The following is a 72,089-nucleotide window of genomic DNA, read 5'->3' on the forward strand; positions in this document are numbered from 1 at the left end:
TTAAAGGAGAAAAAGGTCAGATAATTCATTTATTAAGCGTACAATAAGATATAATAATGCATACACAAATATATAGCAAAGAAACGCTTGTAGAACAAGTTTAATATATTTTTCGGTGTTGATAATAATAATGATAACAACAATAGTATATTTATAACACTTGCCAATCATTATCAACTTAATACATTTGAAGATGTTGCCTCAATGAAAATCTTGCTAAGAAAAACTCGGAGGAACAAAATCATAGGTAAGGAAAAAGAGAGTAGAGCATATTGTGTTTCTCTAATACTTATGGATCCACTATGTTGTCTCGCTAAAACCTTACTAAGAAACCGAATGGAATGTAACTTAATGAAGGGAAAAAAATACAACCTGTATAATATTCCCCTCATTTTAATATGTATCCTTTTAAGGGACATGTAACAATCTTCATAGAAAGTTGCTTAAAACTTTGGTAGTTATTATTTGCCTCTTGATACTTTGATGTGCAATTCCTTAAGACGACCAATGCAAGGTTGCATGATCTTCATTTAAGACTTCTGGTGTCTTTTCTCTTAAATGAATACAATAGCATCCATCAACATGCTACGTTAAATTCTTATATCCGCAAAACTAAACAAACTTGTTTTAATGTGTTAGTAAAATGTAATCTCGTTTCTTTTGTATATTAAGGGTAACGAAACATTTGTTATACCATATTTCTTATTATCATTGAACATGATATAAATGATGCCTAATTGTGTCTAGCTATAAACAAAAACATTATATACCAATTGCACTTAAGTATTGTACTTCTTACCAAGAATTCCGATTTCTTTGAAAGCAAATGATAATGGTCATCTTTATGTATCAAGAATTTAACAGCCTAACCTTAATTTGAAAACGAGTTTTGTTCATACGAAAAGTATTTAGACGTCTTCTTGATGTATAGTTTTGTTCATACGAAAACTATTTAGACGTCTTCTTGATGTATAGACATTGATAGATATATACACATGCATACTTGAATGGTGCCTACATACAATTGTGAAGTATAATATAAGTTATTAATTAAGTTTAATAAATATTCATATAATAAAGCAAATATGAAATCATAACAATTGAAAACGATTGCGAGAATTTACTTAACAATAAATTGATAATCAATATTATTCACTTACTTTGTTCTATTTAATTACAAAATTGACATGTGTGTAAAACATAATCAAGGTATTCAAATTCATAAAAGACAGTTTTGATCCTTCAAAATTTATAAACTAATGTAAAAAAATATTTGTTCACTAGATGTACATAATAAAATGTAAATATAAAAAACTAATCTATTGTAAATGTTAGTAACCATAACAATAGTATATTTCAAACAATTTCTGTCTTTGTTATTATTTCTCATAAAATCTCTCTCCTAATGATTATTTATTCTTCTATATGATCTTGTGGGGCTTTAGAATTAAAAACAGAGAAGATGGTTTGATGGGTTATTTTTTACTATTTGTGTCGCAAGTAACTAAACAAAGTTGTAACGCCCTGAAATTCGATTGGTAAACTAGGATCGTGAAATCATCGGAAACTATAGACTTTGGGATTCTGGACGATAAGTTCGGAACCCATATCATTGGAAAAAATCTGCTTTTATCATTTAAAATGTTTATTTTATAAAACGACATTTACGCCTGAAAAATATTAATTTTTATGCTTTCGAAAAATTAAATATTCTTATTTAAAAAGATTTCAAATAATTATTCGGAAAATGGTTTTATAAAAGTTTTGCTGAAAAAGTTTTAGTTTGTTTAAAAACTTATGAACTCGACTAGTCTTGACCCGTCGGTAGCCTAAACCCGAACCCGAGTCACCCGAGTATTTAAGCGGAAAATCAAGTATTCTTACACCATCTCTTTCATTTCCACCAACACTTCCCACCCAAACACTCTCATTCTAGAGAGAGAAACTAGAGAGAGAAAGTCTTCAAACTTCAAATCCGAGTCCACAAATCTGTTTGTTGTTGTTCTTGGTAAGATCTTCTTGAAAATCATCCATTTTCATAACCATTTTCGGCCTCAAATCGAGCAAAAACACCCATTTTCGTTTCTTGAGTTTTCGGGTCAAAAACCGTCTTGTTTTGGTGTCAAAATGCAGGCTTTTGTGTTTAAAATCACTGGGAATCGATAGTCCCTTCAATCCCGAGCATTTCCATGTCAAAAACTTCGATTTTGGGTCAAAAATCTGGAAAATCTGAAAAACCCGTAGGTTTCTCCGTCGCCCAGCTTGAAGGAGTCGAATCAGACTCATTCGATCGAATCAGTCGATCGAATCAGCCCATTCGATCGAACCAGTCGATCGAACCAGTCCGGTCGACCGAATAGGAAAGCAACCGAATGGTCTCCAACTCATTCGACCGAATGAGTTTCGTATTCGATCGAACGAGTGTCTATTCGATCGAACAAGTTCCATGTTCGACCGAACGAGTTTTCCCAACTGGTTCGACCAAATGTGTTTCTAGTTCGATCGAGTGTGCCTCAGATTCGATCGAATGTGTGTCTATTCGATCGAATGTGTGTCTATTCGATCGAACAAGTTCCTATTCGATCGAATAGGAACACGTTCGATCGAATAGGAACTTGTTCGATCGAATAGACACACATTCGATCGAATAGACACACATTCGATCGAATCTGAGGCACACTCGATCGAACTAGAAACACATTTGGTCGAACCAGTTGGGAAAACTCGTTCGGTCGAACATGGAACTTGTTCGATCGAATAGACACTCGTTCGATCGAATACGAAACTCATTCGGTCGAATGAGTTGGAGACCATTCGGTTGCTTTCCTATTCGGTCGACCGGACTGGTTCGATCGACTGGTTCGATCGAATGGGCTGATTCGATCGACTGATTCGATCGAATGAGTCTGATTCGACTCCTTCAAGCTGGGCGACGGAGAAACCTACGGGTTTTTCAGATTTTCCAGATTTTTGACCCAAAATCGAAGTTTTTGACATGGAAATGCTCGGGATTGAAGGGACTATCGATTCCCAGTGATTTTAAACACAAAAGCCTGCATTTTGACACCAAAACAAGACGGTTTTTGACCCGAAAACTCAAGAAACGAAAATGGGTGTTTTTGCTCGATTTGAGGCCGAAAATGGTTATGAAAATGGATGATTTTCAAGAAGATCTTACCAAGAACAACAACAAACAGATTTGTGGACTCGGATTTGAAGTTTGAAGACTTTCTCTCTCTAGTTTCTCTCTCTAGAATGAGAGTGTTTGGGTGGGAAGTGTTGGTGGAAATGAAAGAGATGGTGTAAGAATACTTGATTTTCCGCTTAAATACTCGGGTGACTCGGGTTCGGGTTTAGGCTACCGACGGGTCAAGACTAGTCGAGTTCATAAGTTTTTAAACAAACTAAAACTTTTTCAGCAAAACTTTTATAAAACCATTTTCCGAATAATTATTTGAAATCTTTTTAAATAAGAATATTTAATTTTTCGAAAGCATAAAAATTAATATTTTTCAGGCGTAAATGTCGTTTTATAAAATAAACATTTTAAATGATAAAAGCAGATTTTTTCCAATGATATGGGTTCCGAACTTATCGTCCAGAATCCCAAAGTCTATAGTTTCCGATGATTTCACGATCCTAGTTTACCAATCGAATTTCAGGGCGTTACATCCTCCCCAATTTAGAGGAATTTCGTCCCGAAATTTAGAATTTAGTATAGTTGATGCAATGATGTTTTAGATTAAATGATCCCATGATGACCACTATGCGCCACTACCCCTAATATTCGTCTTGGATACCACCCAAATCAAGTTGAAGGGGTTTATATATAGGGTGTACCAGCGGCTAACCCACCACTCCCTCAACTCCACTTGGGTGTTTCTTTCGACTCCTATTAGTTCAATGACACACAGGACGACACACTATTTTCCACTACAAGGCATCACCTTCAAGCTTTACATCAGACATATTCATTTCGGATTGAAGGGGTTTATATATAGGGTGTACCAGCGGCTAACCCACCACTCCTTCAATCTCCAATGAATAATTCCCTCAATAACTCTTGAATTTAACGCCTCACAGCTGCCACGCTAACTATGAGTCCCTAATTCCAAGTCTCGCTTCAGACATAATCAACTTGTGCCGAAGGGGTTTATATATAGGGTGTACCAGCGGCTAACCCACCACTCCTTCAACATTCATTGATTAATTCCCTACACGAAGCTTGAGTTCACGACTCATAGTTACACAATAGCATATTGTTTATACACGTATACACCTGTGAACTTGATGTTATTATATTCCGGACTATAATTACGAGTTCACCTTGTATCAATGTATAAACTCCATTGTGTGCGGCTAGAAAAATCGACACGACACCACACACACACACACAACCATGCTTCATGAATGCTAGAATGATGACAAATTTTGGCTCAATGATACATAGTTTTACCCCAATGTTTACATGATTAAGTATGCACAACTTGTGTTTTCCAGCACGAGTCATGGGTAGCCAAACTTGGTGTTATGCAAATAAGAGAATATTTATAAGCAAATAGGAACAACATGATACTTCATTGATTGATATTGGTCCCTGATTACATGATTACGATTACATAGACTCCAAGATTTCTAGAATTACAAAGATGATGACTATGCGAACAGATGAGGGTATTCCTCCTTCATCTTATCCTCTCGTTCCCATGTGAACTCGGGTCCACGATGGTTGTTCCAACGTACCTTGACTATAGGTATCCGGCTTCGCTTAGTCTATGCACATCCGGAAAGATCCGTCCTTCTTCTTGACGAAGAGGACTGGAGCTCCCCATGGAGACGAACTAGGGCGAATAAAACCCTTGTCCAGTAGTTCCTGCAGCTGGCTCGATAATTCCTGCATTTCAGACGGAGCCAAACGATACGGAGATTTTGCCACGGGGGTTGCACCGGGAACTAACTCGATGTGGAATTTGACTTGTCGGCTAGGAGGAAGTCCGGGTAAGTCTTTAGGAAAAACGTCTGGAAATTCACGCACGACGGGGACATCAGAGAGCTTCTTCCCCAAAGATTTCCTGATGGAGACATGAGCTAGGAAGGCGAGACACTTCTTTCGAAGGCATCGCCGAGCTTTAAAGCAGGAGATTAATTTCAGACATCTGCCTGATCTTTCTCCTTGAATAAATATGGACTCGCCAGAAGAACAAGGAACGCGAATGAGCTTCTCAGCACACACCACTTCCGCGTGGTTGATGGACAACCAATCCATCCCAACAATTACATCGAAACTTCCTAAATGCATAGGGATGAGGTCAATGTTAAGAGACGTCCGATCAAACGTAAGCGTGCAATTGCGAACGATTTTGTTCACTTGGGTAGACTCTCCGTTTGCCATTTCGACAGAGAAAGCGGGGTCTAAGACAGAGGTTCCTAGATTAAGCAATGGGACCAACTCGCTAGAAATAAAACTCCTATCTGCACCCGTGTCAAATAGAATAGAAACCCAGAGATTGTTAAGGATGAACGTACCAGTAATGACGTCAGGATTTTGGCGAGCTTCAGCAGCGCCAATAGTAAAGGCTCGGCCTCGGGCCGGAGGAAGATTTGCAAGACGAGGACACCTGCTCCTGAAATGGTCCATGGCTCCACACTCGAAACAGCTTCGAGAGTTGCTGGGTTGGGAACTGCTGCTCTGTATCGCCAGTTGATTACCTTGAAATCTGCAGCGTTCCGCTAGGTGCCCCAAACGTCCACAGTTCGTGCATTTCCAGCACGGGGTTCCGGCAGGATGATGAAATTGGCAAGTGCCGCACTTGGGGTGAACCCCAGTGTACTCCCTCTTTGGCCTTCCTGAAGGGGTGGGAGCAGGAGCGACAGAGCTGATTGGGGTTGCGGGAGTAACCATCGCGTAACTGCTAGCCTTACGCTTTTTGATGCGGTTGATCTTTTTGGATGAGCCTTCAGCGGCCTTGCCCGTACCTTTGGCTAGGACCCCAGTCTTAACCTGGTCCTGGGTCAGTCGGGCAGCTAGTTCAATGGCCGCTTGTAGGGTTGATGGGTCAGCCCCGATAACTATTCCACGGACAGTGTCAGGTAGGCCATTGATGTAAAGCTCAATAGCCCGGGAGGGAGGGGTGACCAAGTGTGGTACGAGAAGGGAGAGCTCGTGAAAACGCTCCGTGTACCCTTGGTGATCGGCGCCCTTCATTTTGTGTACCCAAAACTCAGCTTCAAGTTTCTGCACCTCACTGCGAGGTACGAACTCGCGGGTAGCCAATGCTACAAATTCCGACCAGGTCATGGCCAAGGCAGCCTCACGCCCACGGGTTCTTATCTCGTTGTTCCACCAGGTCAGCGCGCGTTTAGACAACATGCTTGCCGCGTGCGTGACTTTCAGTGTCTCAGGGCACGAGCTAATAACAAAGGCTGCCTCCATCTTTTCGATCCACTGGAGGAGACCAACGGCGCCTTCTGTGCCGCTGAAGCTGGTGGGTTTGGTAACCATGAAATCCTTGTATGGCTTATTAGCTGGTTCATTTGCGTTCTGAGCTGGAATTTGGTTGGCCCCAGAGGTTCCTTCTTGCCTCAGCCCTTGGCTGATGGTTGTTACCATGCCTGGTAACACAGCCGCGATCTGCTGGGCTATAAGGTTGGCTAATTCAGCGGAGTCCATGGAAGCGGGTGCACGTCTGGGAGGCATTCTTCGCAAAACGAAAAACGAGCATTAAATAGAATCAATGACACGCCAAAGATTATGAATAGAGGACATAGATTATACCAAGAACACATAATGACATGACTCAAGAGGTTAACAGTTAATATGCAACACATAAGCACGTAGCACGTATATAAGTGTAGACATGTGATTGTGATGCATGAGCTATCTAGAGTCAAGGATCCTAGGTTATAGTCTAGGTCGGTTTCCTAATTCCCTATAACCTGGCTCTGATACCAATCTGTCACACCCCGATCGTGATGGCGGAAAAATCGAGGTGCGGCGACTAAGTCGTGATTGTTGAGCACAATAGTATAAAAGTCTAAATGCATAACATAACCAAAATGTCAAATATTACATCAACCAGGTAACATGAAACAAATTGTTTTAATACAAAATATCAAGTTTCCAACAACTCCTAGTCTAGCCTTCATCTTTCTAAGGCCTCTAAACTTGCTAGGGATTTCTTGCTGCATTATTTCCTGAAAACATGTAACAAACTGTCAACTACATAAAGTAGATGAGTGAATTCATAGGTTTAAAGAAAAGAGTTTTATACACAAACATACTAGTATAGGTTGTAGGGGTTTATATATAGGGTGTACCTGCGGCTAACCCACCACTCCTACAACTTATACTACTATGTTTGGGTGTAATTCCCAGTTTTTAAAATGGTTTGTAAAAAAAGATCTCTTGGTTTTCCCACAGAGGTTTTTGTAGTAAGTCAAACATGAAATGTTCTCCTGGGCTCTCAACGGGCTTATCAATCTCCCATTAGAGTCGTATGTGATAAGATTACTCAAAGATTTCGGTCTCCCAACGGTACATGTAGCACATAACAGTTAAGCATAAACAAGGACATATAGATTTGAGCATGCTAAGTTTACTAGATAAACCAACACCAAAATCCCATTGTTTACTAGTATCCAAGATGATGGTGAACAAATGATGATGATGATGAATGATGATGAAACCCAATGATCACACAAGACTTGATTGAACTCACGCAAGACTTAAACCAAGACTACCTCGTTCTTGCCATCCAGGACTCAGCTAGGTTCTACCGAGAGTAGGATAGACACCCCAAAGAATCCTGGGTTCCCTTGGTCCCTACCGAGAATAGTATAGGTCCTCAAGAGTTATGGATTTCACCGAGACTAGTATGAAATCCCATGAGTTACGAGTGCCACCGAGAATAGAATGCCACTCATGGTCGTGAGTTCTACCGAGAGTAGAATAGACTCTCGCGTCCAATTCAACTCATGATGTTTTGATCTCTAGATTTCCATGCTGACACAATGACTATGATGATATGAATTTGATTCCCGTTCCCATGATGTCAATGTTCACAGAATTTCCCATACTCATTGATTTCCAATGTTCTTAGATCTCCATGAGTTAATGGGTTTTCCCCATGTTCATAGATTTCCAAAGTTTATAGATTACCAAGAAGCTCGTGGATTTCCGCACGTGTGTAGAAATCCAAATGTTTATAGTTTAAAGAATGTTTGCATAAATGATTTTATCCAAACGTGTAAAGCTACCATGTTTAATCCAAATGTTTATAGTTTAAAGAATGTTTGCATAAATGATTTTATCCAAACGTGTAAAGTTACCATGTTTCCACCCCATAGTTTTGAAAAGCTTAAATAGGGGCTATGAACTCACCTTGATCTTGGGTTAGGATGGTGCTACAATAGATCTCCTTAGCCTAGAGTTGGACATATATATAAGGTTAACAACGTGCTATAAGTCTAAGAAAACGAGCTTACGTGACCTCGAGCAAAAACTGGGTTTTAAAGACGAAAACAGCTTGGTTCTGGCTTGATTCGATCGAATAGGAACACTGTGTTTCATTAAAACTTCAAGTAAATATCGAAACTACTTATTATTGTTTTATTATACTTTAGATTAATCATTGAGTTGAAGTGAACCAAATACTCCTAAACACATTTATCAAACAAAATAATTAAATAACATATTTAATCATTTTACTAAAAAAAAAAGATATTTGATTTAATCTTTGAACTTTGAGTGCTTTTTCCTTCTCAAAATTGCCATTAGTGTTTTTTTCCCTAAAAATGATGACTCTCCTTGTGCTATTTTCTTGCAATCTCTAGTACTTACGTTGACTTATGCCGTCAAACAAGTGAATTGTCTATCATATGATTTTTGGGTTAAGGTTTACGTGTGTGTATATATAATTATTTTTAGGACGATTTTTTGTATTTAGGCCAACACACTCTCCAAATTTAGAGAGGCGTGTTGCCCAACTCTGTTTAGACTATACTGTCTTAACAGGGACCACGCTGGCTTCAGGGTTGCCTTTAGCATTCCTTCAGAAAATCATACCGCCAGCTGCCACTTGAAAGTCGTTATGACCCACAAGAGTAAAACTCTCTGATGTAACATACGGTGAGACGAAAACCCAGGTGAGCTCGGGATTTGAATTGAGAACCTTACATAAAGCTTAACTCAAACCCTTCATTGTCATAATCTACAAAAAATAACAAAAATGATTATCGAACTTGGGTCTCCACTAAAAACCCAAGACTTCAACACAAGTGATAGATGTATATATAATTATTTAAACCTAATAAAAAAAGTTTGTTTTTTAAAATATAATTATAATAATATTAATATTAAAAAGTTAATCAAAATTTGTAGGTTTTCCCTTCTATAATGGACCAATCAACTTATTTAGTTTGATGCGAAACCACGTACGACAACATCTTTGGGACCCGTATGATGTTTCATCGGACTGACAACACGGGTCCACTAAATTTCATCCTCAGACTATTCCACCCTCCATAACATATGACGTGGCGTGACACTACTGAAACCAACGGCGTGTGTGACCGTTGATTCTGTACGGTTCACCCTATATTAATACCATAGTCTGCTTATTCACATTTCTCTCTTTAACACACTCATGCTCTCATCAAACCCTAAATCAAGTACAATAAACTCTCACCTTATTGATTGATTAATATTATTATGGAGAGTACAGATTCATCTACCGGCTCTCAGTTACCTCAGCTTCCCCCCGGGTTTCGGTTTCACCCCACCGACGAGGAGCTCATGGTTCACTATCTCAAGAAACGAGTCGCAGGAGCGCCTCTCCCCGTGGCCATTATAACCGAGATTGACCTCTATAAGTTCGATCCATGGGAGCTTCCAGGTGAGTAATAAATTATTATATTAATATTATATTTATAAATTTATAATTAATGTTTGATTGTTTGCTTTATGATTTAAACTTTGATTAATTTATGTGTGTTTTATAGCTAAGGCTACTTTTGGGGAGCATGAATGGTACTTTTTTAGTCCTAGGGACCGGAAATACCCAAATGGGGCTCGCCCGAACCGGGCGGCGAATTCGGGGTATTGGAAAGCTACGGGGACCGACAAGCCGGTGATGACGGGTGGTACGCAAAAAGTTGGTGTGAAGAAGGCGCTCGTGTTTTATGGAGGGAAGCCGCCGAAAGGGGTTAAGACGAATTGGATCATGCATGAATATCGGCTTACGGATGGGAAAACGATCTCCAAACCACATGGGACCGATTCGATTAAACAGAAGGGGTCGTTAAGGGTAATAATCGATTCATCGATAATTTTAATAGTTTTATTTTTGTTTGGATTTATAAGGTTACGCTAAATGTATCTCTCTGTATTATATATATGTTTAGCCAACCACAATTAATATTATTGTTATTATTATAATAATATTGCTTGGATTGATTAATTTGTAGTTGGACGATTGGGTTTTATGTCGAATATACAAGAAGAGCAACACGCAGAGACCGATGGATAGCGACGATTGTGATCACGCCATGACCGGGATGCTAGCATCTATACCGCCGTCGATCTCCCTTGCCGGCGGGGGCCACCACACAATGGTGCAAAACCAAGAAACCAACCTCTTATTTGACATTAGAATGAACTCAGACGAACCCGACACGAACACCAACACGAACATATCAAATCTCCTTCCCATGAAGAGATCATTGTCGGGTCTTTTCTGGAACGAAGATGCAGCCGCAGGCAACACCGCAAACACATCATCCCCCTACACCAAACGGTTTCTCACCGCGGAAAGTAATAGTGATATTAGTGGCATGGCCACAAGAACCACTGAGGAAAATGGTGGTTCCATTGCAACTTTACTCAGTCAGCTGCCACAACCTCCACAATTGCAGCAGCAAACAATGTTGGGATCAATTGAAGACGGTGTTTTCCGGCATCCATATCAGTTGCCGGGTATGAATTGGTACTCTTGAATCAGTTTTGGAAAGTGGGATTGATTTTGAAAGGGTTAAAGATGATGATACAAAGTGAGAAAACCCTAAAGGTAAGAATATTGGTCTTTATACTTTTCTGCATTAACAGTTTTATTTTATGTACTAATTAATTAAATTCTGTAATATGTATATGTAAAAGTTGTTTATATATACAACATTCACAATACATTATACATCTTTACTGATTAATTAATTAATTATTTTTATGTGTATATCTTGATTAATATGACTCTGCTCAAGTCTAAATAGCTAGTATGAATGTTTGAATGCATTTAAATGATACATAATAAGGTTTTCTTGAGAAATCATACACATGTTGTTGAGTCCTAGGTAGTAGCTAACCTCATACAAATCTTGGTTCATTAGGTTGGCTTTTGATCTTTACATCAAGATAATAATAACAATAATTAATATGGCTCACATCACCAAAATAGGGAGAGAAAGATCCATCACTTTTAAACCTTTTATGTCATTGCCTTTTCCACCCTTTCAAGAGTTAAAAAGAGATTTTGAAAAGTATTTGATACACAAAAGAAAAAATTAATGGAGTATGAAATGCCACTAACAATTTGAATACAATGTATTTTACGTGTTTGTACACAAATATCCTTATAGGAAAACGACAAAAAGCATATCACGCGTATAATATCGACCACATAAAGTCATACTGTTCAGCTATTATTTTCAATGATCAGTTCACATCCCATGATATAATGGAAAGCGAATTTAGTGGTGATGATGTCTCTTACGTAAAATAACCTTTGATATCACCTTTAAGATGTGATTTTATGATTTGATATTATCTCTAAGTTAATGATCTCTCAAATTAATTTATGTTAATGTGACATGATAGGGTCTTTATCCCATGTTACTTAACCACACCTCACAAAAGTCATCTTTATTATTTAATTTTGATATTTTATTTGTAGTGGACCATTGGGTTGTCATCAAAAGGAATCATAATCTTAAAACCACACAAATTAAATCACACTATTTGCATTCTTTCCTTTTTTTAGTAAAGTGTACAAACCAACTTTAATACGTTCTGCATCATTAGTGGCTTTATTCAAAATTTTAACGGGACAATCTTGATATATATGCACCATCTTTTTTCTAGCTCTCTCTTTCATGGAGGAATTGAAGCTATCTTAATTACATAAATACACATATACATATAATTTCATTAATTTTATACACAGTTATATATAGTTCTGACATATACATATGACTAATATAAGAGATTATAAGACTCAAATCAAGCGAAATTATTATATGCAAGCGATATAAAGTGAATTGTTTTGAATGAAAAGTACGTTCTTTTAACTTAAGAGTGCACTTCGATCGTGTAACATCACAATATTAAAAGTCTTTGTGTGGGTGGGCCGACAACGAATGTTGATCTGGTCTTCAGATCCATGCGTGCTATAAAAAGGAATATCATACCAAAATTCTCGAACTTGTCTAAGTCACTCAATAATTTGGACAACTGGACATGCGTAAACTGTTGGGTTTCAGTGGTGATCAGTTAAAATTTCGTTTATTAAATCCGGTTCAATAAACTTGGCAAATAATAATTAATCACATTAATTAATAATTATACGCAGCGGAATATATATATATATATAATTAATCAGCACCGAAAACTAAACCCGACAGGATCCGGTTACAAACAATACGAGTACAAGTCAAAACATTAAATATAAACAAACAATATATATTTAAGTTTACCTCGATTAATAATTAACCGGTTAAGACATCGAAGGCTAACGAACCGAGCTACGTGACACAACGAGATCCAACGACCAACGGTGCGGTGCACGACGGCAACCCGTCAGCGGTGGTGGTGGGCGGACAACAGCCCGCAGACAGCGGCGGCGGCGTACAACGGCGGCGGCGGTGATCGGCGGTGTCCGGTCACGGCTGGACAACGGCGGTGGTCAGATGACCGGCGGCGGCTTGGGTGGAGGAAGGAAAGAGATGGACTTGTTGATTAGCTCAGGGTTAAGGTTATCTCCTTAACATCATATGTTTATATAACCTATAATTATGTTTAACTAACTTAGTTAGTTATAAACCCAATGGGCCAACAAGTCCACTTCTTGCTCCAAAGCCCGCTCCATGTAACTTCATCTCGTTAAAGTATCTAACCCGGTTAACTAACTTAAGTGGGTCAATGGCTCGTTACCTCACGGTGTAACTCTCACGGGTCATAACCCGGTTGGCCGTATTGATTAACCCGAACCGGTCCATAATTCCAACAGTCTCCCACTTGGACGGTTTCTGGTTAAGTTACTCAATACTGACAGCCAGAGGTGCTCTAGCTACACATAGCTGCCCCCAACAGGTTATAACATTTTAAATTCATTAACCAAAGTAATCTTGGAATACACTATTGCAAGATAACGAACTTATGGTAATCGTTGTCATCTATCCTTTCTGTATAAGACATCAATTGAACAATGAGACATGGATCAGATTCAATCTCATATGGCGTTCAATCATTATAGTTCTCGATCTAGAATCAAAGTGGTCCAATCTAACACACAGTTAGTTTGGGTAAGGCCTCACACTTTACCAGTTTGAATCAACGAGGGCGCCAAGATGTCTAACTGTTACATATCATGTAAGAGTACAGAATCCCATCTTGAATACATACAACTCCCACTGAACTTCAGATTATTCCCAACCAATACCTTTATAGCTGGCAGTTACGCGACAGCGGTTGACATTGATCAAAGAATAGCCTTTAGTAAACAAAATTTTTAATATGTATTTCAGGTCTAAGGATACTAAATGGGTATACCAGTATCAAAACATCTTATGACTAAGATCCATGAAGATGATTTGATGCGAGTTACATCCAACGTCATTCATAATGAGGTATGTGAGTTTGGAAGTCAACTCCTTGAGTCCAAAGTCAAAATAGTCTTAATTCAGAGTCGTTCCCACGAGTCTGACCGACTACGGATATTTTAGAATACAAAATTCACAGATTAAACGTATTAAAATGAACACAGTTATATCATTCAACATTTGCATTTAACCATTAAATCAAAAGAGAACTTAAAGTATAACTGTTTGAAATGTTCACACAACCAAATACTAAATCAAAATAAACTACTAGCTAATCTAAGACCGATAGCATCTCTGTGATGATCATGCTTGTCCTGAGTCATCGGTTTAGTGAATGGGTCAGCTAGGTTTTGATCTGTGTCTACTTTGCTTATTATGATGTCTCCCCGTTCCATAATTTCCAGAATGAGATGGAACTTCCTTAGAATGTGCTTGGCTCTGTGATGAGATCTGGGCTCTTTGGCCTGAGCAATAGCACCTGTGTTATCACAGAACACCTTGATTGGTTTATGAATACTTGGAACCACATCGAGATCAGCGATGAACTTCTTCATCCAAGCAGCCTCTTTAGCAGCATCTGATGCGGCTATGTGTTCTGATCGGTGGTAGAATCCGCCACCACACGCTGCTTGGAGTTTTTCCAGTAAACAGCTCCTCCATTGAGAGTGAATACATATCTTGATTGTGAGCGAGAATCATCTCGGTCAGTCTGGAAGCTAGCATCAGTGTGCGTCAGAATGTTCTCCACAGCAGTCCAGTGGGCCATGCCAGGGTTCTGCTGAAAACGACTAGTCATGCTCAGTGCATACGAGACATCAGATCTAGTACATAACATAGCAAACATGATAGAACCAATCGCTGAAGCATATGGAATTGCTTGCATGTGCTTAGTTTCAATGTCCGTTGCCGGAGATTGCGATTTGTTCAACACGGTTCCCTTAGCCATAGGGAGAGCTCCTTTCTTGGAGTTGTCCATAGAGAAGCGTGCCATTGCTTTGTCTATGTATGTACTTTGACTCAGCCCTTGAAGTCGCTTAGACCTATCTCGGTAGATCTTAATTCCTAGAATATAAGCAGCTTCACCAAGATCTTTCATTGCAAAACAAGATCCCAACCAGTTCTTAACTTCTTTAAGCATAGGGATATTGTTTTCAATGATCAATATATCATCCACATACAGAATGAGTAATGATATAGTGCTCCCACTAGCCTTTCTGTAAACATAAGGCTCATCTTCATTTTTGATAAAACCAAACTCTTTGATTTTCTCATCAAAATGAAGATTCCAGCTGCGAGATGCCTGTTTAAGTCCATAATTGGACTTATTCAGTTTGCACACCCTATTAGGATATTTAGGATCGACAAAACCGTCAGGCTGAACCATATAGACATCTTCAGAAAGATGTCCATTAAGAAAAGCAGATTTGACATCCATTTGCCATATCTCGTTGTCATAGTACGCTGCTATGGCAAGTAATATCCTTATCGACTTAGTCATAGCAACGGGCCAGAAGGTTTCATCATAGTCAATACCCTGAGTTTGAGTAAAACCTTTTGCGACTAGCCATGCTTTATAAGTCTGTACATTTCCATGCATGTTGGTTTTCTTCTTGAAAATCCACTTGCTCCCTACTGCCCGACACTCTGGGGGTAGCTCAACCAAGTTCCAGACTTGATTGTCACGCATAGATTGCATCTCGGCGTTCATGGCATCTTGCCATTTCTCAGATTCCGGATCTAAGATAGCAGATTTGTAAATAGTAGGTTCGTCGCTTGATTCGGCTACTAAGAGGACCTCGGGACCATCTAGATGCCATAGGGTATTTAGAGTTTGGTACGCGAGTCCTATTACTTCTGCGAACACTTGTGTTCATGTCCGATGTATCAACAACAACAACTTGTTGATAAGACGTTCCAACTTCCTCAGCGGTAGTTTGTAGTTCCTGAATTTCTTCAAGATCGACAATATTATTTCCAGTTCCTCGATCGAGAATTTCCTTCTCGATAGAAATCACATTTGTTTCAGGATGGAAGAAATAATATCCGCTTTGGTTATAGTATCCGACGAAAACAACTTTTACGCCGCGAGGATCGAGCTTATCGTCAGAATCACTAGTGACATAAGCATCACATCCCCATACTCTAAGGAAAGACAAATTGGGTTTTCGCCCATGCCATATCTCATATGGGGTTTTGCTTACCTTTTTAGTTGGAGCCAGATTGGCAATGCGAACGGCGGTCAAAAGGGCAAAACTCCAAAAGGAGTGAGGCAAGTTAGTTCTACACATCATCGATCGAAGCATGTTTAGCAATGTTCGATTTCTCCTCTCGCTCACACCATTGTGTTGGGGTGTGCCAGGTGGAGTAAGCTGTGAAACAATTCCACACTCTTTCAGATGATGTATGAATTCTGAGCTGAGATACTCTCCGCCTTGATGGTTTTTCCGAGTTGGTTTTCCACTTCGTTTTGAAATTCTTTGAACTTTTCAAAGGTTTCATGCTTGTGTTTATGAGATACACATAGGCATATCGACTGTAATCGTCAATAAAAGAAACGAAGTATCTTTCATGATTCCTAGATATGGTTCTGAAGGGACCGCATACATCAGCATGTATGATTCCCAGCAGATTCTTTGCTCGTTCATTCTTATGAGTGAAGGAGCCTTTGGCGAGTTTGCCAGCTAAGTAGGATTCGCAGTCATCAAAAGAGTCCGGTCCTGTGGATTCAAGAATCCCTTCGGATTGGAGTCTCTTAACTCACGCCTTGCTTATGTGGCCAAGTCGACAATGCCATAGAAATGTATCATTGATACCGGATCTGATACGTTTAGAAAGATTATATACATTATTGTTTATTTGAACATCAACCTCATAAATACCATTTCTAGGTTTAGCCTCAAAATAAAAGATATCATTCAAGTAGGAAGAAATAGAAATACTATTAAAAACGTACTTAAATCCTTGTTCAAATAGTAAAGAAATTGAAATAATGTTTCTGGTCAAACCAGGTACAAACAAACAGTTATCCAAAGTAACTACAAGGCCAGACGGACAAGCAAAACGACATGTGCTAGTTGCAAGAACTGGGACTCTCTTCCCATCACCAACGATGAGTTCCATGCTGCCTTGTTTCAGCTTCTTCCAGTTTTCAGGCTCCTGCAAGACATTAACGATGTGGTAACCACATCCGGTATCAAATACCCATGTGTTGCTAGACACAGTGAAAAGTTCAATAACGTAAATAGAAATACCTTTAGAGGAGCTTTCACCATTGGTCCTCTGCCTTTTCAGCTCAGCAACGTAGTCAGGACAGTTACGTTTCCAGTGTCCCATTTTGTTGCACTTGTAGTACTGGCACTCCTCAGGAGGCGGCGATGGTACCTTTGCAACACCTTTGTTAGTGTTGGTGGCATTCCTGGCAGCAACAGTACCTTCTTCTTGCCTTTACCGTTAGGACCCCGATTCTTGGGTTTATGCTTGACGACACCAGCAGATCGAACCATGAGAACTTGATTGTTTTTATTGGGAATATTCATCTCAGCCGTCTTGAGCATTCCATGAAGCTCCGGCACTGTCTTCACAAAGCCATTCATATTGAAATTCATTACGAACTGGTCATAAGAGCTGGGAAGAGAGTTCAGGATGAAATCCGCTGCCATTTCATCTGACGGTGAATAATCAAGTTTCCTTAGTTGTTCAATGTACCCTTTCATCTTTACGATATGCGCACTAACAGATGATCCCTGTTCCATTCTGCAGCTGATAAGCTGCTTCATGGTGTCATAGCGTTCTTGACAGGCTTGTTTCTAGAACATGCCATTGAGTTGCTCAAGCATCTCATAGGCACCAAAATCTTCCAAGCCTTTAGCAAGCTCGTAAGACATGGTAGCTAGCATGATACAGGCGACTTCAACAGAGTCGTCCATATGTTTGTCAAGAACCCTTCTGGCATCAACAGTATTGTTTCAGGCTCGGTTGGAACAGGTCCATCGAGAACATAGTGCTTCTTTGCCATCTTGAGAACAAGTCCCAAGTTGCGGTGCCACTCAAGAAAGTTGGTACCATTCAACTTTTCTTTCTCAAGGATAGCCTTGAGGGTGAATGAGGAGTTATTATCATTAGACATCTGTTCAATTAAACAAAAGTAAATTTTATTAGTATTTTCGATATTTTAATCCTATTATTCATGACCCAATAACATTAGTAAATAGGAACTTGAGAATCTGGCTTCCAGTTACTAATGGCAGCTGTAGCACACAACATTAGCAAGTGGTTAGGCAGACAGACAACGATTGCCAATTGTGGATAGAGCACAACTCTCGTTTATGAGGCCTATTAAGACAACATTTGCCTAAGTAGATACGTTTAGCCTCATCTATGCCCACCTTAGTCTCCAGAAAGCTGTAGCACGTAACAAGAGAGTAAAGTAATAGTCACCCTAGTATAGTCACTTGTGAAAGAGCCGGATGTGTCAACGAAACCCTTTCACCTTGAAGGGATAGGCTAGAAATCAAGTGTGGTGCTGTAGCTCCAAACACTTGAAGTTTCGCAGTATGCCTCAAGTGTGACTTATAGTAGGATGACATAGACTATTGATTTAAATTGGGATTAATTTTAAATATTACCGAATAGAGTAAAAGTCCAGTTTTACTTTATTGATCGAGACAACTTGATGAACCCTTTCATATCTCAGGACACTTAGTTTTATATTACCTATTAAAACTAAGTTTGTCGCGATAATACCAACCAATTTTAAGTTAATAGTTTTACCTATTAAGTTATTAGATATAGAAAATTAAATTTAGTTTAATTTTGCAAAACTTAATTGGTTAATTTATTTTAATATGTTTGGTATTAGGTTGGTGGTATTATAACCTATTATAATCAAGTAAGCAACCAAAATAGCAAACAGAATATGTAAATCTTAAATGGCCAAGATTAGTGATTGATCTTGCTAAAGCCTATTAGCAAGATCAATCGGGTCAAGGGGTCACAACATAAAACAACCACAAGGATGGACTCTTGGTGCATCCCGTCATCTTTGGTAACTCCCACTGACTTCAAGAACTCCATGAGCTCGTCCTCATCCTCGGTTTCCTTCGGGTCTTCTTCATTACAAATTACACTAATACAAGTAATGAAAAACTAAACCCTATCTATTACAATTTTGAACCATCAAGGTGGCCAAAAACCATAAAATAAAACCAAAAACTAAATACAACTTTTGAACCATCCATATGGACAAAATAAAAATCATTCAACCAAACAAACAAGGTCGGGCCAGATTTACATATTCAATGAAAAATAAGTCGGGCAATATTTTGGTCAAATAAAATAAATAAAATTTTGACCAAACTAAAATTGCCCTAATATTTTATCTAGATCAAAAACGTCAACCACCTTGAAGTTTATGATGTAGAACCAGTGAAAATACCGGATTCGACTCGTATGTTGTAACCAAGGCTCTGATACCATTGTTGGGTTTCAGTGGTGATCAGTTAAAATTTCGTTTATTAAATCCGGTTCAATAAACGTGGCAAATAATAATTAATCACATTAATTAATAATTATACGCAGCGGAATATATATATATAATTAATCAGCACCGAAAACTAAACACGACAGGATCCAGTTACAAACAATACGAGTACGAGTCAAAACATTAAATATAAACAAACAATATATTTAAGTTTACCTCGGTTAATAATTAACCGGTTGAGACACCGAAGGCTAACGAACCTAGCTAGGTGACACAACGAGATCCAACGACCAACGGTGCGGTGCACGACGGCAACCCGTCAGCAGTGGTGGTGTGCGGACAGCAGCCCGCAGACAGCGGCAGCGGCGACGTACAGCGGCAGCGGCGGCGGTGATCGGCGATGAGCAGCGGCGGTGTCCGGTCACGGCTGGACAACGGCGGTGGTCAAATGACCGGCGGCGGCTTGGGTGGAGGAAGGAAAGAGATGGACTTGTTGATTAGCTTAGGATTAAGGTTATCTCCATAACATCATATGTTTATATAACCTATAATTAGGTTTAACTAACTTAGTTAGTTATAAACCCAATGGGCCAACAAGTCCACTTCTTGCTCCAAAGCCCGCTCCATGTAATTTCATCTCGTTAAAGTATCTAACCCGGTTAACTAACTTAAGCGGGTCAATGGCTCGTTACCTCACGTGTAACTCTCACGGGTCATAACCCGGTTAGCCGTATTGATTAACCCGAACCGGTCCAAAATTCCAACATAAACAAAGTCAAGTGTATTCAAATCTTATCATTGAACCTTTTACTTTTTGTAGTCGTACATATTATTAAAAATTGAAATTATAGCAACACAATTTGGTGTTATTAGTTAATAAAATGTCATAGAGATGCTACATTTCTATGTTATCTATTCATGCTAAACTGGTTCATATTAGTAAATTAGGTCGTTCAGATATGAATATTAGAGTAAAAATGATAACAAATTTAGGGTGCGAAAACCGGATCTATTTGTAGGTTTAATTTGTGTTAATCGGATCTCCTGGATAGCTTTGCAAATTGCATTATCACTTTCACATTAAGGGAGTTCATGGTATACGAAATTGATAATCAGATAAGACAATAAGTGTGTTTACAAAGAACAAGAAGTTTTCTTACGTGAAAAACTAAGTACCAAAATTTGAGAATGTAATCAGACCAAATAATCTATTGCTTTTGTTACTATACTATTTTGTACATAGTTAAAACGTGAAGTCAATAACATTACCCGATTCTTTAACAGGTGTCTTAGAAATATATAACTTAAGGCGGTCGCCAACACATATAAAAACCCAAAAACCTAGATAGCTAGTTTGAGTACAACAAAATAGGGACCAAGTGCAGTTTATAGAGTCCCAATACGAAAAACTATCATTAGTGTATTAACCACAATCGTAAATCACCTTAATACAAAGATAGTAACAGAAGCATAACGTACTATAAACATTTACTAGATGATTAATAGTTTAATACAACTGTTTAAAGAAGCTTCGTCTTTCATTCATGCCCGAGTCCAACCGCTGGTCCACTAAATAATATTCAAGACTCTAGCCCAATGAAAGAATTAAATAATTTAAGCCCAGTAACTTTAATTCCTATAAATCCTAGTAGCCCACAAAAATTCATTTGAGACCAACTCCAAAGTCTCCAATAAATATATTCGGCTCTTAATTCTTTATTTTATTTTGACCCATATGATCTTTTTTCTTTGAAGTCCCATGTGGGCCATGTTACATAATATAAATTCAACCTTTTACTTTTTATCTCATAGAACCTAGAAAAAGATATAAACAACTCAAGTAATAAATTTTATAGATAGTTATTATAGTTAACATGTGTGTTTATAAAAGAATATTGATGCGTTTTTCATCAATTTTCACTTTACTTATTTTTTCAACTTGACTTGAAACAAAATACGATCAATCTCATTGCTGGCACTATTTGATGGAGATTTAAGACGATCTTCGTTTCAGAAAACTTAAGTAAATGTTTAGGGAGTTTATAATGAATACAACTGAAAGGTGATTAGTGAAAGCAATGTAATCCCACCAGCCTTCACGTTACCTTATTAACAATAAGATTAAAACAGAATTAGGTCGCTTAATTGTCCAATTTTCCATTAATTGTAATTAGTCTGTGGTTTTGCTATTCATTTTCTTGTTACATAAATGAGAGAATGACACCTAACTATAGCTAACTAATCATCCTATTTTTAAACAAAAAATATTCTTTGTTAACCATCGTCCGTGAATTAACTACATTCGTCTTTCAAAATTTAAAGGTGGTAGCACGACTACAATCGTCTAAAGAAGTTGACTTTATGCAGTTTGTCCGTTGTGCGACTAAATAAAAAACTGCTAACTCCCTTGAAGCTAGAAGGGCGAACGTTTATTTTTCCCCGGGTTTTTACGTACTACATGACCCCATACCAAAACCCAAACAACCGAACCCGATTTGTAACCGGTAAAACCCGAAAACTAGTACTGCTTCCATACACGGAATTGGGTATTTCAATACCCGAAACCGGGTTTTTCAGATACCCGATCACTCGAAAAATACCTAAAACATACTCCAAAAAAGTGCAGCCCCCTTAAACAGCTCAGCCTACACTAAAAAAAAAACACAAAAATAGGTTTTTCAATACCCGGAGATAGGGTTCTCAAATACTTGGTTTTATAATAGCCGGTTCTATATCTAACCCAGACCTGACCCTGACTCGTGTATGGCCAATATCCTATTTTTCAATACCCGGTCATATCTGAATCCAGTTCCATACCCAAAACTGGGTATTAGAAAAACCCGATTTATACACCTGTAGTTGAAGTTTCCACCTTCATTTGTGCTCAACCGATTATAAATAACTCAAAGTCAACTAATCAATTTAAGCCCAAATTACTTTAGCCACAAAAAATTCATTTGAGGCCAACTATAATAAATTTAAGTATCTAACCGGCTGTTGATGCTTTTAATCCTTGGATCTTTTGTATTTGAAGTTCCATGTATTATCTAATTAGTATAATTTAGAACTTTGGTGTCACAAAGTTGGTTTTTTCTGTTTTTATATATGTAATAATCGTTTTGATAGTTAACACATGCATTAGTGTTGGCAGGATGGCTTGTTGTTTGGGGAAACTACTGGATCCGGCTAGCAACCTGGTTTTGAATCCCTAATGACGCAAATTATGGTTTTATATTTTTAATTGTGTTATTTATGTTTTTATGTATGGTATAATGGTTTATCCGTCATTAACTTTGGCGTGGACCAGATAGTTTTGTTGTTAAGTGAAACCGATCGAATTTACATACAATCACCGCATTTTGTTTTAGTATCGGTACAATAAAGAAAGCTGACCGGATATTAATTTTGTTTTTGTTTTTTAGTTCCGGCATTGTAACGAACGTGACGGAGAACGACCAAATTTGTGTAGACTCATCGCCTCAATGCTCGGGTTTTACCAAAGCCCGAGCTTTACTGATCGACGCCACCCCATTGGTCCACCTCAGTTTTTAAATTGCTTTTCTTTTAGTTTTTGTTTAGTTCTGATGTCATAACGCACATAACCAAAATTAACCGAATTCGTGTCGACTTACTGCCTCAAAGCAAGGACCTACAATATTCGGGTTTTACCAACGCTCGAGTTTTAACAACCCGCCAGGCGCAACGCACCGGGTAAAACACTAGTTGTAATATAAATTCATTTTCTCTCTCTTCTACATACACAACTCAACTCAATACAAATTTTCACTTTCATACTCAACCAAACCTAACTTTTTTTTATTAAACAAATATGCTTTGGGATTCTTTAAAATATCTATATTTTTTTAATATACGTTTTTAAGCTCTGTTTTTTGTAAAATTTATGTCAGAATATTCTAAAATAAAGAACGTAACAATATTGTGTTATATTTTTTTGAAAATATTAAATGCTATAAAAAATTATTAAACAAATCAAATTATATATTACATAAATTGTTAGAAAAGAACCGAGGTTGCCACAACCTAGGTCGTGAAAGGTTATCAAAATACATTGATTTTATTACTTTTTTAAATTCGCATGACAATTCAAAACACATTTAGGTCACCAATAAAAGCGGTTTAAGTCTTGTGACTCTGTGAGTGATCCATTGGTGAATATTGACATGTCGATGGTATGACCAATATACTATATAAGTCTATAAATACTATGTTTACCGAGGTGGCCCACATTCATCGACTATTTTTATAATTGTTTGGACTAAATTTACAATTGGATCAAACCAAAACAACCATTTGTGCAATTTTTTTTTTGAGAAAATCTCATATAATGGTAACCAACTTTTAAAAGTGTTTCAATTAGGTCACAGTTACATATTTCTTTAAATCGGGTCATTAAATCTTCAAATCAAGTCTCACTGATTTTTTTGTGCATCAAGATAGAAATGGAGGATAAGATGCGGGGGTCGGAATTTGCAATATATGTAATTGAATTTAAAAAAACTTTAACTGTATTAAAATTTAAAAATAAAAAAATCAAATTCACGTCGGCACTCAGCGTCAAATTCAAAAATAAGATAAAAAAATAACTTATATGTGAAACAAAAAGGAAGAATGGCTAAAAAACATGTTAAAACTTTTAATTTAATCAAACATGAAAGTTAGTAACTTAATTGAAATACTTTTTGAAGTTGAGTTACCTAATTAGAACACTTTTAAAAGTTGGTTAGTATTCTATGAAATTGTCCTTTTCTTTTTCTTAAAATACAAAAATCCAAATTTCCAAGTTCAAGCTTTTCACATACAAATTGCATTAAAATATAATAATATACACCCTTTCATGAATGACCATTTAAAACAAATCACAAATGAAACTTCAAATACGCGTTTGGCGTTAACGGTCCAGCAACTGCCGTTAACTTTCTCAATTTCACATATCCGTCCTTTCACAGAAGCAACGCTCCATACTTCCATTACACGAGTGTCAAAAACTAACGGCTAACTTCTTCAAAGTCAAACCAATTGTCAAAAGTCAACCCAACACTTATTCAAACCACAAGTTCACAACCCACCAATATAAATTCACACACATACCCTTCAATTCATCACTAGACACAATAATATTAACCATCTAAATCTAAATATGGCCACCTTACACCACCCTTCTCCGGTCCGAAGCACATCCGTTTCGGGCGAAAAGTACCGAAACTTGCTAGGCGACATGCCGAGACTTAGGTGGGTGAATTCGACGTTGGTGAGGAGGAATAGTACCCGCGAATTAGTGGCACCGAGACGGAGGCGAGCGAGTAAAGAGATTATACGGAGAGCGTTGACTCCGCCGGTTAAGAAGTTGACTAGGCGTTGGTTTGACTTCAAGCCAACGCCTAGTCGGCTTTCGGTTATGTCCATGGTTGCTTAGAGTAGTTTTTTTTTAATGTTTGATTAGATTAAATCAGGTTTTGAGCTGATTTCGGATTGGGATGTGTTTGAGTGGTTGAATAATAAAAATTCATTCATTTATTTATATGATTGTCTTTCTCTTATCTTGCATAAATTCACATGTGAATTTATTAATGGACCTGATTTTTTTCCCGATCAAGATCGTCAATTCCAAAACTTATCGCCGGTGAGATTCTTGATCTTCCGGTGGAAAACTTAATCGATCGAAATGAAAAGATCGATCCCAGCCAAGAACGAGTTGGCTCGCCTGGGTTTGAAGATCCGGTTACACTAATTATCAAAGTTGTAGCCAGAGGAGTGGATATTCAAGTTCATACGAACACACAAATGGTCGGGTATGGGTTCACAGAGGTGGTCGAGTTTGGGAGAGCCGAAAGAACATGCTATGGATCAAGTGGAGTTATAGGAGGTTAACACCGAGATGATTAGGATCAAGATGGTTGCAAAAGTCAAGATGGTTTGTGGGTCAAGTTAGACAGGTTAAAGGAGACAAGTTTGGAGATAAAAATCCGTCTGTTTCGAGTCGGAAATTAGGGGATGATAGTTGGCAATTTCGGACTCAAATTCATAAGTTGGTGAACTTGAGGGACAAATATTGACATGTAGGTTATAGTTAGTTATGTTTCCAAATTGCATTGTAACTAAAATTGGTAAATGTCTTGGCTATAATTGGTGAGACTTAATTTGAAGATTTAGTGACCCGATTTGAAGAAAATATACATTAGTGACATAATTGGAATACTTTGGAAAGTTGGTTACTATTATATGAGATTTTCTCTAAGATTAAAGGAGAAACTTGGTACCGTAAGCTTCTATTGGGCCAACTGGTGGGCCCTTATTGGGCATGTCAATTTTGGATTTTTTTAATTAGGGTACCGTAACAAACGCAACGAAAACCGACTAAATTTGTGTAGACTCATCATCTCAACGCATAGGACCGATAATGCTCAGGTTTTACCAACGTCCGAGTTTTACTAACCGAAGCCACCTCATTGGTCCACCTTAATTTATTTTGTTATCGTTCTTACGCAATAACGAATGTAACCAAAACCAACTGAATTCGCGTCGACTCACCACCTCAACGCCCGTGACGAACAACGCTTAGTTCTACCAGTTGAATAAACTTCGATTTAAATATTTTATCTTTTTATATTAACACCGACCGACGTGCCAAGGTTTTACCGACCGATTTTTCGCGATGGTAAATCACTAGTTCTTTATAAAAATTAATTCCCAAAACACACACACACCAAAAACCGTTAAACAAACCCAAGAACGAGTCATGCAATGATCAGAAAGAAACCGGATCTTCCGTACACATGAATCTCCAAACAGGAAACTGATACAATACAACACTCCGGTAACCGAAAACCACCGTGACACACATGGCAAATTTGTTAGCTCAGTTACAGTCCATCAAGATTTCATGTGATGGCCTCATGATTGCCGGTATATACATGCAACATTCATACATTTGTTTTGTTTCTATATTAATTCATAACATATTAATCTATCTGACTAATCAAATATTAAAATTACAATTTCAGTGAAAGATGTGAGTGATTTGTGGCCTCTTGTCAAGGACAAATTCGACGAACGCCTTCCGTTTCAGCGAGTTACATTACACAACAAAAACCGTTATCCGGTAACTGTTGATAACCTGCAAGCTGAGTTTTTGTTAACTACACATTCAAGGATCAAAAGCCGGGTCCCGCAGGATCAACTGTTCTTTTGTTTTCAAGAACCATATGCAACTGTGGTTCTTGTAGCATGTGAGGTAACTGTTAAGTGTTAATGTTCACATTAAATGTATGTCGTCGGTTATGGCTTGACCGAAGACGTTATGGTTTGATTCATTTACTAGTAGTCTCCTAGTTTAGCTGTTGTTATATATAGCTTGTTCATTGTAAAGTATTTATATGTAATCTGAAGATGAGAATATAATGCATAAGATTTTACCTTTTGTTCTTACTATCGTTCGTGGTATCAAGCCTTGATCCTTAGTCCTTGTCGATAATCGTCTTTCTCTCCTTCTTGAAATACGACACACACACACAACGTTTCCTGCTCACCGACATCGTCAACTTTGTAAGTGTTAGACTGACCCATGATAACTATCTTTCCTAAAAACATCAAGTCGCCGTCATTCTCAAAATCGTCAGCCTTATCGATCATGTGTCACCCGAATCCTGGTACCCACTGATGATCGCACTGAGTGGGACTGTAATGACGGCTATGCTTATGCTTGCATCAATGCACCGTGGGTATCACCACTACCACCAAACTTTGGTCCATAATCGAACCACCTCCTTCGATCAAGTTTATGCCAAAAAATCCGAATACAAAATTTAATTCCAACTACTCAAAACAAAATAATCAAAGCATTGAACCGAGACCGAGGAGAATTTGTGAAACGAGGTCTTTATCGGTAACCTGGTCACCAACGGATTGCAGTTGGTCAGGCCAATTTCTTGGCGGTATCACAATAGGGGTGATGGTTTGATTATTTTGTTTTGAGTCCTTGGAATTGAGTTTTGTATTGGGATTTTTTGGCATAAACTTGATGGAAGAAGGTGGTTTCGATTATGGACCAAAGTTCGGTGGTAGTGGTGATACACACGACGAAATGGGCAATGGAAGGGTTGCATTGATGCAAGCACAAACATAGCAGTCGTTACGGTCTCACTCGGTGTGATCATCGGCGGGGACCAAGGTTCAAGTGAGATATGATCGAGAATGTTGGTTGTTTTGAGAATAGTAGTGACTTGGTGTTTCTAGGAAAGATAGTTATCATGGATCAGTCTAACACTTACAAAGTTGGCGATGTTGATAAGCAGGGAAACATTGTGGGTCCCGCGAAAGAAGATTATTAATAATGACTAAGGCTCAAGGCTTGATACCGTGAAGGTTGTATTATATTCTCGTCTTTAGATTACATATAAATACTACTTGCAAGAAGACAGAAAGGCCTACAGAGTAATAACAATCAATGTCACTCTTAATGGCATATTAAAAACATAATTAAGATGATAAGATGAAACGTCCTTTAGTGATTTTAATGTAAGTCTGTCAGTGTCCTTGTGCACGGTTTTTTTTTTTTTTCGTCTAACCTTGTTCAACACCATCGAATGAACCACATTGAAATAGACATTCGTTTTGTTCGTGAACAAGTAACCCTTGGTCGTGTTCGTGTCCTCCATGTTGCCTCTACACAACAGTATGTTGAAATCTTCACCAAGGCCTACCGGCTACATTATTTGAAGAATCTCGCTCCAGTCTCAGCATATGCTAACCGGATATTTCAACCAAGTGGCATGTTATAATATTTTCATTCTTTGTATATTGCTAGTTATGGTTTGTTAACCAGCTACATTTGAATAAAGTATATAATTTTTACCGTAAAGTTGGTTGAAAATGATAAAATTTTGTTGTAGGATCTAGACGAGTTCAAGACAGTACTAAAACCACGTCTGAAGTTAATTTTGCAAAATGAGGAAGAATGGTTCATTGTGTTTGTGTCCAACGCTAAATCAGACAAGGACCTCGTGAGCAAGATGGAAAAGAAGGTTTATGCCAGACTTGAAGTTGATTTCAATTCAAGAAGGAGGGATAGGTATATTCAATGGCTTGAATTGGTGAGTTGGTAATGGGTCAAAACAGGTTGTGTCGGGTAATGGTCAAACGGGCCAGGTTGGGTAATGAGTCAAAACAGGCCAGAGTGGGTAATGGATCAAAGCAGGCCAGACTGGGTAATGGGTTGGGTCAGGTAATGTGCCAAAACAGGTTGGTTGAGTAATGGGTTAAACAGGCTGAGTTGGGTAGTGGGTCAAAACGGGTCGGGTTGGGTGATGTGTCTAAACGGACAGGTTTGGGTAATTGGTCAAAATGGGCAGGGTTGGGTAATGGGTCAAACGGGCCGGATTGGGTAATGAGTCAGAATGGGCCAGATTGAGTAATGGGTCAAAACAGGCCGGGCAGAGTAATGGGTTGGGTCGGATAATGGGCCAAAACAGGTTGGTTGAGTTATGGGTTAATCCAGCCGAGTTGGGTAGTGGGTCAAAACGGGCCGGGCTGGTTGATGTGTCTAAAAGGGCAGGCTTAGGTAATTGGTTAAAAATGGCAGGGTTGGTAATGAGTCAAATCAGGTTGGTTGGGTAATGGGTCAAAACGAGCCAGGTTCGGTTATGAGTCAAAACAGGTCGGATAATGGGTCAAAACAGGTCGGGTTGGGCTCGTTTGTGTCATGGCTACTCTAGGTCCGTCAGAACATTAAAAGACTTTAATATTTATCGAAAAACTACATGGTTGACCAGGTGCTGCAAGTTTGACATATTTGACACTGAAGAAACCTTTTGGGAAGATTTTGAACTCGAAACCATGGAGTGCATCCGAAACACTCTCGACAGGCGCGTCCAGTTCTACGAGGACAAGATTCGTAAGCACAATGAACAACAGTTATCACCCACTTGGAGCTTTTGTGACTTTTTCTTCCTCAAAGAAAGCCTGGCATTCATGCTAGAGATGGCCAATCTTCAGGAGGATTCGTTACGCGAATATGATCACATAGAGTTCTTTTTCATGGATACAGGTGCTTAATGTTTCAAATAAAATGTTAATTAATCAATACTGAATTTTTATTGTTATTATTATTATTTTGTTTGCATGGCATAGTTAAAAATGTAGACAACAATAGAGATTTTGGAGGAAAGGAGCATGGAGACGATCAATCCGCGATACTAAGCCGTAAAAACAAACAACTAACAAAGATTGTTCAAGAAACTTCCTTTAGAGAGTTTGAATTCCATCAATATCTATTTGCCTGTCAAGCTAAGGTTATCTAATATTTTAACTTAATATACTCAACCAGTGTCTAACGGGCCGTTCTTTTTTTTTTGTTTTTTTGTTTTTTTGTTTTTTTTGCAGCTGTTGTTTGATCTACACCGTCCGTTTGATGTTGCATCAAGAGGGTTCTCGTTTATAGTCTGAAGAAACACTAATCGACCCCGGGCAGATTACAGATAATCTGGGGGTTAAATAGATGTTTCCCACAAGGGGTTAGATCCGGCAAAGATGGTTCTTCTGATAACCTGCAAAACAGACACCGTGAGCTCGTCACTGAGAAGGGGGGGTACCTCCTTGTGACCACCCTCCGGCGTGAGAATCAGACTAGATTGCTCTTGAATATAAGTGTATATTAAGAGAATGACTAGAGCAGATATCAGGTAATATATCAAGATATGAGATATGATATAAGATACAAGATAAGATAATACCATTCCAAGGTGTTGGAGTATTTATAGCCGAAGGTAGGTTTCCGAGAAGGTACAGCCGGCTGAATAGTGTTCCTGTTCTGCCAACTGTGGACTACGCACATGCCATGCTGGTGGTTGGTGGGTAGGCAGCGGCTGACAGTGACCAGGCCGGCTGTGTACTATTCCTGTTCCACCAACTGCAGGCTATGCACGTCCTCCGACAGGTTGGTGAGTAGGCAGCGGCTAATAGTGACATACAGTACAAGAGCGTGCTGCTCGTCATACTGTTGTCAGTGAGCTGTCGTATCTTTGGCCAGATCTTTTGTCCATACCTCATCAGGTACAGTACAAAAGATCCTCCAGTATCGTACGGACTGGCTCATCTGGGCGGGAGTTTTCCCGGCTTTGTGCGGGAGTATTCCCGGCTTTGCTCATTCCTTCTTCAGGTGACATTACTGAATTATTATGAGTTAAGTGCCTTGTGCGTGTAGCTTTGCTGCGCAGGTAGCCTTCCCTGATGGCTTGTATCCGCAGCTGCGGGAACAGGTAGAGTACTTCACCATTGGGAGGCTTTTCCTGCGGGAACAGCTTGCGTACTGCGCGTAAGGACGTCACTTCTCTGAGCATGGTGGGTCCTGCGGATCCAGTTGGTCTCGGCGCAGACGTCCCTTTAAGTTAAGTCTTGCGGGTTCAACCGCGCAGACGTCCGTTAAGGAGTCTTGCGGGTTCAACTGCGCAGACGTCCCTTTTCAAGGTGAGTCCTGCGGGTCCAACTGGGCTCTGCTGGGACCTACCTCTTCATAGTCAGTTTCTCAGAAACGTTGGCCCGGCACGAGGTTGGTCAATGCAACTGTTAACCGTCGGTTACTTGTCGTTTCTAAGTTCTGAAAGTTTATTTTCAGAGTAATTTACCTTTCTGTTTGAGGGAAGTTTGGGTCCTAACTTCATGTTTGAGCTTGATCAACGCGACTGCTGACCATTATAGAGACGGACAAATAGAACCGGATGTAGAAAGAGAAGATTATCGTATACGGGCTGAGTTATATACTCTAGCCCGAGTTAAGGTAGTTTTTTAAACAACCCATATTATGCATACTAGAAAGAGAATATCATCAATTGCTTTTAAGCTAAAATTTTTAAACGGGCCATATCGTGAATGTTTGGTAGATCATGCGGCTTGCATACCTAATCGGCTTGCATACCTAATCGGGTTCGGATCTAAATATGGCCACCTTACACCACCCTTCTCCTGTCCGAAGCGCATCCGTTTCGGGCGAAAAGTACCGAAACTTGCTAGACGACATGCCGAGACTTAGGCTGGTGAATTCGACGTCGGTGAGGAGGAAGAGTACCTGTGAATTAGTGGCACCAAGGAGGCGGAGAGCGAGTAAAGAGATTATAAGGAGGGCGTTGACTCCCCCAGTTAAGAAGTTGACTAGGCGTTGGTTTGACTTCAAGCCAACGCCTAGTCGGCTTTCGATTATGTCCATGGTTGCTTAGAATAGTTTTTTTTGTAATGTATGGTTAAATTAAATCAGTGTTATAACTGATTTCGGATTGGATTTGTTCGAGTGGTTGAATAATAAAAATTCGTTCATTTATTTATCTTGCTTGAATTCACATTTGAATTTATTAACTAGCCGTCACCGACGATACCCCCCACCCCTCCTTCCTAAACTTAATCAATCGAAAAAAGAAGATCGATTCCAGCCAAGAACGTGTTGGTTCATCCGGGCTTGAAGATCCGGCTACACTGATTTGCTCGTATAGAATATCAGAATTGTAGCAAGAGGAGTGGATATGTAGGTTCATACGACCACACAAATTGTTGGGGACAGGTTCACGGAGGTGGTCGAGTTTGAGAGAACTAAAAGAACACGCTATGGATAGACCGAGATGACGAGGATCAAGATGGTTGCAAAAGCTGAGAAGGTCAATATCATGGGTTAAATAGGGCAAGTCTGAAGACAAAGATTCGCCTATTTCGAGTTGTTGGTCATTTTGAACTAAAAGTCACAAGTTGGTAAACTTGAGAGACCAATATTGACAGGTATGTTATAGTTAGTCATGCTTCTGAATTGCATTGTAATTAAATTTGGTAATGTCTTAGCCACCATGTTATGGTTATTCATACAAACTGAGTTTTGGTTGGACATTGAATACAACTGAGTTACAGTTTATCGAAAGAGACACGAGTTATATGTAATAAGTTTTTGATTTATTTCCTCCACAATATATTGGGAGTTATTTAATAATTATTTACCCACGTCATGTGTTTTGTCACCAAAAGTACTCTATTTTGCCATAATTAAGGAAGTAACTCATCTTAGTGGATGCTTTCCCTGTCTCCCCACTCCACACATGATCACCAGCAGCTACTCTCATGTCATGAAGAGATTTATCCATTCTATCAACTCTAATAAAAAACTATTTATTCTTCCCACTTATAAATCTCATAGCCCTCCTCAAAGAAAATTTTAAATCTAAATTTGAAGCCGATCTTATATAAAAAATTATGCACTGCTGTTCGAATCTTAGTTTAAAAATAATTTGTAAATCCAAATTCTTCGACAATGATACACCTTTATTTTCCTTAAATTTGCAATTAACAATGACTTTAAAATTTCATTCTAACAGGGCTGCAACTTCAATTTTGATATTTCCTTATTTTCTTATTTCACCATTAATGTTAATGAATGAATTTGTTGGAATTTACATTTAATAAAACTAAACTTGAACTCATATATAGAAATGACTTAAAAAGATGATGACCACATATAAAATATGGGTTGAAAAGAAGATAGGACCATATGCAAAAATGCCCCTCACGTGAAGGGCACGCTAAAGGGTTTAACAACCATACTTAACGGGATTAGTGAATTCAGGTTTACTTGAAAGTTAAATGAAACCAGAATGACGAAAATCACAAATTTAAAACTATTAGACTAAAACCGCATATTTAAACAAACCACATGGACGAAAACCGCAGTTTACTCATAATATATTACTAGTCTCATAATACGTGTTTACCCAAAATAGGCTGTTTACTATGTTTACAAAACACGGATTTGAACCCTCCTAAATTTATTAATAAAGTTTAGCCATAACTTTCACCCTAACTCATAAAAACATGCAAAACTGAAACCCGTTTCTAACCTATGAACACCACGGGAATGTTAATTAAGCAAGCCATTAGCGTTTATTGATTGACGGCGAGCTAGGATTGCAAACTGTGAAAATAGAGGTTTATATGGACGGGGTTTGTAGTTTTGAGACGAATTAACAATATCATTTTGTCCCTGGATTTAACAGTTGTAACTAGGATTAAGTAACGACTAGAGTAGATTGCAAAAAAAATGCCCACTACTAGGGGTGCAAAAGAGCCGAGCCGAGCTCGAGCTCGGCTCGTTTAATTTACACGGAGCTCGAGCTCGGCTCATTTCGAGCTCTATTTTCAAAGCTCAAGCTTGCCTCGTGAGTAGATTCTCTAGCTCAAGCTTGGCTCGTTTAACTTACACAGAGCTCAAGCTCGGGTCGTTTCGAGCTCTATTTTCAAAGCTCGAGCTTGCCTCGAGAGTAGATTCTCAAGCTCAAGCTCGACTCGTTTACTATTTATCAATTACTTTTTTATATGATTATAATTATTTATATATATATATATATATATATATATATATATATTTTTCTATTATAATCTTATCTATAAAAGTATATATATATATTATTTAGTTATTTTTTCATAACTTTATATATATTAATTAATTAATATTAAATATATATTTTAAAAAATTATATAAATGGCAGGCTCATTTAGGCTCGCAAGCCAACCCGAGCTCAATAAGTGAAGCTCAGGCCCGGGCTCGATTATTAAAAGATCTTACTTTTAGGCTCGAGCTCGGGCTCAGGCTCGATTAAGCTCGGCTCGATCGAGCTTTCAACAAGTCGATCTCGAGTAGCTCGTGAGCAGCTCGGCTCGCTTACACCCCTACCCACTACAGAGGTTACGTTGCAATTTTTACATTTGATGTCTTTATTCTTATTCTTAAAAAGATAAAATATAATTGATAATATCAAACCAACCAAATGGGCCATGTATATTCATATTCTTTAAAAAATTAATCCTCAAAACTGTCCCACACATTACGGGTGTTCATGGTCCGGTTTTAACGATTTTTAGGTCAGACTGTAAACCGAACCGTTATTACGGTTTTTAATAACCGAAAACCAAAACCAAACCGTTGAAAATTAAAACCGAACTAAACCGAACCGTTACGAACGGTTTGGTCCGGTTTGATTGAACGGTTTCAGAATGTATACAAAAGTCAATTGATAATAACTCTACAACTACATCTCTAGCATTTTACACCAGCAATAAATAATTGTAGGATGAGATTCTACTGCAGTTAACATATGGAACAAAAATTAAAAGGCACTTCACTTATTAGAGAAACTTTAAACATAGACACAATAACTGATATTGATGGTCAAATATCAGAAAGCTGAGAATAGAGCAGCTCGTAATTTGTAAACATTCATGAATTTTTATATTATTTTTTATAATTAACAGGTTATTTATTATAAACATAGTAAAAATAAATTTGGCTGCTTAATCCTTTTTTTGTTTCATTTTAGTAGATATTTGTAGTATCCGCTATCTTAAAAAGCTAAAAGTATATCTTAACCAACGGTTTGGTCCGGTTTTATACGGTCGGTTTTCGGTATAAACCGCAAACCAAACCGTTCACTACGGGTTGAAAATTTTGAAACCAACCGACCGACCGAAAACTAAAAGAAAAAACCAACCATGAAACCAAACCTACGACGGGTTCGAACGGTTTCACGGTTTCAAACAGAACCGTGAACACCCCTACCCCACACACACCCCAAAAACCGTTAAAACAAACCCAAGAACAAGTCATGCATTGATCTGGAAGCCCACACACCAATCACTTAACGACTGATTCATCACCGTCAAACACCACTTTCCGATCATGGCAAACTTGTTAGCTCAGTTACAGTCCATCAAGATTTCATGTGATGGCCTCATGATTGCCGGTATATATATCCATACATTTGTTTTGTTTCTATATTCATTCATAACATATTAATCTATCTGACTAACCAAATATTAAAATTACAATTTCAGTGAAAGATGTGAGTGATTTGTGGCCTCTTGTCAAGGACAAATTCGACGAACGCCTTCCGTTTCAGCGAGTTACATTACACAACAAAAACCGTTATCCGGTGACTGTTGATAACCTGCAAGCTGAGTTTTTGTTAACTACAGATTCAAGGATCAAGAGCCGGGTCCCGCAGAATCAACTGTTCTTTTGTTTTCAAGAACCGTATGCAACTGTGGTTCTTGTAGCATGTGAGGTAACTGTTTTAAGTGTTAATGTTCACATTAAATGTATGTGGTCGGTTATGGCTTGACCGAAGCTAGACCGTCGGTTATGGCTTGATTCATTTATTATTGTTCTAGTTTAGCTGTTGTTATATATAGCTTGTTCGTTGTAAAGTATTTATACGTAATCTGAATATGAGAATATAATTCACAAGATTTTACCTTTCGTTCGTGGTATTAAGCCTCGATACATTTACTAGTGGTAGCGCACCTCTAAACCCCCCCACCCCCGACCCACATTGTTTCCCACTTACCAGCATCGTCAACTTTGTAAGTGGTAGACTGACCCATGATAACTATCTTTCCTAGAAACATCAAGTCACCGTCATTCTAAAAATCGGCAGCCTTATCGATCATATGTCACCCGAATCCTGGTCCCCACTGATGATCTCACTGAGTGGGACTGTAATGACGGCTATGTTTTTGCTTGCATTAATGCAACCCTTAACCCTTCCATTTCCCATCTCGTAGTGGTTATCACCACTACCACCAAACTTTGGTTCATAATCGAAACCACTTCTTCGATCAAGTTTATGCCAAAAAAATCCCAATACAAAACTCAATTCCAATGACTCAAAACAAAATAATCAAACCATCACCACCTATTGTGATACCTCCAAGAAATTGGCCGACCAACTAAATCCGTCGGTGACCAAGGTTCAGGTGAGATATGATCGAGAAGGTTGGCTGTTTTGAGAATAGTAACGACTTGCTTGTTGTTCCTAGGAAAGATAGTTATCATGGATCAGTCTAACACTTACAAAGTTGGTAATGTTGGTAAGCGGGGAAATGCTGTGGGTCGGGGGGGGGGGGGGTAGAGTTTGTCATATTTTAAGAAGGAAAAGAAAAGAAGATTATTGACAATGACTAAGGCTCGAGGCTTGATACCATGAAGGTTGTATTATATTCTCGTCTTTAGATTACATATAAATACTACTTGCAAGAAGAGAGAAAGGCCTAGAGAATAATAACAACTAATGTCACTCTTAATGACATATTAAAAACATAATTAAGATGATAAGATGAAAGGTCCTTTGGTGATGTTAGTGTAACTGTGTAAGTCTGTCAGTACCCTTGCAGACGTTTTTTTTTCGTCTAACCTTGTTCAACACCAACAAATGAACCACATTGAAATAGACATTCATTTTGTTCGTGAACAAGTCACCCTTTGTCGTGGTCGTGTCCTCCATGTTGCCTCTACACAACAGTATGCTGAAATCTTCACCAAGGGCGTACCGACTACATTATTTGAGGAATCTCGCTCCAGTCTCAACATCTGCTAACCGGATACTTTGACTGAGTGGCATGTTATAATATTTTCATTTATTGCATATTGCCAGTTATGCTTTGTTAACTAGCTACATTTGAATAAAGTATATAATTTTTATCGTAAAGTTGGTTGAAAATGACAAAATGTTGTTGTAGGATCTAGACGAGTTCAAGACGGTACTAAAACCACGTCTGAAGTTAATTTTGCAAAATGAGGAGGAGTGGTTCATCGTGTTTGTGTCCAAAGCTAAATCGGACAAGGACCCCGTAAGCAAGATAGAAAAGAAGGTTTATGCCAGACTTGAAGTTGATTTCAGTTCAAGAAGGAGAGATAGGTATATTCAATGGCTTGTATTTGGTGAGTTGAGTAATGGGCCAAAACAGGTCGTGTTGGAAAGTGGGTCAAACGGGCTGGGTTGGATACTGGGTCAAAACGGGCCAGACTGGGTAATGGGTTGGGTCGGTTAATGGGCCAGCATAGGTTGGTTGAATAATGTGTTAAACAGGTCGAGTTAGGTAGTGGGTCAAAACGGGCCGGGCTGGGTGATGTGTCTAAACGGGCAGGTTTGGGTATTGGGATGGGTCGGGTAATGGGCCAAAACATGTTGGTTGAGTAATGGGTTAAACAGGCCGAGTTAGGTAGTGAGTCAAAACGGGCTGGGTTGGGTGATGTGTCTAAACAGGCAGGTTTGGGTAATTGGTAAAAAATGGGCAGGGCTGGATAATGCGTCAAATCAGGTTGTGTCATGGGTCAAACGGGTCGGGCTGGGTAATGATTCAAAATGGGCCAGATTGGGTAATGGATCAAAACAGGCCGGGCAGAGTAATGGGTTGGGCCAGATAATGGGCCAAAACAGGTTGGTTGAGTTATGGGTTAATCCAGCCGAGTTGAGTAGTGGGTCAAAACGGGCCGGGTTTGGTTATAAGTCAAAACGGGTTTGGTTGGGCTTTTTAGCATCGTGGCTACTCTAGGTCCGTTAGAACATGAAAAAACTTTAATATCTATCGAAAAACTACATGGTTGACCAGGTGCTGCAAGTTTGACTTATTTGACACTGAAGAAACCTTTTGGGAAGATTTTGAACTCAAAACCATGGAGTGCATCCGAAACACTCTCGACAGGCGCGTCCAGTTCTACGAAGACGAGATTCGTAAGCACAATGAACAACGGTTGTCGCCCACTTGGAGCTTTTGTGACTTTTTCATCCTCAAAGAAAGCCTGGCATTCATGCTAGAGATGGCCAATCTTCATGAGGATTCGTTACGCGAATATGATCACATAGAGTTCTTTTACATGGATACAGGTGCTTAATGTTTCAAATAAAATGTTAATTAATCAATACTGAATTTTTATTGTTATTATTATTATTTTGTTTGCATGGCATAGTTAAAAATGTAGACAACAATAGAGATTTTGGAGGAAAGGAGCATGGAGACGATCAATCCGTGATACTAAGCCGTAACAACAAACAACTAACAAAGATTGTTCAAGAAACTTCCTTTAGAGAGTTTGAATTCCATCAATATCTATTTGCCTGTCAAGCTAAGGTAATCTAATGTTTTAACTTAGCATACTTCAAACAATTTCTAACGGGCCTGTTTTTTTTTGTTTTGTTTTTTTTGTTTTTTGCAGCTGTTGTTTGATCTACACCGTCCGTTTGATGTTGCATCAAGAGGGTTCTCGTTTATAGTCAGTTTCTCAGAAACGTTGGCCCGGCACGAGGTTGGTCAATGCAACTGTTGACCGTCGGTTACTTGTCGTTTCTAAGTTTTGAAAGTTTATTTTCAGAGTATTTTACCTTTCTGTTTGAGGGAAGTTTGGGTCCTAACTTCATGTTTGAGCTTGATCAACGTGACTGCTGACCATTATAGAGACGGACAAATAGCACAGGATGTAGAAAGAGAATATTATCGTATACGGGCTGAGTTATATACTCTAGCCCGAGTTAAGGTAGTTTTCTAAACAACCCATATTATGCATACTAGAAAGAGAATATCATCTTTGCTTTTAAGCTAAATTTTTAAACGGGTCATATCATGAACGTTTCAGATCATGCGGCTTGCATATCTTATCGGGTTCGGATCTGATATAGAAAGAAGTCCACTCAACAGGTAGGCACTCAATTACTATTTATTATCTATTTTATACATTTTACAAAAATAGGTGTAATGGTATTTATCAGTCTCAACTATCACCTTTTGGTTGCTGCCAGTCCCAACTAACGAATTGGCTGATAACGGTCCCACCTTTTATCATATTTGTTCCCAACGGTCTGCGACTAACAGAATGCTAATGCCGTTAGTTGCAAGTCGCCGGAAAAACGCTTTTGGCCGGAAAAGTCACAAAAACATTTTCTGTCCAAAAACGTTTTTCCGGCGACCTGCAACTAACGGCATTAACATTCTGTTTGTCACGGACCGTTGGGAACAAATATGATAAAAGGTAGGACCGTTATCAGACAATTCGTTAGTTGGGAGCGGCAGCGACCAAAAGGTGAAAGTTGGGATTAATAAAAACCAATACACCAAAAAATAAAATAATAAATTTCAAAATATTTTTTTTTTTCTTGTACATGTAGTGCTTCACTTAGCATGTTACCTTGGCCTATGCCTGCAGAATGGCCTTCACTACCCTCTGATGCTTCATCTGAGGTTCTTGAAAAAGAAAAGGTATTATCTTATATTCTTATATAAAGTTTACTTATAAAATGTTACTTTTTATAACATGAAATGATTAAAGTATGTAAGTTACAGTTAATTCTTCAAGTTACTCCAAGAGCCAAGCACTTTGGTATTCAAAGTAAACAGTTGTCTCTTGAACCGTCTCCTCTTCTGAAAACCGAGAGCTCGGTTGATACCAAGAAACTTGCAGAAATTTTTGTGGCAGCTGAACACGCTCTCCGTGCGACTATTACAGATCCTGATTTATGGAAATGCTTATCATCTTTAGAGGAGTTTGAGGTATAAGATACTAATCATATCTCTTAATTATAATTTGAACAAACTACACATATGGATTTTTCGTTAATCCGGCCCCTCCCGGACCCCATGCAAACGTGGGGAGCGTAATGCACCGGGTCGTTATAGCTTAAAATTCATGGATATAGTCCCTAATCACCTATTTTGCTTTCATAAATGGTCCGTCAGGCAAAATTACTATTTTGCCTTTTTAGAAGTTACATTTTAACCCCTATGCTTTTTCACTCTTTTAAAAATTTACAGTTTAGCCCTTGTTGTTTATAATAAATATCAGGGGTTAAACTGTAAATTTTGAGAAAGTAAAATATCATAGAGTTAATGTGGAACTTTTAAAAAGGGCAAGACAGTAATCTTACTTGACCCAGGAACCATTTATAAAAGCAAACTAGGTGGTTGAGGAGTATACTCTAGCTTCTAAACCATATGGACGGAAGCCATAATTTGAGCCAAGCCACGGGTCCGTTATGGGTTTGTCTAAGATTTCGAGTTTAGTTCTTTTTCCAGTCTCTTTTACAATATCAAAATAATTATGATGCGCACTTTCAACAGAAAAAATATCTGGACTTATCAAAGGGAGCTGCTGATAACTTTTACCATGCATGGTGGAAAAGACATGGAGTCGTTTTCGATGGTGAAATCGCATCCGTTTATTTCAAACACAAGAACTATGAGCAGGCTGCAAGTTCATATGAAAAGGTGTGTGCTCTTTATTCTGGTGACGGGTGGCAAGATTTGTTAGCCGACGTGCTTCCAAATCTAGCCGAATGCCAGAAAATATTAAATGATAAGCCCGGTTACTTATCGTCGTGTGTGAGATTACTTTCTTTAGATAAAAACTTGTTCTTGGTCAAAGAACGCCAAGTGTTCCAGTCAGAGTTAGTTAGTCTTGCACAAACTGAAATGGTTGACCAGAACCCGTTAGACGTGTCATCATTGATAACATATTCGGCTGACACCGGCCCACCAATGGAGCTGTGTGACGGGGATCCGGGCACATTGACTTTGACTTTATGTAGTGAGTTTCCTGATGATATTACTCTTGAATCACTTAGTCTTACGTTGACATCGACGCATAATGCGGATGAACGTGTTAAGGTAATGATAAATGATCATTAGTTGATTACTAAAGTTTTTTAAACAAATTTGTATAGTGAATATTATTTTTAACATTTTTTAGGCGATTAAAAGCAGTGGTGTTACAGTATTGAATACGGGCCGGAATACTATTGCTCTTACGTTGCCTGCGCAGAAACCGGGCTCGTATGTCTTGGGTGTTCTTACAGGGCAGATTGGTCATTTAAGATTCAGGTCTCATGGTTTTTCGAAGGGTGGGCCTGTGCATAGTGGTGATATGGGTTTTGATAAGCCTGCTAAGCCTATATTGACGGTATTAATCCTGCTTTTACGGGTCGAAACTGTATTGGGTTGGGTTGACTCAGAAACACTTTTTTGTTCAAATACCTTTTTATGAATATTTAGCAAGTCAAGTATGATTAAGGAATCATATTATTTTTAGAATAATCAAGTTTTTATGCATTAGAAATTTAGAATTAGGGGTGTTCATCGCGTCGGCTTGGCGAGTTGAATTGTTCAACCCTAACCCACACACACTTCAAAATTGTGCAACCCATACACGGCCCGTTTTACTCATTTATTAAAGCGTATCAAACGAGTTGGTGGGTTGTAAAAACAATGGGTTCAACGGGTCATAAACGGGTTAGTGGGTCGATATTTAACTAAACGGGCTAAAAATTTTATTTCGAACGCAACTTGTTTAAATTTTTCTTTAAAAAAAGGAATACTTTATGATATAAAATAGAAATAGATATATTACCATTTGGTTTTTTTTTTAACGGAGCCTGGATACTTCAATGTAGTACATTTTTATCATTATCCTGCAGCCTAAATAACTAAACAGTTCAACCCAAATACGACACGTTTTTTAAACAGGTTATAAATTCCAACCGCCCAACCCTAAACCTCATTATTTTTGTGTTGTGATCGGGTCGTATCAAAAGTTGCCACCCCTAAACCTTTGGCCCGTTTCCATTTAAGTATTTTTTTTTTTTTATTATTTAAACTTAAGAGTAAAACATAACACGAATCGACCCATTCTTGTTATTTTCCAAATTTAGGTGTTCAAACCAAGACCCCTTGTGGACTTATATCCCGCAGTTTCATCAGCATTATTAATAAACAAGCCTCAATGGGTCGGGATCGTTATCAAGCCATTAAACTACTCCCTCAAGGGAGCCCGTTTACATATTGACATGGGGCCCGCATTAAAGATCGAGGAATCACGCGCCATTGAAATCGAGAAACATGTCGATAACGATAATAACATATCTCAACTTAATCTTACAAATGGTTGTATAGAGTTACCCGACTGGGCCAGCGGTATACCTACCATTTTATGGATTCCAGTTTGTGCCATTAGTGATGGGCTACCAAAAGGAACATCTGCAGGTTTTAGTTACTTCTTTGACTTTTACTTTTGTTGACTCTTTAATCATATATTTTGACTTTAGTTGGCTACTTAATAACCTTTTTTTTATACTTTTGTTGACTCCTTAATAATTTTATTTTGACTTTTGTTGACTCCTTAATAATTTATTTATTTATTTATTTATTTTTTTTTTTTTAGCAAAATTTTAGTTTATCATTAAAATCAAAACGATTACAATAAAGTGGCAGGCAAACGGGCAACAAGCTGCGTTGACTTTTGTTGACTCTTGTTTAATACTTACTTAGTAATCTGTGTTGACTTTTATTGACTACTTAATAATCTGTTTTGACTTTTGTTGACTGTTTAATAATCTGTTTGACCTTTTTGTCTAATTAATTTCCTGTATTGACTTTTGTTGACTCCTTAATAATCTATTATGACTTTGTTGACTTCTTAAAAATGAATTTTGACTTTTGTTAACTCCTTAATATCTATGTTCTTTTGTTGACTACTTAATAATCTATTTTTACTTTTTTGATTAATTAGTATCCTATTTTGACTTTTTTTTACTCCTTAATAATCTATTTTGACTTTGTTGACTCCTTAAGAATATATTTTGACTTTTGTTGACTACCCAATAATCTATTTTGACTTTGGTTGACTACTTAATATCCTATTTTGAGTTTTGTTTACTCCTTAATATTCTGTGTTGACTTTTGTTGACTACTTAATAACCAATTTTTCTTTTGTTGACTACTTAATAATCTATTTTAACTTTTGTTGACTTATTAATAATCAATCTACTTTGACTTTTGTTGACTACTTAATAATCTACTTTGACTTTTGTTGACTTTTTAATAATCTACTTTGACTTATGTTGACTGCTTAATTATGTATTTTGACTCTTCTTTAGGTGTATTTTCAACCCAAAGACCAAACATTGCTAATGGGCTAAGGACTTTAGCTCTAAAACTTGAATTTGGAGTGTCACATAATCAAATATTGAAAAGGTTAATAGCCCGCTTTGACCCGTTATTTATATAGTCAAAACATGACTAGCCCGTTTAATATTGTGGTTATTTACAGGACTATACCAGTTCTTTTCAACGACCCGTTCCACGTCAGCACACAAGTCACCGACCAGGGCAGTGACGAGTCTTTGTTTTTACAGGTTTGTTTATTAAATATTAACATTTCAGAAATGAAAATATTGTTATCATTAGAGTTAAAGTTTTGGTGTTTTTGTAGGTGATATTGCAGTCACAAGTGAAGGCTACATTAACTATACATGATGTTTCGTTAGATTTACAAGACGGTTTTTCTCACGCTGGACGAGGTGACGGTAGACCGACATCTGGCATGTTCCCGTTGGTTGTTCCTCCTACATCTAAATCCGGAATATTGTTTGGTATATCACTTGAAGCTACAACTAATGAAGGCAATGAAGGTAGTTAATTAATTTCTTATCACATTATCTAGGGGTATTCTTCGGGTTATTTATTCGGGTTTCGGGTTGTTTGGGTCATGTTGTTCGGGTTTGAGCTCAAAACAAATTGACCCAAGAACCGACCCAAATAAGTTCGGTTTGTTCAGGTTTCGGGTTATACGGTTCGGGTAAATTCAGGTTGGGTTTCGGGTTTAACAAATTAAAAAAAAAATCCACCTTTAACAATATCATAAATTAAAAAACCATATACCAAGCCGTTATAAAACCATAATATACAGCCATATTCAACAATAGCATATATTATTTAGCAAAACATGAAATTTATCATACAAGAATGCATTAGATGAGATGAAGGAGTGTTGTAGCCTGTAAATTAATACCTGTATAGATTGAAGAAACATGCTCAATAAATATTGGTTTAAATATTATACTATTTAAGTTTTTGAATTGAAGATACATTCTCCGCATGCTTTATGATCATTAATATATTGGGATGTGATAGATCCAATATTAATTGGAGTATTGAGAACAACCGAACAAGAATACATAAGGTCACTGTGCTACTTCACCGCTAAACTACCCTATAAAATTAGGGATACATGCATCGATGTATCATACTTCGGGTTATTCGGGTCAACCCAAAACTGGGTATTTCAACCCAAATACCGACCGAATATTTTTATCTCGGGTTCGGGTTAGGAGTTTAATCGATTCGGGTGAATTCGGTTTGGGTTATTTGGGTCTCGGGTCGCTTCGATTCGGGTTTGTTATTCGGGTACGGTTAAAAAACACACCCCCAATATTATCTAGACTAAAATTTTAATAATACTTTTTTTACGATGAAAATATAACGCAATGCCATGTGGGCCCAACGTTCTTGGGGTCAAGGTGCTCACTTTTTGGATTTATGTGTCAAGTCATTTGATTAGTTAAGCAGTCAAAATATTAGTTTAAGGGTAATTTATAGTTTTCATCATTTATATTTGGGGTAACTTGCAGATTGTGCCATTTAACTTCAATAAGTACAAAAACCGGCCTTGAAGTTCATATGATGTCACGTTTTTTTCCCTTTCTGCAAACTGGTGTTAACTTTTTTTTTGTTGATTTTTTTAAATAACCATTTTGCCCTTTTCTTCTTTCTTATGTTTTTTTTCCTTCTATAACTTTTATCACTATTTTATATTTTTTAAATTAAATTTGGTAATTAATTAACCATTCTTTAGTTGTACAACTGTACAAGTAGGGAAAAATGGTCATTTTAAAAAAAAAGTAATAGAAAATGTTAGCACAGTAACACCAATTAGTGGAAAGGACAAATGAGGTGACAACATATGAGCTTCATGGACATTTTTTTTTCTTTTAATTTAAATAATCGATTAGAAATTAGAATGACCATTTACGTGACTCTTTTTTTTACAGATGACGAGGTAGTGGTGCATCGTGATACGATAATAAATATAAAATATGAAATTAGCGGGGATAGGTATTATGGATCTCATACCCCTATCTCTCTAAAACCCGAAGGACCCGAAAAGGATGACATATTTTTAACATTCAAAAGTGGTCTCACTTTACAACAGCCAGTGCAGGAGCCGTTATTAGCAGTCGCTTTTCTTCCTTTACCTTCGAACGGTCTTACAGTTGGTCAACTTGTCACATTCAAATGGAGAGTTGAAAGGGTGACCAGTTTTGACTTAAAGGACGAGTTATTATATGAAGTCAACGCGAACTCCAAGAATTGGATGTTTGCGGGAAGGAAACGAGGCCATGCCCCTCTCTCCTCAAAACAAGGTGATTTCGTATCACTTCTTGTAAGTCTATTAGTGAGTCGGGTCGGATGATATGACCCGACCCATTTACATGACCAGCATGATATGTAATTGATTTGTTGTGGCAGGTGCAAGAATTGAGATATCAATAATGTGTGTGCCATTAGTTGCTGGGCATGTACGACCTCCACAACTCCACTTGCCAAATGTCAACCAGGCCCACATATGTTGCAATCCGGCGGGCCCACGTTTAGTGTGTGTCTTGCCTCCACCTTTGAGCTCATCATTTTGCATTCCACATTGATGTTTGAAAAATCTAGTATTTTTCGGTGGGAAATACGCGACAAGGGTTCGCTACAGAGTCATAAATAATGCGAGAACTATGTTGTTTATTTATTTATTAACTTTAGAAGGTAACATTTAAATTAAGAAAACATAATAGTTGATTAATTGCTTTTCATGTAGATTTTCCGTTGTGTATCGAATGGGATGCTACACTAGTATATCGGTGTATTTGGAACGTTAGTGACCAAATTAATAAACATCTAGGTACATTAAGTCGCATTCTTTTTCGATTTTCTTAAACATATATCTTAGCTAGTAACATATGTATTATTTGCATGAATTAAGGCAGATACATAGGAACACTAAAGTGGCTTCAATGTATGAATATTTAGAGACAAGATCATAAGTCTCAAATCCAAATCTCTAATTCCTTGTAACTTTTGAAAATGGGTAGGGCCTAATCTTTACTTTTGTCATATTCAAATGTTGTACAGTCAATTAAGAAAATATTGAAAATGAAGCTATCAAAGCATATTTCTTTATATCAAAACTGGTTTAAGAATTTCATTTTTAAAAGTAAATAATTTGAATTTTTAAAAGAGCTTGTTATTATAATGGGATAACTAGTGGTCGGACTTGTTCACAGAAAGTCGTAAATCGTAATCGTAGATGGCCTATGCGCAGCGGGGTAAGAGGTGGATGCTATTTTGCAATTAATTGTACATTGTATCAGTTAAAAAAACTGTCCTGGTATACATAATGTTATACCTGCTAAATTATACATGATGCTATACATACTAAATTATTGCTTCAGCAAACAATTAATTGTCCATTACAGGGCTTCATGGTTGTCCGTGATCGAAAGAGTAATTGACATGAATTCGTATATTGCAGGTTTGCAGAGGTGCTGATGTTCAAAAGGTTTCAATACCTTTTTTGTTGTAGCTGCTAGCATTCAAAATGTATGAATATTCTAAGCCCCGATGACCATTCTTAATCCCATAATGTGCAATAGCATCGTGATGGCGAAGGAACTTCGTATATGGTATACTCAAAGCATAATCATAAATACCCCCATACATGTGACCTGCAAACATAATAAGCGTCGTATATATTTTAACAAAGCCCACAATTCTATTTTCAGGTCCAAAGATTGCCAATAATTAGTGTTTAGAGAAGATACATGAGCATACAATGAAATCTTGCAGTCTCCTTGTTAAGTAAATGACAGAAACAAATCAATATAATTCTACCCGAATCAGATGGAATCTTGACGCTTCAATTTCGATTTCTAAATAACACAATTTTTTAAAAGATTGGGTTTTGTGATTCAAAAAGGGGTAGCGGCGCAGCTTGTTACCCGCTTGCCTTCTGTTTCGATGTAATCCATCAATAAATTTATTTTAAAAAACTACTTTTAATAAAAAAAAATTTAATCCTTGTCTTTGACATTGTTTCCGATGAACATGGAAAACCGATTTCTAGCATGATGATAATTAAATTGAATTGAAGAGAGACGGTGGAAAGCTTAGGCACGGGAAGACGTACGCTTTTGACTTTCAAGTTGACAAAGATACAACTTTAAACACGTGTACAACAGTAACTCATAGCAACAACATGTTGTAACGTGGGTTGAAAGACTTGTACAGTTTATGAATAGTAGACATGTGTGAGTATACACAACTTTGCCTTTTAGTGTATATATATATAACTAGATTTTATCCCCGTATTACGGGGGGTGTTTTACATTATTCATTTTTAATATTTATATATGTATATTTGGATTTTAATTTTATTTGTTGTAAGAAAATTAATAATTAATATACTTGAGGTTTGATGATGAAATGGTTTCACAAACAAATGATATGTTATATTTATTTTTTGGATCTTAATGTGAATTCGGGTCAAATGCGTGAGAAGCCTTCATTTACAAATAAAGTAATCTGATAGCTTGAGAGAATGGTTGTTTTACATTTTTTGTTTTTTAATATTTATTTTTTGGATTTTAATTTTCTTTATTGTAAGAAAGTTAATAATATACTTAGGGTTTGATGGTGAAAGGTTTTCATAAATAAATGATATGTTTTAACCCGTTTAAAAGCTATCTGGATTTGGTGACCCTTGACCCGCTTATGTTTTTTACTATAAAATTGTTATTAATTATAAATAATATATTTTTCTTTTTAAATTGGATATTAAATTTTAGTATATTCCTATTTTATAGGATTTTCATATCAAATAATTCGTAAGATTAATTTTTAATTTAATGAGATGTTATAACCCGTTTAAGAGCTATCTGGTTTTAGTAAGACCTATACCCATAAATTTGAGTCAAATTAATAAGAGAGCTCCATTTAAAAATCAAGAAATCTAGTGACTTCCATAAAAGAAGAGAGCGACCATATCACGATACATAGGATTTTTGGGTTTTCGTTTATATATATTATAGATAAGTGTGACATAATCATTTAACCATATGCATTCTCACCACCATGAGTTACCCACTAATTATTAATTGAAGGTCAAGACCCAACCTCTATGATGGGCTTGTGCCTCTTTAAACATCATTTAATTTTCCTTTAAAGATCATTTTAAAACCTATTTCACTTTTACACTAAAGGTCCAGTGCATTATTGTGTATAGGGAGGGGTCTATTTCTCTATATGTTGGTTTTTTCGTGTAAAATGTATGAAATCACTACGATTAACTCGTGTATTTTAGTCGAATAAAATTTGTGTTTGTGTAAATACAAGTTATAAGTACGCATCTTATGTATGTAATTATGCAACATATGTATATAACTACGCACAATTGACTGTCATTATGTATACAATAAGGCGCCAATATGTGGTTCAAATGATCAACATAATTAATAATTATTTATTTTTTTAAATGACCCGTATCAACCCAAATTTGGGATGATGGGTCAATATTGTTAGGCCTGATAATTACTTTTTTTTTAAACACCGTCTAATAATTACTTATTCATACATATATTCTCCTATCAGTTTTAAGAATATCCAAAAGATGTAAAGTTGGTATTTTGTTTCAAGTTGAGTCACGGGGTTTTTTCCTAGTTGTACGTTTTCTACTAGATGAGTAGGTCGGATCATCACATTTTGTTACTTGGGTGAGGTGATCCGATCCGGGTGTCCGATGCTAAAAAAAAAAGCAAAAATAAATAAAGACCCATTGAAGTTATATCAATTTATGTAGCGAGACATTATATTTATCACAGCTAGCATTAATAAATGTAAGGAAACATTTTAGTACAAAAAGAAATGTCTCACCTCTTTAACTCTTTTAATAAGTACATATTCAAGTGATTGATATATATTCATTTAAGTCATCCATAACAAGAAAAATATTCACCATTTGGATCAAGTAACATGGGTTAATAATAATATTAATATTATAATATTCTTTGTTCATATAAATAATTGAGATGATTAATTATGCATTAAATCATCAAATATTATAATTGTGAATCTAACCCTTACACCCTTTTATATTACTAACAAGTATTCTTTTCTCTACTTTATATTTTATCTGGATTAAGGAATAGCTTACAAATTTATTACTTTTTATTGTTCAAATGAAAACTTTCAAAGGTATTCAATACAATATTTTGGTGGTAAAATAGTATGCTCATTAATCAGGTGGTTATGGGTTTAACTCTTACAGAATGCAATTGTAATGATTTTAGGAGTAGAATAAGTTTAGAGTAGAGAGTGTGTTAACATGTTAAAAGACCCCCCTCAAAAAAAATGTCTACAAAGTTACTTCTCATGGGTTTACTCTTGTTGAGTCACATTACATTGTGAAGTTTGATTCTCATCCACAATCAATTTGTTCAAAATGCCTTGTTAACAAATCCTATTAATATGAAATTTGAGCAAGGTGTAAATAAGTTCTCTTTTCGGTTATTCTCTTTCATCGGGTGGGAGCGTCACTTATTCAAATCTAAATTAAAAAAAAAATCAGAATGCAAGCGGAATTGGAATTTGGGTTTTGAATATTCAAATAAAATTCAAACTTGGCTTTTGAATATTTGAACCAGTTCCTAATCCGAATTGAATTTTGATTTGCCATACTTACTGGAACCAAATATAATCCGAATTTCATAAATTCCTATATAATATATCAATTTTTATTTATTCTGTACATATTTATTTCTTTTAATTTTTATTCAGTTTATTCAAATCAACTTCAATTCAAAGTGTTTCTAATTCAAATTCACTTCTAATTACGTCAGATTAACTAGTCATTTTCTTTTCTTATAATGCATATATGCACGAGACCTTTTTTCCCCTTACTCTTTTACTAAGTTACTCCTAAAACAAGGTAAAACAAGAATGTGTGCATGATGCAAGCACATGTGTATGTAGTGCACATGAATTTGTTTATGTACGTATTTAGTATTTACTATATGTATATACACATTGACATTAGTTTGCTTCTTATTTCATGTGATGTGTGGTATATTTTCACATGGGTTTGATATAGTATTTACTACATGTATATATACAATGAGGTTGATTTGATTTAGTATTTATTACATGTACACATTGACGTGGGTTTGATTTAGTATTTACTGCATGTATATACGCATTGAGACTGATTAAAGTCAGTATTTACGCATTAAGGTTGGTTTGATGTGGTTATGATATATATATATTGTCATGTGGGTAGCAATCATATCACATGGGGAGGCCATTTAATGCCCATCACACCTCACCACATTCAAATCAAACGTAGACCATTTAGGGCCTCATATTCATCAAAATCACTTTCCTTGAATTTCACTCAAGAAAAAAAATAATACATTCCATTCCAAAACGAGGTCCATTTTTTATTATTTATAAACACATATTTACATACAACAATACATTACTAGCACCACATCCATAACTTTATAAATACTAAATTACAACCAAGACAAGGCCATTTTATAGTCTCATTTACATCAAAACAACTTTACTAATTCTCACACTAGTCGTCGGCAACGAGACCCTTTTTCTTCGACGAGCCTAATCGATACTCCCTTTTATAGAAAACAGTCGCATTTTCGACTGTTTATAGGAATATCTTTAAAGCGAATAAACTAGATTAAAACCAAGACAAGGCCTTTATTATTATCATAATATCTGGTTCCACTTTGCTTCACCAGAATTCATATATATTTATATTATATATGTGTATTATATATTTTCCATTAAAAAAAGGAAAAATAAACTTAGGATAATATTATAAGTATATTATATTCTATTTTTCTAAAAGATATTGTTGAATCTCCAATCCAATCTCACTTCAGTGGGGCCCATGACATGCTGACTAGGCTTCCGGAATGACACAATATGACTGTTGACCATAAACGCCGTTACTCTTTCCGACACTCTAATATCCTCCATCTTTAACTCTTGTAAACGGAGTACATACTCCGGTACATGTACTAGGTCCCACACCACCCCTACACCACCCTCCTTTAACACCCTAACCACCTCACCAACCACCCGCATCCGCTCGGCGGATGCGGCCGCGGTTTTCGGCCCGAATTCCTTCCCAACTTTGTGGACGAACCCGGCCGAGACAACTACGTCGAAGTAGTTGTCTGGGAACGGAAGGCGTCTTGCGTCGCCTTCGCGGCACGTGACGTATTCTTGCACGCCTTCCATTGCCGCGGTTTTTAATGTGGATAGTGTCGTGTTTTTGCGGTCTAAACCGACGACACGACCCGAACTACCTTCTTTTTTTAGCTCCATGGCCACGGCATTCAGGAGAATGCCGCGGCTGCAGCCTAAGTCTAGCACGGTCTTGACTGAGGACCAGTCGTTGACCGCGCTGACCATACGCTGGGCCATGTCCCAGCGTAAGGCGACGGAGGAGTAGAACATGTTGCCTGCGGCGTAAAATAGGCAAACAGCAGAGAGAGCCATGACGGAGCCGGTGAATCCTGCGGCGAATCTCGCGACGTTGCCGGAGAATACCTATTAGACACAAATGTAATTACTAAATAGCGTCGTGCTATAGCCACACCGTCCCAATCTGATATCACATCATCAAACAACCAGATGACCGTTTTAACCCAAAAATAAAATCAAAACTTTGAAAATTATTAGCCAGAACAGCCATTTGAACAATATTCAGATGGCCATACACAAAACTCTCAGACGTCAGTTTTGATCAAAAAAAGTCAAACTTACTGTTTAAACAATATTCAGATGGCCGTTCTGACCCTAAACTTTGAAAAAATTGGCCAGAACCGGCCAATGTCCAAATGGTGTAAACTTTGAAAATTTTTGGATAAAACGGAGTAAATATTAAAGGTAGTTTTATGAAAATATGAGTTAACCACACCACTTACCGTAAAACCCTAATTACAAAAACACGCAATTAACAACTACGCCATCATTTACACACACTTAACCATACCGACGGAGATATCAACTCGAACGAGTAGCAGATCCAGTTGAAGTACAACAAGAACACAATCGACGAGCCCGAAAACAGAATCGCATGAACCAACAGAAAAATCGGCGTGTGCCAATCCTCCATTCCGTATATCGCATAGATCTGAGTCCAATCTCTTCCTACTCGTCCCATTCTTACAAACTCAAAATTCAAATTCAAAACCTGCAGTCTCAAATTAAAAACAACAGCATCGGGTAAACGAATTCAAAACAAATACAAATTCAGAACTAATTTATGTTCTGAAAGTAAAACAGTTACATAACACATGCGAATAATAATGGAGTGGTGGATTCAGAATGAATAACCTGATTTCAGATCCAGATGTAACGGTTGATGTGGGGAATAATATTAATATGATGATCTCGAGAAGGTGGTTTAGAGTTAGTTACGAAGTGTACTTGTGGACGGAAAAAGTGGTTGCGGCGGCGATGGTTTGTATTATTGGTGGGGAAGAGTGAAGTGAGGTACGGTTATAAAAGGGCTAACGAAATGTACGGATTTTATTTAACCGCTAAATGTTTTTGATTTTAAACAAAGGTTCCGGTTATTCACACACCCTTTAACTTATTCACACATTATTTCAAGTGGGGTTTCATACGATCGTATAACCCTGTACGATCGTATGTAGGGTGTGTGAGTTTTGAGAGGGTGTACGAATATCATATTCCGACAAGACAATGATCCCGAGTTTTATTTAAACGAGGAAAGAGAAGAAAAATGAGGGATGGAAAATTTTGTTATGTTATCGAGTTTCATTTAACGTTGTGTTCCCGAGCTTACTTAACGAAAGAAAGGAAATGAAAGGAAAACACTTCCATTCCTTTCATTTCATTTCATTTCCTTTCCTTCCAACCAATTCCTTCCAAAATGAAAAGAAAGAAATTATACTATAAATACCTCCATTTTCCTTTCTTTTCCTTTCCTTTAATGAAACTCGGGAACACAACTCTTTCTTTCTTTCCATTCATTTCCTTTCATTTCCATTCTTAAGTTGAACTCGGGAACAGAGCGTTAAGGAAGAAAAGAGAAGGAATAAAAGGGATGTTCCCGAGTTTAATTAAAGGAAGGAAAATGAGAGGAAAGAGGAGAAAATAAGAAATAAAATATTGGAATTTGTGTCTTTCCAAATTAGAAATATTTAGAAGGAAAGAAAATTAAGAGACAGATAAGATACTAAAAAAGAAAAAACAAGAAGATAAAACTTTTCGTTCCTTCCTTTTCTTTTCATAAATGAATTTAGGAACACAGCATTAAAGTTTAAGATAATTATTTTTTGTAGGGTGTGTGATGCAATTTGGTGCGATTTTGGGTTAAAACTAAAACCTCGGTTTTTGGATTTTTGAAACCTTTCGGTTTCGGTTTATTTTGGTTATGTTTCGATTTTGTTGGGTTTTTGCAACTTGAGATTGAAAATTTAGGCCGAAAATAGTGAATTTAAGTATAAATAGTTTAAGTGACTATTATACATTTGGCCAAAATATTAAAGTTACGTATTTATTAAATTATTGTAAATTACTTAAAACAAAAAATAGAAAAAATAAAAATCTAGGAGATTCGCTTCAGTTTGGTTCAGTTTTATTACATGCAAAACCAAAACCGAACTGTAAGTTTGGTTTTTTCATAAACATAAAACCAAACCGTCGGTTTTTATTTCAGTTCAGTTTTTTCAGTTTGGTTTTTTCGTCTTCGGATTAGTTATTTTGGTTTCTTGCACACCCCTAATTTTTTGAACGGTGAATTTATAGTGTTAGGTCACTATACTCCCTTAATCAGGCCCGTGCTAGCTTCAGAGTTTGCTTACCCATTCTTCCGAGAAACTATACCAACGGTTGCTACTTGACAGTCGTTCTTCCACCTTAAGAGCAACTTTCTGGCGTAATACACAGTGGGACGAAACCCCTGATGGACTCTGAATTTGAATTGACAGCCTCGTAAGACCTAACTCAAATCCTTTATTACTAATAGCCATCCAAAATGCAACTAGTGAAGATCAAACTTGAATTTTCACCAAAGAACTTAAGCCTCCTACTACGAATAAAATTAGTTTTGTTGGTGGTTAAAAAAAAGGAAAAAATAATAAAAAGTTAAGATAATGTTTTGAAAAGAATAACGATTGGTTTTGAGTTCAGTAACTTCATAAATTGGTTATCAATCACAACGTGTCATTCATATTTATTTCCCATGGCCCAAAATTAAATAAACGTTTTTTAACGAAACGAATCATTCAAAAAAATGGTCCTATATATTGGTCGGACACTCGGGCTGATTTATAAAAAAATGACATTACTATTTATGCAGGCGATTCAAAAAATCTATTTTATGTGTATAATAGAACAAAATAAGATGTAAACTAACCAAGTTAGTGCCATAACCAAGTAACCGACATAACAGACTCCACATCGAATGTGAGAAGAACCATTATGGTAGAGCTCCTTCTCTCGAAATTTTTACTCTTTCTGTTACGGATCGTCCGTATAGATAGACTTTCTTCTAAAATCTGAAATCCTCGAGTTGTTCATCCTCGTTCTCCATATCGGTGCTATCCCAGGCTACGGACATTCAAAGACTTCCCCTCACACATGGCTATGCATACAATATTAAAGAAAATGTAGAATGCCTTGAATCAGTGTTTAATTTGGAACAAAAATGATAAAACCATGTACCTATATATTTCAAAATTTTAGTTATTGAAGGGGTATGCACCCGCCTTAACATCGAGCGGGTCGGGTCAACCCACAAGATATAGACAAGAGGCTTGAAATCAGGATGTCATGAAGACACAAAGCCAAAACCTATGCGCGTGGCGCATATCACATATGCTCACGCATATCACATATGCTCACGCATATCACATCTGCGCGTGGCGCATATCACATATGCTCACGTATATTACATATGCTTGCGCATATCACATGCTCACGCATATCACATCTGCGCATGAAACATCTGCGCGTGAGAATAAAGAGAAGACCTCGCGCATCCCCAGGATAGGCGCATATCACACATGCACACAATCAACCACGTCCTTATCCAAATCAGGATAAGGACAACCATGATTGTGCTCATCAGACAACCTTCCAGAAGGTATCTTTTAAGGAATAAAGAATATGCTGATGTTGACAGCTGCCAATGAAGGGTGGACAACTCAGCAAAGCCCATGTGCTACCACGTGATGGCACATGGGTCAGGTGAAATACCTTGGTCAGAGAATAATCAATAAAAAAGCACCAGGTGTCCTAAGTACACGTGGCGCGAAGCAATAGGAGGAGGCCTAAAAGGCCCTAATTGGGTCTGAGCCCAATCATTGGAAACCCTAATACTATAAATACCACACCACCTCCACAGTGGGAGGTAAGCAAGAAAATATATTCTAAGTCCTTACTCATTTTCACATTCTCATTATCTTCTCCCACAATATCTTATTCTCACACCAGAGGGTTACCCCAAAGAGGACCCCTCTGTCCCTTTCTGAGGGGTAAGTTCACGGTACTGTTCGTTTTATAGGTGGAAGAACTCATATTCCGGAAAACCATTGGTGATATAGCACACTCACACCCGAGGAACGTAGATCGAATACAAGTAAGTCGATCCACGCTTCTTCATTGGCGCCATCCGTGGGACAACGGCAACAAAACCACTATTTCATCAGTTCTCTCTCTGAAAATCTTCACCATGGTTTCCGGTGTTCGAAACAATGATCAAGTTCTGGAGGATAATGAGCTTGAGGATGTTAATGAGGGACATCAGGTTCTGAGGGCGCCGCGTGACACTGCGCGCACCACCAGTAACCACCCATTCAACACAACACCTCATAGCCAGACTGAAACTCCTCCAGACGATCTCACGTTCCAAAATCTAACTGGTACAAAACAAAAGGGACCAATGGGTCCGGAAGTTGAAACCAATGACCCTAAAGAATGGCTCATAAACGAACAACAGCGTTTAATGGACAAATACAATGAGCTGGTAAAACACAAAAAGTTAGCCGACTTAACACAAAGGCTCGCATATGATAAACAAACCATTCAGAGAACAACAAAAAAGGCGCGCGCGCCGGAAGACGGTCATTCTGTTCACACCGAACACGCTGATATTAGTGATGATGAAGAGGTGCACAGCATGAGGAAGACGCGAGATACTCATGCGGGAGGTTCACAGCTTCGCGCACACATGAACATAGCACCTGGAGCCAAAGCCGATATGGATCTATACACACCATACAACCCACAAGCGAAAGAGCAAGTGGACGTAACCACACCATATAGGCCAGCCATCTTGGTAAAACATTCAAAATTCACTGAGCGCATTGCAAAGGCTCCCATTCAACACAAAACCAAGATGCCAAGCGGTTTAGGCAAGTACGATGGTACAACAGATCCAGATGATTTCTTACAAGGTTTTTACAACACTGGAAACCTAGAAAGCTGGACGATGCCAACATGGTGTCACATGTTTGCTCGCTGCCTCACGGGCGCAGCGCGTGTCTGGTTCGAAAACTTGCCGACAGGACAAATAGATGGGTTCGAAGAGCTATTGGAAAAGTTCCAGGCTCACTTTGTACAGCAGCGCAGACACACGCGCGACCCCGATGACATCATGCACTGCGTGCGCAGGAATGATTAAACCATTGAGGACTACATAACTCGTTTCAATCAGGAATCTCTTGCAATTGGAGGCATTACTGAACAACTCTTGCGCGTTGCCTTCATACAAGGTGCGCGCAGTGATCAACTCCGCAGAGCTCTCGTGAGCAGAGAAGGCATGCCAACCACTTGGGCTAAGCTTATGGAAGCATCGCGAGTCTTCGCGCGAAATGAAAAACAAATTGCCCAAGACAGAGCAAGAGATAGAGGGCATCAAACAGAGGCACCACGCAACAATGAAAGGAAGGGCAAACAAAACTCTGTATGGTCCAGGTTGCAACAAACCAATTATTCTCCCGCAGAAAAGCAAGCGCAACAAAGTTCACCCCAGCCCCAAAAAGACATTCTTAATCGCGGAGAGGGTGACAAGAAGGAAGGCGGCAGAGAGCCTAATAGACCTCTACCAAGAATATGGACTCCCCTCACCAAAACGCCTTCGCAAGTGTTAAGCACAGAGAATGTCCAGTTTAAAAGCCCCAGGCCATTACTCCATAAGGGACCACCAAACAGTGGCAAATATTGTGAGTTTCACAAATCCACAGGGCACAACACCGATTCATGCCATCATTTGAAGGATGCGATCGAAAAAGACGTGAAATCAGGCAAGTTGGCTCACCTAGTAAAAAACCCAAGACCAGAGAATGAACAACCAGACGGAGCCTCAGCCAATAAAAAATTCAAAAGAATCTGTGTAGCTGAAGGAGGAAGGCGAGGGCAAAGATCGAGGAAGAGAAGCGCGCAAACCCAAGGGGATTGGCGCGAGCAACAAGTAATCTTCCCAAGAATCAGATGAGGCCCGTCCATCAGCAGTCCTCTAGTCATCACTGCACACATCGCTCATTATGAGGTGTCAAAAGTCCTGGTGGACACCGGTAGTGAATCAGACATCATGTATGAGCAATGTTTCAGGAAGTTGGATCCAGCAGACCAAGTGTGACAACTGCCCGATCCGACCCGACCCAGGTACCCGTTTTCGAATCCGATTCTTTTTATGATTTAAAATTTGATTGTTAATCTTTGTAAATTTAGCATTAAATAAATTATATATATATATTTTTATATTACTTACTAATAATAATAATTCTCTTCTCGCCGTCCCGCCTCTTTCTCTTTCTTGTCGCCGTCCCGCCTCCTTGCTTAACCCTCACGCCTTGAACGCCCCTTTCTCTTAACTCTTTGCTTGTCCTTTGGTTCTTCCCGCCTAAGGATGTCTGCGCAGCTCCACGCGCCAGACTCTTTACAAGGAAGCCTGCGTGAAGACCGGTTGTTCCTGCGATACGCGAGGCGAACTGTTCTCGCAGCGCGCTAAGAATTGTAGTTCTTCTCGCAGCGCGCTAAGAATGGTAGTTCTTCCCGCGACGCGCTAAGGATTGGTAGTTCTTCCCGCGACGCGCTAAGAATGGTAGTTCTTCCCGCGGCGCGCTAAGGATCTTAGTTCTTCCCACGGCGCGCTGTGATTTGTTCTCTGTCTGCCTTCGCCCTCGCGCGTGCGCCCGAGCTTTCTCGCGCTAGACCTTAAGTCTTTTCTTCTGTTTAGGTCAGCCTGTATTCTTTTGTGATATCTTATCTTCTGTCTGAATAGTCACTTTCGGCGCAGCATGCGCACCAACCCCATTGGTTGGTAGAAAAAGTGACTGACATTATCTTTTGAAATCTTCTTTTGCATGCCTTGACCAGTACCTTTATCTGACTCCTCCCATGCTTTATTCTGTAACCTGTCAGCCTTTTTCCTGTTCCCCTGCTGCCATATCTTGTGATATCTTTTGCTTTTGGAATCTTTTGCCTTTTGATATCTTTTGCTTGATTTGATAAGATCTTTTCCTCCTTTTTAGGGATTGTGTTCCCTAGGGTTTCCCTATATATAATACTATTTTCTTGTTATTTAACACTACACACAAACACTCAAACTCTTCTCTGCTCTCTTCTCCTTGCCTTCTGCCGTTGTTCCTCAGCCGCCTCCTCTCTCTGCCTTCGTCTTTTCCCTTGTCCTGCCCAGATTTCCGGTAATATATAATATATAATAATTTGTTAAAGATACATATTACTATGCTAACACTTATTCAAGGCATAAAACAAATCATTAAACCAATAAACTTTTATTTATAGGTTAACTTGTGCTTGTTTCTTGCATTATCTTTCAACACACCTTTTTCAGGTGAGTAACCTCGTACCTAATCCCTTTTTATTTTTAATGTTTTGGGATGTTCATGTGTTCGTACAAACTTGAGTCTTAAACTTGTTTATGAACTTTTGTCTCGCAAAACCCCATGTGTTATGGACGTAGACTTGGCTGTTTATTTGTATGTGTGGATCATTAACCGTCTTGTCGGCCTATTCCGCAGTTTTCATGGATCCATTAGATGAACACGGGAGAACTATCGTTTATGATTTCTCTTTTGTTTACACTTGCACAGTTTTCTTGTTTTTGTGCTCAATTGGGAGCACGGATTGAACTATGAGCTATGATCTAAGGCTTGATCACAATCTGATTACACCCTTGTTGAACACCAGTTATACACATGATGCGCGCAGATATTGTTATCTATTTATATGTATTAAACTTGATTTCTCACCGACACGCAAGTGTTGACGTTTTATTTTAACACATGTTCAGGTTTGCTGTAGCTGCTTTTGGGAATCACTTGGACGCGTAGGATGTTTTCTTTTTGTTTGGACCTAGATTAAAATGTAACAAGACATATTATGTTATTTGAATATTTTAAGTTATGATATGATTTATGTTACTTTATGTCGTGTTCTGCGCGTGCGCAATGAAATGTATTTATTAAATATTGACACCCAAATAGTGTCGCGAGTAATGAAACAATACGTGGCGCCCCGATGTATAATCCGCCTTTGGTCGGGGTGTTACAGATTGGTATCAGAGCTCCGTGACTTTAGGATAGGTGGTTAGACGTAACGACCTAGAATACCTAAGAGTCCCTTCTCGCGCATGAGAAATATCTCATGTTACCTAAGAGTCCCTTCTCGCGCATGAGAAATATCTCATGTTATTTACTCGATATTTATAAAATATGCTGGCGCTTACGCAGCACATAATTTCATGTTTTATTCGCGATCTTTCGATTTTTATTGTTAAATTTCAATCTATTTCTTTACTTACATATTCGTTTGTTGTGGGGATTGAAAATCCGAGAAGTCATGGTGGTACATGAATAGTTGATTTTCAATTACCATTAACTTTATGTTTTAAATTGAAGATTTGAAAAGTCATGGTGATACATGAATTGTCAATCTCCAATATTCATTTACTCGATATTTTAAATTGAAGATTTGAAAAGTCATGGTGATACATGAATGGTCAACCTTCAATGCTCATTTACTCAATATTTTAAATTGAGAATTCGGAAAGTCATGGTGATACATGAATTGTCGATTTTCAATTCGAATTCATTACCTGTATTAAGTTTGCATTTAAATTCATATTTTACCTCAAAATTTGATAGCATTTAACTTCGCGAAACAAGCTTTACGACGATATACTTTGCGCTAAAACGATTTCCTATGCCCAGATATTAACAAAAATTAAAACTTTTATAGAATGCCTCCGCTATCTCGCCGATTTCAGAGGAGAGAAGCCTCGCGCAGGCGTAGACAGCAACGTTCCCAGGAAATGGCCGCCGCGATAGCCCAAGCCTTAAACCAAAATAATCCCAACTCCTCCGGATACAATATTAAATCCTTTAATGCGGGTAACCCTCCGAAATTCACAGGACTTGAAGGAGCCACCGTTATGCTCCAATGGCTTGAGAAAATTGAAAACACTTTCCTCCATACCCAATGCCCTCCAGACAAACGAACCTTATACGCCTCAAGTGTCCTAGAATCAAGGGCGCTTACTTGGTGGAATGGAGTAGCTCATGCGCGTGGCGCAGAGGCTGCTTCTAGCATGCTTTGGGAGGAATTCAAGGAAATCTTGACGCGAGAGTTCTGCCCTCCCAACGAAGTAAAGCGCCTGGAGGAAGAGTTTTGGAACCTGAAACAGTACAGTGGCGAAGCGCGCGAGTACGCGACGCGCTTCCATGAATTAAGCTTGCTTGTCCCGCACCTAGTCACCCCTTCCCGCCGAGCCATCGAGAAGTTCCTTGGGGGTCTCCCCATGGAAATCCAAGATTCTGTATGGGCCAGGAACCCACTAACCCTCTCTGACGCCATCGAGTTGGCCGCTGTGCTCAGCGACAACCATGTCAGGGCAGGAACCCTGTTCCTGCGGGGAGCTGAGAAGACCAAACCCACCAAGACTGTCCCAGAACCAACAGAAACCAAACCAGAACCCTCAAACCGTAACAACCTCAAGCGCAAGCGCAAAGCCTATGCGCTTACCAACCCGCCCATTGTCCAGCAACCCACCTACCAACCTCCAGTTTACGCGCCTAACCCACTGTCGACCTACCCAACACCTCCTGTAGTCCACAACTATGCCTTAACCAATCCAGCACTCCCTGCCCCGCCAACTAAGAAACCTTACACAGGAAACCAGCCTTTTTGCCCAACCTGTAGACTTCACCATCCAACTCAAGTCCCGTGCCGACAATGCAACCGATGTGGCCGTATTGGTCACACTGCTGAGAACTGTAGAGTCCTTCCCGCCAACCCAATCACGCAAACACCAACTTACCCGCTAAACCCACAGCCAACATACCCTAATCCACGACCCAGGTCGTGCTATAACTGCGGTGATCCCAGTCATTTCCGGAACGCGTGCCCGAGACTACAAGTTCAGATTACGCAAGCGAACCCAGTTAACCAAATTTCGAACCAAGTGACGCGTGGCCGAGCTTTTAATATAACCGCGCACCAAGCGCAAGCGAATAATGACGTGGTTAATGGTACATTTTTACTTAACGGACAATATGCATCCATACTTTTTGATACTGGCGCCGATAGAAGTTTTATTTCTCGCGCATTTGAGCAGAAACTTGCGCGACCGCGCATAAACTTAAGCGAAAACTTTTCAGTTGAATTGGCTAATGGTGAAACTATTTTAATAAACTCCGTGATCAATGATTGCACGCTTAACCTTAATGAACATGATTTTCTAATCGACCTCATTCCTATGCCGCTTGGAAGCTTTGATGTTATTATCGGTATGGACTGGCTCTCGCAAAATCGCGCCGAAGTTATTTGCGCCAAAAAGATGATTCGCATTCCTCGAGAAAATGGTGATCTGCATATCTACGGCGAGAAACCATCTAACGGTCTTAAACTAATGTCATGCACTGAAGCCCGAAGACTTTTGCGGAAGAAATGTGTTGCATTCTTAGCCCATGTGGTCAAACCCGATGAAGGAAAGAAGAAACTTCGCGAAATCCCCATCGTGCGTGACTTCCCTGAAGTCTTTCCCGATGATCTTTCTGGTTTACCTCCCGCTCGGGAAGTTGAGTTTCGTGTTGATCTTGTCCCTGGTGCTTCCCCCGTAGCCAAATCTCCTTATCGTCTTGCGCCCGCTGAAATGCAAGAATTAGCAAGTCAACTCCAAGAGTTGACCGCTAAAGGATTCATTCGCCCTAGCTCTTCGCCATGGGGTGCTCCGGTGTTGTTCGTTAAAAAGAAAGATGGTACGTTTCGCATGTGTATTGATTACCGCGAGCTGAACAAGCTCACCATTAAGAACCGGTATCCCTTACCGCGTATTGACGACCTCTTTGATCAACTCCAAGGTGCCTCTTGTTTCTCCAAGATCGATCTCCATTCTGGCTATCACCAGTTGCGTATCCGCGATGAGGATATTCCCAAGACTGCTTTTCGAACCCGCTATGGCCATTTTGAATTCTTGGTCATGCCCTTCGGTTTAACCAACGCACCCGCTGTCTTCATGGATCTAATGAACCGGGTGTGTAGGCCTTTCTTGGACCGATTCGTGATCGTGTTTATCGATGACGTTCTGGTGTATTCCAAAACCAAGGCCGAGCATGAGCAACATCTTCGGTTGGTGTTGCAAAAGCTTCGAACCGAGCAACTCTTTGCCAAACTCTCCAAGTGTGAGTTTTGGTCGGATGAAGTACAGTTTCTTGGTCATGTTGTAAACAAGATGGGTATTCATGTCGACCCATCCAAAATTGAAGCAATCAAAAACTGGATTACGCCGTCCACTCCTACCGAAATCCGTTCCTTTTTGTGCTTAGCTGGTTACTACCGGCGATTTATTTCGAACTTCTCAAAGATCGCTTTGCCTTTAACAGCTTTAACGCACAAAGGCAAACCGTATATTTGGGGCTCGAAGCAAGAAGAAGCCTTTCTGAAGCTCAAGCGATTGTTGTGCGAAGCTCCTGTTCTAACTTTACCAGAGGGTAATGATGATTTTGTCGTGTATTGTGATGCCTCCAACCAAGGTCTCGGTTGTGTACTTATGCAACGAGGCAAGGTTATCGCTTACGCGTCAAGGCAACTCAAAATTCACGAAAAGAATTATACGACTCACGATCTCGAACTTGGTGCAGTTGTATTTGCCTTGAAAATCTGGAGACACTACCTCTATGGGACTAAGTGCATCATCTACACCGACCATAAAAGCCTTCAGCATATTTTTGACCAAAAGGAACTTAACATGAGACAACGCCGATGGAACGAACTCATCAGCGATTACGATTGTGAGATCCGGTATCACCCTGGAAAGGCTAATGTGGTAGCCGATGCGCTCAGCCGCAAACCCAGCCAACTTAACTGTATCTTGCCGATCACGCAGCTTCACTTCGCGCCGATTCAAAGCAATCTTGAATCACGCATTCGTGACGCGCAGCGCGCATCCATCAGCAATGGCAACCTTCGCGCCGAGTTAGCGTGTGGCGCGGAAGCGCATTTTGTCCCTAATCTGAGTGGAATTCTCTGCTATCTCAATCGCATCTGGATCCCCAATGATGAGAATCTTCGCACTGTCCTACTGTGTGAAGCGCACAAATCTCGGTATTCCGTTCATCCTGGTGCTGACAAAATGTACAAAGATTTGCGCCTTTCTTATTGGTGGCCTGGTATGAAAAAGGATATTGCTGTGTTCGTAGCTAAATGCCTAACTTGTTCTAAGGTAAAAGCTGAACATCAACGCCCATCTGGTTTGCTCGAACAACCTGAAATTCCTACGTGGAAATGGGAAAGTATAGCAATGGACTTTATCACCAAGTTACCCTTGACCGCAAGCAAACATGATAGCATTTGGGTAATAGTGGATCGATTGACCAAGTCTGCTCACTTTCTGCCCATTCGTGAAACCTACCGTGTTGAACAACTTGCGCATCTTTATGTCAAAGAGATTGTCTGCCGTCATGGTACTCCTTTGAGCATCATATCCGATCGCGATGGCCGTTTTATATCTCGCTTTTGGAAATCTCTCCAATCTGCGTTAGGAACTCGTTTGGACATGAGTACTGCATATCATCCTCAGACTGACGGACAGTCTGAGCGAACCATTCAAACCCTTGAGGATATGCTTCGATCTTGTGTTCTTGATTTTGGAGGTAATTGGGATTCACACCTACCTCTGATCGAGTTCTCTTATAATAACAGCTATCATTCCAGTATCGGTGTGGCCCCATTTGAAGCACTTTACGGTCGAAAGTGCCGTTCACCGATTTGTTGGAACGAAGTGGGTGAAGTTCAAATCACAGGACCCGAATTAGTTCAAGAGACAACCGATAAAATCGCCAAGATCCGTGATCATCTGCTGACTGCCAGAAGCCGACAGAAGAGTTACGCAGATCGCAGGCGGAAGCCTCTCGAATTTCTAGTTGGTGATCTTGTTCTCCTCAAAGTGTCGCCCTGGAAGGGTGTTGTCCGCTTTGGGAAGAAAGGTAAGCTTGCACCTCGTTATGTTGGTCCATTCAAGATTCTTGCGAGGGTGGGAAAAGTTGCTTACAAGCTAGACCTGCCGCCCGCGCTCAGCAATGTGCATCCAACTTTCCATGTATCCAATCTCAAGAAATGTTTAGCTGACGAGAACCTCCACATACCACTTGATGAAGTTCAAGTTGATGAGTCTATGCATTTCGTTGAAAAGCCTGTTGAGATTATGGATCGCGAGGTAAAGCAAACCAAGCGCAGTCGCATCCCTATTGTTAAAGTTCGTTGGCAGTCCAAGCGCGGAGCCGAGTTCACTTAGGAAAGGGAAGATCAGATGAAGATCAAGTACCCGTACCTTTTCTCTGCGCAACCTACTTCGAGATAAATTTCGGGACGAAATTTCTTAAAGTAGGGGAGACTGTGACAACTGCCCGATCCGACCCGACCCAGGTACCCGTTTTCGAATCCGATTCTTTTTATGATTTAAAATTTGATTGTTAATCTTTGTAAATTTAGCATTAAATAAATTATATATATATATTTTTATATTACTTACTAATAATAATAATTCTCTTCCCGCCGTCCCGCCTCTTTCTCTTTCTTGTCGCCGTCCCGCCTCCTTGCTTAACCCTCACGCCTTGAACGCCCCTTTCTCTTAACTCTTTGCTTGTCCTTTGGTTCTTCCCGCCTAAGGATGTCTGCGCAGCTCCACGCGCCAGACTCTTTACAAGGAAGCCTGCGTGAAGACCGGTTGTTCCTGCGATACGCGAGGCGAACTGTTCTCGCAGCGCGCTAAGAATTGTAGTTCTTCTCGCAGCGCGCTAAGAATGGTAGTTCTTCCCACGACGCGCTAAGGATTGGTAGTTCTTCCCGCGACGCGCTAAGAATGGTAGTTCTTCCCGCGGCGCGCTAAGGATCTTAGTTCTTCCCGCGGCGCGCTGTGATTTGTTCTCTGTCTGCCTTCGCCCTCGCGCGTGCGCCCGAGCTTTCTCGCGCTAGACCTTAAGTCTTTTCTTCTGTTTAGGTCAGCATGTATTCTTTTGTGATATCTTATCTTCTGTCTGAATAGTCACTTTCGGCGCAGCATGCGCACCAACCCCATTGGTTGGTAGAAAAAGTGACTGATATTATCTTTTGAAATCTTCTTTTGCATGCCTTGACCAGTACCTTTATCTGACTCCTCCCATGCTTTATTCTGTAACCTGTCAGCCTTTTTCCTGTTCCCCTGCTGCCATATCTTGTGATATCTTTTGCTTTTGGAATCTTTTGCCTTTTGATATCTTTTGCTTGATTTGATAAGATCTTTTCCTCCTTTTTAGGGATTGTGTTCCCTAGGGTTTCCCTATATATAATACTATTTTCTTGTTATTTAACACTACACACAAACACTCAAACTCTTCTCTGCTCTCTTCTCCTTGCCTTCTGCCGTTGTTCCTCAGCCGCCTCCTCTCTCTGCCTTCGTCTTTTCCCTTGTCCTGCCCAGATTTCCGGTAATATATAATATATAATAATTTGTTAAAGATACATATTACTATGCTAACACTTATTCAAGGCATAAAACAAATCATTAAACCAATAAACTTTTATTTATAGGTTAACTTGTGCTTGTTTCTTGCATTATCTTTCAACACACCTTTTTCAGGTGAGTAACCTCGTACCTAATCCCTTTTTATTTTTAATGTTTTGGGATGTTCATGTGTTCGTACAAACTTGAGTCTTAAACTTGTTTATGAACTTTTGTCGCGCAAAACCCCATGTGTTATGGACGTAGACTTGGCTGTTTATTTGTATGTGTGGATCATTAACCGTCTTGTCGGCCTATTCCGCAGTTTTCATGGATCCATTAGATGAACACGGGAGAACTATCGTTTATGATTTCTCTTTTGTTTACACTTGCACAGTTTTCTTGTTTTTATGCTCAATTGGGAGCACGGATTGAACTATGAGCTATGATCTAAGGCTTGATCACAATCTGATTACACCCTTGTTGAACACCAGTTATACACATGATGCGCGCAGATATTGTTATCTATTTATATGTATTAAACTTGATTTCTCACCGACACGCAAGTGTTGACGTTTTATTTTAACACATGTTCAGGTTTGCTGTAGCTGCTTTTGGGAATCACTTGGACGCGTAGGATGTTTTCTTTTTGTTTGGACCTAGATTAAAATGTAACAAGACATATTATGTTATTTGAATATTTTAAGTTATGATATGATTTATGTTACTTTATGTCGTGTTCTGCGCGTGCGCAATGAAATGTATTTATTAAATATTGACACCCAAATAGTGTCGCGAGTAATGAAACAATACGTGGCGCCCCGATGTATAATCCGCCTTTGGTCGGGGTGTTACACCAAGCAAGGCTCGAAGTTGTGAATGCACCAATCTCGGGTGTCTCAAACGAAATTATTCACCCCCTAGGTCAGATACAGTTCGAACTAACTATGGGGGATGAAAAGCACAAGCGAGCTGAAATTGTCAACTTCTTGGTCTTGCCCACCACTTCATGCCATAATATGATCTTGGGTAGAGGAACGATTGCCCAATTCAATGCCATACCGTCACCAGCGCACGGCGCATTGGGGTTCCCAACACCAACAGGAGTAACATTTGTGTATCGAGATCATTTATGCGCAGTAACAAGTACACCTCGAGAAGGGAGAATGAAGCTTCCAATGGCAAAAAACGCGCCAGAGGAATGGATTCTCAACCCAAAATTCCCAGAACAAACAATCACAATCGGAGCTACGATATCAGATGACACAAGGGTGAGAATGAAAAGATTGCTCACAACGTATATATCGGTCTTCGCGTGGCAACATTCTGATATGACTGGGGTTCCGCGAGACATAGCGCAGCATTCTCTCAACACATTCAAGTCTGTAGAGCCAATTGCTCAAAAGAAAAGAGTCATAGGAGATGAGAAGGCAAAGGCCATGAATGAGCAAGTAGAAGATCTACTGCGCGTAAATATCATTCGCCCAATACGATACCAAACATGGGTAGCCAATCCTGTGATGGTAAAGAAGAGCAATGGGTCATGGAGAATGTGCATTGATTTCAAGGACCTCAACAAAGCGTGTCCAAAAGATTGTTACCCCCTCCCAAATATTGACGCGAAGGTGGACTCTGTGGCGCCATTCAAGCTCAAATGTTTCCTGGATGCCTATAGGGGCTATCACCAAATTCAAATGGCACCACAGGATGAAGACAAGACTGCTTTCAGAACTGACAAGGGTGTTTTCTGTTACACAATAATGCCCTTTGGTCTGAAGAATGCAGGAGCCACTTACCAAAGACTCATGGATGCAGTTTTCAACGAGCAGATTGGAAAAAACTTAGAAGTCTACGTGGATGATTTGGTGATTAAAAGCAAGGAGGAAAAACAAATGCTCAAAGACATCGAAGAAACCCTTCGGCGACTAAAGGAAGTAAACATGAAGCTCAACCCGAGCAAATGCACATTCGGCGTGGAAGAAGGGAAATTTCTCGGCGTAATGGTCACCAAGGATGGTTTCAAGGTGAACCCAGAGAAGGTGGAGGCTATCCTCGACATGCCCTCACCGTCCACCATGAAGGAAGTTCAAAAGTTGAATGGTAGATTGGTATCAATTAACAGGTAGAGATGGCCAAAAAAACCGGTTGGGGAACCGGTTTACCGGTTTAAACCGGAAACCGGTTTTTACGAAAACCGGTTTTTTAAAAACCGGTTTGACCGGTTTACAAACCGACGGTTCGTCTTTCGGTTACAAGTTCTAGATCCAAAACCGGTTAACGAACCGGTTAATGGAAAAACCGGTTTTTTTTAAAACCGGTTATTATGAAAAAAACCGGTTATTAACCGGTTATTTTAAAAAAAAAACCTGTTAACCGGTTATTAACCGGTTCTAACCGGTTTCTAAACCGGTCCTAACCGGTTAGACCGGTCCGAGTTTTGCACCAAAAAAACCGGTTAATAAACCGGTCCGGTTATTTAAAAACCGGTTTTTTTCTAGGCCAAGAAAAACCGGTCCGGTTATTAACCGAACCGGTTTTTTTAAAAAAACCGATTTGTGCACCTCTATTAACAGGTTCCTAGCAAACCATGCAAGCAAATCTACCCCATTCGTTAACACATTGAGAAATTGCTTAAAGAAAAGCCAATTCAAGTGGACGCCTGAGGCCGAGCAAGCTTTCAGTGAGATAAAAGAATGTCTGATAAATCTGCCTGCGCTCACAGCTCCACTTCCTGGTGAAACTTTAACGTTGTACCTGTCAGCAGGAGAGCGCGCCATTGGCGCAGTATTATTGGTGGATCGCAAGGGAATCCAAACATCAATTTATTATGTAAGTCGGGTGCTGACAGATCCTGAGACGCGCTACACCATCATAGAAAAGTTAGTTTTATCACTAACGCATGCGTCGCGCAAGCTTCACAGATATTTCAATGGTCATCCTATTGAAGTCCTGACTGGTTACAACATCCAGCAAGTCTTGCGGCGTCCCGCGCTCTCAGGAAGGCTGACAAAATGGGCGCTGGAATTAGGGGAGCACACGATCACCTATAAGCCTCGTCCAGCAATCAAGGGACAAGTCTTAGCTGATTTCATCGCAGAAATCCCTGAAGGAAAAGTCGGAGAGGCTCAGCGCGAAGTAGACCCTCCGCAATCCAATAATGAAGAAAACGTTTGGAGATTATTCACTGATGGAGCTTCAAACAACGAAGGGTCCGGCGCAGGCCTCAAACTGGTGGATCCAGAAAATCATGAGTATACCTACGCAATCAGGTTGGATTTCAAGAGCACCAACAATGAAGCTGAGTATGAAGCCCTGCTGGCTGGTTTGCGCATCACGCACAAGTTCGGAGTTAAAAAGCTAGAAGCTCATGTAGATTCATACCTGGTAGCAGCACAAGTCAATGGCCTTTATGATGCCAAGGAGAACACCATGCCTCTGTATCTAGAGCAGGCGAAGAAACTCACCGAACAATTTGACTTTTTCAGAATCATACACATTCCGCGCAGTGAAAATAAGTCTGCCGACGCGCTGAGCAAGATGGCATCAACCAGCTTCGATCATTTTGGCAAAGATGTCAGGGTGTAAGTCATGAGCAACCCGTCGGTGGGAGCGAAGTCTGTCCTTGTAATTCATACTACACCTTCATCATGGATAACTCCAATAATGAAATTCTTGAGGGAGGGAAAGGTACCAGACGATCGCGCACAGGCGAGGAAGATAAGGCACAAGTCGCAGAACTACGAACTGCTTGATGGTACGTTATATCGACGCTCTTATCTTGGACCGCTCATGAAATGCCTAGACGCTGAGGAAGCAAGCTATGTGATCAGAGAGATATACGAAGGAATCTGTGGAATACATGCTGGCCCGCGCATGGTGGTTGCCAAGGCAATGAACGCAGGCTATTATTGGCCAGGCATGTACTTGGACGCGTTAAAAGAGATCCAAAAATGCAAAGCGTGTCAGAGATATGCGCCAAACACCATGCGGCCAAAGAACAACTTGATTCCGGTGACCTCTGCGTGGCCTTTCCACAAATGGGCAATCGATATTGTGGGTCCCTTACCACAAGCGCCGGGGCGAGTAAAGTTTTTGGTAGTGGCAGTAGACTATTTCACAAAATGGGTTGAAGCAAAGCCACTTGCAAAAATCACAGCCGAGGCAATGAAGCAATTTATTTGGAGCCACATCGTATGCCGTTTCGGCCTGCCCATGGAAATCGTGAGCGACAATGGCAAACAATTCACTGACAAGAAGATATCCAGTTGGTTCAAGGAATTGCGCATCAACCAAGTCTTCACTTCAGTATACCACCCTCAAGGGAATGGCCAAGTAGAACGCGCGAACCAAAGCTTGCTGACTGGGCTGAAGAAAAGGTTGGAGGGAGAGTCCCATGCATGGGTGGAAGAGTTACCTAATGTCCTGTGGGCGCACAGGACATTAAGCAAAACCAGCAATGGCGAGTCCCCGTTCAGCCTAACCGATGGAACGGAGGCTATGATTCCAGCAGAGATCGGATGCCCATCCTATAGAGTGCTCATGATGAGTAAGACGGATAACGAGCGCGAAAGGAGGCTGGATCTCAACTTACTTGAAGGGCGCAGAGAGGCGGCTATCATCAGTGAAGCCAAATACAAGAAAAAACTAGAAAAATATTACAATCAGCGCGTGAAAGAATGCCACTTCAAGAAGAATGATTTTGTCCTGCGGAACAATGAAGCTAGTCGCGCAATACGCTTATCAAGTCACACCCTGGGAGGGACCTTATCAAGTCTCGGAAGAATTGGGAAAAGGCACATACGCTTTAAAAGATTTAAATGGAAAGAAGATCCCGCGCACATGGAACGCAGCACAACTCAGAAAATGTTTCATGTAAAAGTTGTTAAGTTTGTAATCAAGGCTTTTTAAGCCATTATGAATAATGATACGCGCTATTTTTTCTTAATATGCGTTCTATTACCTTTTGCATACATGTTTCACACTTCCCTTTATTAATTTTGAGCAATACGACAACATTGTATTGACATCAAACTAAAAATAAAACGAAGTAAAACATACATGCGCGAGCTTCAAGCTCAAACGCGTTAACGAGTTTTAACTCTAAAACGTCAGGGCCTTAGCCCAACAATATGAGCCTTAGCTCAGGGCCTTAGCCCAATAATATGAGCCTTAGCTCAAATTACTCATAGCATCCATCCTACGTATTGCGCAGCTGGACCATAAAAATACCTAAGCACAGCTAAGGCAAAGCACATGCCAAAGCATAGTTGTTAAGGTCTCAGGTCGAGGTAGCGCATGGGATTATAATGGATATCAGAGTAACACATAATGACACGTAAAGGCTAAAAAAAAAAACTCATTCATAATTCCTTATAATAAATGCGCGATAATGTCCCGCAAAAGAGGAATAATGAAATGCCAAGGCACGTGTCAGCATATTCAAAATATCGCAAAATAATTTGAAATATGACAACTGTTAAGGATTAAGTAAAAATAATTTCCTTACAACCTTGTTCAAGTTTCAATGTGTAAGCATACGTTATATTCAACAAGCACACGCATGCAATATAAAGAGATGAATTGGGAATGCGCAAGATGCGAATAAGGGAAGAACAAAATTTCATTCCAAAACATAGAAGTTTACAAATTTACAAATGATGAGGTAAAAACTACAAAAAAAAAACAAGGGTTTTTCAAGTCTCTATATCAATATCAGCCTCTTCATCGTCCTCATCATTACTTCCTCCCTCAGCATCTGGCGCAGCCCGCTCCTCATCTCCAAACTTACCATAATCAAGCTGTTCGTCTTGAATATAGTCGTCTTCTATTATGATAGCGTCAGGAGTAGGTCCTTTGGCCACGCCAGAGCCGCTAGCAGAGGTAGCGTTGCCCGCGCCATCATCATTGCCACCAGTCCCTTCACATTCATCAAGTAATTTCTTTAAAGCGCCAAGATCGGGCTGGTCAGCAAGCGCGGCTATCTGCAAAGTCACAAGGAAAAGTATG

General features: G+C 39.0%; 3 protein-coding genes across 3 annotated transcripts; 2 read left to right on the forward strand and 1 right to left on the reverse strand.

Moving 5' to 3' along the window:
• The first annotated feature begins 9,649 nt into the window (after positions 1-9,649).
• On the forward strand, positions 9,650-11,045 carry LOC143575442 (NAC transcription factor 25-like). Its single transcript, XM_077059822.1, has 3 exons — positions 9,650-9,893; positions 10,000-10,304; positions 10,465-11,045. Exons 1-3 carry the CDS (start codon positions 9,710-9,712, stop codon positions 10,990-10,992), a joined length of 1,017 nt encoding a protein of 338 aa, XP_076915937.1. The 5' UTR covers positions 9,650-9,709; the 3' UTR covers positions 10,993-11,045.
• Positions 11,046-35,063: 24,018 nt separating this feature from the next.
• On the forward strand, positions 35,064-45,690 carry LOC143575447 (trafficking protein particle complex II-specific subunit 130 homolog). The gene is made up of 18 exons (XM_077059824.1): positions 35,064-35,127; positions 35,219-35,448; positions 36,902-37,080; positions 37,775-38,049; positions 38,133-38,293; positions 38,379-38,468; positions 38,535-38,696; positions 38,796-38,857; positions 39,325-39,415; positions 39,500-39,706; positions 40,274-40,819; positions 40,902-41,111; positions 41,860-42,190; positions 43,084-43,180; positions 43,257-43,341; positions 43,419-43,617; positions 45,037-45,408; positions 45,515-45,690. The coding sequence occupies exons 1-18, from the start codon at positions 35,064-35,066 to the stop codon at positions 45,688-45,690; spliced, it is 3,537 nt and encodes a 1,178-aa protein (XP_076915939.1).
• Positions 45,691-50,896: 5,206 nt separating this feature from the next.
• On the reverse strand, positions 50,897-52,291 carry LOC143575444 (uncharacterized). The gene is made up of 2 exons (XM_077059823.1): positions 52,104-52,291; positions 50,897-51,658 (listed from the first exon to the last, which is right to left on the reverse strand). The coding sequence occupies exons 1-2, from the start codon at positions 52,272-52,274 to the stop codon at positions 50,945-50,947; spliced, it is 885 nt and encodes a 294-aa protein (XP_076915938.1). The 5' UTR covers positions 52,275-52,291; the 3' UTR covers positions 50,897-50,944.
• Positions 52,292-72,089: the final 19,798 nt, after the last annotated feature.

Source organism: Bidens hawaiensis, unplaced genomic scaffold (assembly GCF_021521415.1).
Source record: "Bidens hawaiensis isolate Kalapana, Puna unplaced genomic scaffold, B.hawaiensis_p1.1 tig00027401_1, whole genome shotgun sequence".
In the NCBI taxonomy this organism is placed as follows: domain Eukaryota; kingdom Viridiplantae; phylum Streptophyta; class Magnoliopsida; order Asterales; family Asteraceae; genus Bidens; species Bidens hawaiensis.

What these genes read in the sequence shown, in the direction of transcription:
- LOC143575442 (XM_077059822.1), top strand. Translation starts at nt 9,710, where the DNA reads ATGGAGAGTACAGATTCATCTACCGGCTCTCAGTTACCTCAGCTTCCC. An exon ending in CGATCCATGGGAGCTTCCAG is followed by an intron (nt 9,894 to 9,999) that starts GTGAGTAATAAA and finishes TGTGTTTTATAG; the next exon opens with CTAAGGCTACTTTTGGGGAG. An exon ending in AACAGAAGGGGTCGTTAAGG is followed by an intron (nt 10,305 to 10,464) that starts GTAATAATCGAT and finishes ATTAATTTGTAG; the next exon opens with TTGGACGATTGGGTTTTATG.
- LOC143575447 (XM_077059824.1), top strand. Translation starts at nt 35,064, where the DNA reads ATGGCAAACTTGTTAGCTCAGTTACAGTCCATCAAGATTTCATGTGAT. An exon ending in TATTTGCCTGTCAAGCTAAG is followed by an intron (nt 38,294 to 38,378) that starts GTAATCTAATGT and finishes TGTTTTTTGCAG; the next exon opens with CTGTTGTTTGATCTACACCG. An exon ending in CATCTTTAGAGGAGTTTGAG is followed by an intron (nt 39,707 to 40,273) that starts GTATAAGATACT and finishes CACTTTCAACAG; the next exon opens with AAAAAATATCTGGACTTATC.
- LOC143575444 (XM_077059823.1), bottom strand. Translation starts at nt 52,274, where the DNA reads ATGGGACGAGTAGGAAGAGATTGGACTCAGATCTATGCGATATACGGA. An exon ending in TCGAGTTGATATCTCCGTCG is followed by an intron (nt 51,659 to 52,103) that starts GTATGGTTAAGT and finishes TGTGTCTAATAG; the next exon opens with GTATTCTCCGGCAACGTCGC.